We start from the raw sequence: 72089 nt of genomic DNA on the forward strand, positions 1-72089 counted from the left end.
CGCTGCTATTTCTGATCATTGTCCAGTGGTTTTTGACTCTGTGCTGGCTTGTATTCTCTCCAAATGTTTTAATTCCTCTTCTGCCAGGCCATTCAATGATGTCTATTTATCTACCCAAACCCCTAATGTTGTTAAAGCCCTCTCCTCTTGTGTCTATCCTGATGAATTGGTTGACCTTTTTAACAGTACCTGCACTGCTACCCTGGACTCAATTGCTCCCTTGAAGTTACAAAAATCCAAGTTGATGGAAAAAAAAGTTCAGCCCTTTGGAATAGTCTTCCTCTTCACATTAGATCTTCCCTTCTTCCCGTTTCTGTGTTTAAATCCTCTTTGAAGACCTATTTGTATTCTTTGTTTTAATTGAGGGTGTAAATTTTTCATTGGTCTTTTCTTTGGTTTTTGCTTACTCTTTTTTTTTTTTTAAATTAGTTTTAATTTAAAAAAAACTTTTTTTTAAATTAGTTTAGATTTCTTGTACAGCACTTTGGTTTCAATGTCTGTTGTTTTAAATGTGCATGATGACGTCAAAGGTCACATGACAATGCTAACATGGATGTAGTATATCCTGGATTCTAGTCATAATACAAACACATACTGATTAGTTTGTACTGTTTCAACGGCCATGCAGTAGGTACTGCATCGAATTCAGTATGTACTGGTACAGTACGCAATTTCAGACGTAGCTTCTATCTTCATGGAGGAACTTTCTCAGCGTTGCTCTCATGTTCATATCCTGATTTGAGGAACTTGATGTTTTTACACTCAAATGTAAGTACTATTATTGGTACTCATCTTTATATACGGATGGTTGGTAAATATGGTTTGTTAGCAGGTTAGCACCAAGAACTTGTTGATCTTTATGGTTGTTTGCAGAGGGTTTTTCAGGTGTGTGGGTGAGGAACCAGCACACCTATAAACAGGAACAAGAGGATTAATTGTCTTCATTCATTGGCCATTCACCATTGAATAATAGATTCACCATTCATCTATTATCCGTCTCCTAATCTATGATCGTCATCATTAACAACAGCCAACTAATTACAGCTGCAGCATCAAGTACTTTGACTGAACATAGAAATATTTCCTGCCTATATTATAGTTCATTTAATGAATAAAATGTAAATGTGTCATTTATTTGCAGATGTACAGAAGCAGGCAGTGTAAAGAACACATTGATGCCAAGAGAGAGATGGATGATAACTGGATGGGGTGAGGTTTTCTTAGTTCATTTGTTGGAAAAACTTTCTCTTTTTCTTGTCACTGATATCTCCCCCCATATTTTTTTTATTTTTACCTTATTTGCTGCTTTGTCTTATTCTTTTAGGTTTGTGAATTGTGCTCATAATGCAGAAGAGCAAAATCTTGTTGCATTTCCATATCAAGGGGGGATTCTGTACCGTTGCTGTCGACCTATTAACCCAGGACAGGAGCTCTTGGTGTGGTACAAAGAAGAGAACACTAAAGATCTCAATCCTACTTTTGACTACCTCTGGAACCAAAAATCCTCAAATGGTAAATTTACAACCATAAAATAGTGATTTTTATGATTTATTGGATTTTAAAACTAATTTTATGAATTAAAACCTCAGTATCTGGTTGCTGCCCTTGTGAACTGAGATAAAGGAAGCTGTGTACTTCAAGGTTTTTCTTAACTGGAACACAGAACCATTTTTCATTCCTACTGACTACAAGAGGCGAAGTAAAGCACACTGGATGCTTCTCCTGCTTCTGTCTAGTCAAATTACTCATTTACACTGATCAGCCATAACATAAAAACCACCTGCCCAAGATTGTGTAAGCCCTCCTGTTCTGCCAAAACAGCTCTGACCCGTCGAGGCATGGACTCCACAAGACCTCCTGAAGGTGTGCTGTGGTATCTGGCATCAACACTTTAGTAGCAGATCCTTTAAGTCCTGTAAGTTGTGAGGTGGGGTCTCCATGGATCAGACTTGTTTGTCCAGGACATCTCACAGATGCTTGATCGGATTGAGATCTGGAACTATGGCTAGTTCTGTCCATAGCTGCTCCTGCTCCAATATCTGAAGTTGCTATGTATTATTTCTCAGTTCAGACTCTGTTTTTTGTATTTTGGAAAATTTGAATTAAATCAGATAGCTTGACTAACATTAGACCTATCAACCATGCCTAGCAACGGTGTTGCAAACAAATTTGCATTTTGCTGCCAACCTTAAAATGACACTTTGTTGTTGTTGTTTTAATTATTTAGTTTTCAGTCACTTAAAATCTAGAAATAGATTACCAGAGAGTGATAAGAGAGTGCTTTGTTACATCACTTGACATGACTTGTTGGCATAAGGTCTTGATCTATATGTAATGCAAAATCGTGTCGCTTCTGCCTGTTTTTTACTAATTATGTTTGTCTTATTGTCCCAAAATATGAGCACAGCACAGCAATGACAGCAAAATAATCTATCTAAACCTATGCTTAGATGGTTTCACTCAGGGACATCAGTAGAATCTTGATCCGACATGACAAATTGAAGGTCCGGAGAGCAGAATGGGTCAGGATCATTGGTATCTCAGGAGTATCATGCGTTTGTTCGACAGAAAGAGAGAGGGAGAGATTATTAGGCATGTTATGTTGGGATTTCTGGTAGGCTGTAAACAAGATGGCACGTGTGTTCATTGATTGAGTGGTCCATAATGGAGAGAGAGAGCTCAAATTTCGTATACAGATTAGTGTTGGGTGACCTTCTCCATAGTCCGATCGTCCTACCGTCAGCCTGTGAGATCCCCGATACACGATGTTATCACGCACGAGGGGAGGGCAATAATTGTCATTTGCTCATTTATTTTCTTATTTATTTAATCATTTATTATATATTATTTTAATTATATATACAGTTTTTATAATATATTTTATTGTAATAAAATTCTTACTTGTTGAGAGTAATGTCTCTTCCCTCCAGAAACGTTGCCTCTGCTTCAGAATCAATATGATTTCTCACTATTTACTACGGAAACGTCATCCTCAGACTCATCACTTTCTTCCAGCACATATTGGAGCAAGTGTTTTTGTTTTTTACATAATTCACCTTCCAAAAGTTAGTCACAGTCACAAAACTACACTTTTCACCTTTTAAGTACTGAAGCACAAAGCACTTAGCATTGCTTAGCCAGCTTTACGCACAGACGTTTAAGTTGAAATGTTGAAACTTCCCAGTAAAACACTACTGAAATTCTTTAAGAATTTCATTGGTTATATGATGTGCCAATCATCCACACGATTGGTCGCTATAGTCTCAAGTTTTTCACGAAGGAAAGGCACTTCATTTCATCACGGATTCTCATTGGCTATTGAAGGCTATGGACAGGACATGGAAGCTCCTATATGCTCAAATGAGGCGACCAGCAAAATCTCCCCAGCAGCCATTTTGAAATAAAGACATTGGTAATGCTTTCATGTGAACTAAAGTTATTACGGAGAACATGTGAAAGATTTGGCACATCTGTCGGTAATTTGAAATGACGCAGCAACAGTCCGTGGGTATTTATTTATGTTACAAGGTGTTTTGAACTAAATATTTTTTTGATTGAATCATTTGGACCTTTGCCAATGTAAAAAGACTGGTTTTTGTCAGGATGTTATCGCTCAGTGGACTACTATGAGGCTTCATAGGTGAGATGCCTCAATTTTGTAATTGTCTGTTTGTATGTTGGTGGTCTGACCGAGACATTGATTGTACCCGCTGTTGTGATTGTATCTTGAAATGTTTTGTTTCATTTGAATCACAAGAATATATCGCATGAGTATCTACATACACACAGATGTTGTGTACATAGCATAGTTTTAAACTTAAGAGTGCGAGGGCACACCTGTGGACCGTTGGATTGTTAACATTGGGGAAAATTAGCCAAATATCATCTCAACATACCATTAAAGGCATCAGTTATCGGAGATATCTCTGACTATCTGCACAACCTTAATACAGATAGACAATTTATTATTTTAAAAGATGACATGCAGATTTTTTTAATACAGTCATTTTTTTCTTCATACAAAATCTGTATTTGGACAATAGTCAGACTGTAGTCATTAGTGTCTAAACTACTTGGGGCACTGAACAATCTGGGTAATCACACTATGTGTGTCATTAAAAATGTCCGGGAAAAGTCCTGGAAAATGTCTTTAAAAGAGTTGGAACCCTGTTAATGCTTCAGTATTCGAAGCCATTCTAGACAAATATATGCTTCAAAAATGCTTCAAACTTCGTGGCAACATTTTAGGGAAGAACCACATATACAGTGCATCCAGAAAGTATTCACAGCGCTTCACTTTTTCCACATTTTGTTATGTTACAGCCTTATTCCACAATGGATTCAATTAATTATTTTTCTCAAAATTCTACAAACAATACCCCATAATGACAATGTGAAAGAAGTTTGTTTGAAATCTTTGCAAATTTATGAAAAATAAAAAAACAAAAAAAGCACATGAACATAACAGCCTTTGCTCAGTACTTTGTTGAAGTACCTTTGGCACCAATTACAGCTTCAAGTCTTTTTGAGTATGATGCTACAAGCTTGGCACACCTATTTTTGGGCAGTTATTCTCATTCTTCTTTGCAGGACCTCTCAAGCTCCATCAGGTTGGATGGGGGGCGTCGGTGCACAGCCATTTTCAGATCTCTCCAGAGATGTTCAATCGGGTTCAAGTCTGGGCTCTGGCTGGGCCACTCAGAGACATTCACAGAGTTGTCCTGTAGCCACGCCTTTGTTATCTTGGCTGTGTGCTTAGGGTCGTTGTCCTGTTGGAAGATGAAACTTCAGCCCAGTCTGAGGTCCAGAGCACTTTGGAGCAGGTTTTCATCAAGGATGTCTCTGTACATTGCTGCATTCATTGTTCCCTCGATCCTGACTAGTCTCCCAGTTCCTGCCGCTGAAAAACATCCCCACAGCGTGATGCTGTCACCACCATGCTTCACTGTAGGGATGGTATTGGCCAGGTGATGACTGGTGCCTGGTTTCCTCCAGACATGATGCTTGCCATTCAGGCCAAAGAGTTCAATCTTTTTTTTATCAGACCAGAGAATTTTGTTTCTCATGGTCTGAGAGTCCTTCAGGTGCCTTTTGGCAAACTCCAGGCAGGCTGTCATGTGCCTTTTACTGGGGAGTGGCTTCCGTCTGGCCACTGTACCATACAGGCCTGATTGGTGGAGTGCTGCAGAGATGGTTGTTCTTCTGGGAGGTGAAAAAGTGAAGCGCTGTGAATACTTTCCGGATGCACTGTATATGTGATTGTCAGGTGACGACATTCTTTTGGCCATATAGTGTTATTCCTAGCAATAGTTTCATCATTTTGTTTCATTTCACACTGACTTTCTGATATTTTTTCTGATATATTTCTCCAGAAGTAAACAACACTCTGTTGGAAGTCTTTTCCTGCTCCGCATGTCCTCTTACCTATGCATCACAAATTGACCTCCACAAACACATCCAGAGATGCCACTACGAAGATTATACGAGACCGCAAGAATCAGGAGAGATTAAAAATGACATTGAGATTCCCTCCAAAGGCTCCAGTAGTCAGTCAGCATCATCTACTTCTCTCGGTTCTGATACTTCTCACAATGATGTACAGCAGGAAATTCACCAATGCTCAGATTGTGGAAAGAGTTTTGGTCATCAGAACGCCCTCAAAACCCACCAGCGGATTCATACAGGAGAGAAGCTGCATCTCTGCTCACAGTGTGGAAAAGGTTTTACTCAACAGAGTACTCTCCGAAAACATCAGCGTATTCACACAGGAGAGAGGCCTTTTCACTGCTCACAGTGTGGAAAAAGTTTTAGTCGAAAGGGTACTCTTCAACTCCACCAGCGCATTCACACAGGTGAGAAGCCATATCACTGCTCACTATGCGGAAAGAGTTTTACTCATCAGAGCACTCTACAACAACATCAGCGCATTCACACAGGAGAGAAGCCATATCACTGCTCACAGTGTGGAAAGAGTTTTTCTCAGCAGTGTACTCTCCGAAAACACCAGCGCGCTCACACAGGAGAGAAGCCATATCACTGCTCACAATGTGGAAAAAGTTTTACTCGAAAGGATGATCTTCAGCTCCACCAGCGCGTTCACACAGGAGAGAAGCCGTATTACTGCTCACAGTGTGGAAAGAATTTTACTCAACTGGGTAACTTTCAAACACACCAGCGCATTCACACTGGAGAGAAGCCGTATCTTTGCTCACAGTGCGGAAAGACATTTGCTTATTCAGTTACTTTTAAGACCCACAAGTGCACTTACTCTGAGACATTTCATGATTTAAAGTTGTCAAATTAAATCGAATCTTTTTATTCGCCAAATATAGTTACATGTATTAGGAAGTGTTCCTGGTGTTTGGTCACAACACGTACATTCAACACACATCTCAGATATTACACCATAAGCAGCAACTGCAGGCTCAGTTGTAATTTACATTACAGTGGAGGTAGAAATAGCAGCTGGATGCAGTTCATGGTGCATTAAAAGTTGTTGGAACAAGTGTGAGATATATAAAAATAATTATAAATAAATAAATAATAGCAATCATAAATAATCGTGACAAAGAATTTATTAATTTAATAAGTAATCAGGTAGCAGAATCGCTTTCCTGATGGTTGTTTTTTAAATTGGTAATTAGCAGGGTCTGAGGTGTCACTGATGAGTTTTCCTGCTTGCCTCTTTATCCTGCTGATGTATTGAAGTCTTCAAGTAGTGACAGACTGCAGCCCATGATTTTCTCAGCAGGCTTGAAGTGCGTTGCAGCTTCCTTTTTTCTTTGGAGGAGGCTGTACCAAACCAGACTGTGAAGGCAGACATAATGCTTTCTATAGTACTAGTATAGAATTGTACCAGTATAGCCTGGGGTAGATGGATCTTTGCCAACTGCCATGAGAAATGCATCCTTTGCTGAGGTTACTTGTTGATGGATGAGGTTGTTCTGACTACACCAGGAGGCTAGTTGTTGAACCTCCTGGTGCTACTTTGATTAATCATCGTTGGTGAAGAAACCAATCACAGTAATGTCATCTGCAAATTTGATCAACTTCACAGATGCATCTCTGTAATGCATCTGTGTATGACCAGGGTTCAGAAATTTTCTGACTGATTCTCATAAACTGCTTCCTGTTGGAATGGAAGTTTATAATCCATGTACAGATGAAACCAGGTACTTGCAAAGTGATTATTTTCTTGTGTAGGAGCTCAGGGATGCTGGTATTGAAGGCCAAGCAGAAATCTACAAAGAGGATCATAGCATATGTGTTTGGAGAGTCTTGGCGCTTTAATATGAAATGTTAAAAATATTTTCTTATTTTTCCCCTTATTTTCCAAGATTATGTGTGATCAAATGTGGTTTAATCATGATTGATCCATCCTATATGATTTCTGATCACATAAAAGCATATGTATCTGTACATAAATGCATACGTGTCTCTTTTATGTATCTGTCCTTGCTCTTCGTTTATGATTGCTCAAGTTATATCTGTTCTGTATCTTGTTCTGGTCTCTTCTCACACACACTCCAGTACCTAAGCTAGTTGAGAATGTCTGATATTTAGGCTGTGGAGGGCCCAGGATGTCTGCGCACATAATAAACCATCTCTTTGACTTTATCTTGTGTCTTAGTCTTCTGATTCTTCAAACATTTTATTTCTGATGAAACTGCAGCATTTTGATCATCCAGAAAAGATTTACTTCAGTTCCTGTTATTGTCTGCAATATAGGATGTGCTCCTTCTGCATGCTGTAAGGACCCAGATGACCGACATCATCATCAGTCGTATCTGACCTCATCCAGTGATCCTGATCCTGTGAACAATATATGAGGAGTTAGAAAAAGTTAACTTTCAATCATGAAAAAGAAAAAAAACATTTATTTTAAAAAAATTACAAATAGCTACTTCTTAAAATTTTTGTCCAGTATATGGTGCTGTCAGGTAGCATCTGGGCATGATGGTTATCATAATGAGTCTTTATTGATCACATAAACATATGTACAATGAAATTCTTTTCTTCGCATACCCCAGCATGTCAGGAAGGTGGGGTTAGAGCACAGGGTTAGCCATGATACAGTGCTCCTGGAGCAGAGAAGGTTAAGGGCCTTGCACAAGGACCCAACATCGGCAACTTTGCAGTGCTGGGGCTTGAACCGCCTTCCAATCAGTAACCCAGAGCCTTAACCGCCAATCCACCACTGCAGGCAAGTGTTCGAGTTATAAGCCAAAAAAGCCCTAATAAACGGAGTGGTTGATTTCCAGTTGCCCAGTAAAATAAATGATAAGGAAAGGATTTTGTCTAAAGATGAAATAGTGACAATATCTGAAGCAAAACTACTACAATAACATCCATATATATATATATATATATATATATATATATATATATGGTTAAACAAATCCAGATACTGTGTGTACAGTAGCAGCTGTACATATATTCCTTATTTCAAATACAATATTGTTCAAAGGCTGTCTAATGACATATCAGTATTCACTACAGCGGTGATGGCAATTCTAGTGTCTTTACAGTGGGTGGAAGAAACTCATCCTATAAATGTAGTGGTATGTTCAGACTTGTACTCAGCATTATGCAATTTAAATAGTGGGAAATCAATATCAAGACAGGATCTATTATGTGAAATATTGCAGAACCTATATAGAATAAATTAAATCGGAGTAAACATGACATTTTTATGGCTACCAGCCCATCTAGGGGTAAAGGGGAATGAGGTGGTGGATAGGCGTGCTAAGACTGCATTGAGACATGAAGAGATTGATATAAAAAAAAATCCCACTAAGTAACACTGAAGCCAAAAGTATTATTAATAAATCCATTAAAGATATATGGTAAGAAAAGTGGAACAAGGAGTCAAAAGGGAGACACATGTTCAATATACAATCAGAAGTGGGGATTGAAAGAACCAAGTACAGAAGGGAAGACACTGGGAAGAGACTATCCAGGCTCTGTATAGGACATACTATCTTAAATTATTCCATATACATGATAAGAAAAAGTGAGTCAAATCGATGTATATATTGTGAAATGGCAGAAACAATTGAGCATGTGTTGTTGCATGGTGAAGCATACAATATAGAAATAATTCAGTTTGTGGTAAAGCTAAGCAATCCTGGAATAGATATAATAAAATTAAAAATATATTTCAAAGTGCACTTTTTTAACATCGCCAACTGAACTTCACAATCCATCCCAGTAGGTGGCGGTAATGCGCCATAAGCTGGTTTCCAACCGCCACAAAACAATAGAAGAAGAAGAAGAAGAAGACAGTCGCTGTTCGTATTTACTGTTAGATGTGATGTAGTTAAAAATAAAAGCACGTTATTATGTCTATTTCTGAGGATTTAAAACCTCATTCTGCTTTAAAACCTTGAGGTAAGTTAAACTGAGGCTGTGTGGCCGAATCCCAAATAGAGCTCCACTTCACTGTTTAGGTGCACTACATTCAGTATGAAATAATGCCGTGTACACCCTATGTAGTGCACTATTTATCTAATAAGGAGAGATTTGTAGTTCGGCCTTAGCGAGGTGTTTTAGTGGGAGATGTTTATTTGTGTTTAAAGTATTATAAATAATCTTAACTTGTTCTAAGTCACTCTTTACAGCCAGTTTACACTAATCAGGATAAAAACAATTCCTATACATTTACCACGTTACCAGGCAGCTAAAACACGGACTGATGTTTTCAAATGTTTATTAAAAACATTAACAGAAAAATAATTATTGTTTAAAGGGTTAAAGTCTATAAAATATTCCTCTCATTTTCTCTTATTGTTACAGAATAAATATATTATTATTATTATTATTATTATTATTATTGTTCTTGTTGTTGTTTTTATTCTTGTTCTCCTTATTATTTTTTTTATGATGATGATGATGATGATGATGAATAATGTTTGTTTAGAGGTGTTATAATGAGATCAGCAGGAAACAGACTGCGCTCCTCCAGGAAGTCTCGGGCTCCTGATCCTGCTCCTTCACAGGTAAAGCTTAATGATGAGTTGTGTTACAGAAAAAACAATAACATGTTCAGATTAGGAAACCTTATAAACAGATGTATAAACAGTGTTGATGTTTTGTTTGCTGAATAAGTGTTATTGCTGTTTGATCTTTAGCTGTGTGAGGACGTGAAAACGGAGACTTCAGATGGAGGAACATCCGAAGCGTCAGAAGTCTGTGTGAAGAAAGAGGAGACGCTGGAGCTGAACATCTACAACCATGGAGACGATTTCAACACCACACCTGAAGTTATCTCCATTAAAGAGGAAGATCCTGACAATATAGACTCCCTCTGTAAGACATCAGGCCTCTCAGGAGCTCAGTAACACACTCACTGATTATTCTTATTTTAAATTATTATCATGTAAAAACAAATATTTAAAATCATATGCTATACATGGCTGCACACATTAAAAATGTAAAAATGCACTTTAAAAGCTTTAATTGTGTTCATTGCAGTTTATTAAGAATTATTTTGAGCAATATTTCTTCACATTATTATATTTTCTTTCCCTCCAGACTGTGAGGTTTGTAAATCCTTCTTCTTCAACAAGTGTGAGGTTCACGGACCGCCCCTCTTCATCCCTGATACTCCTGTTCCCATGGGAGTCCCTGACCGAGCCAGACAAACTCTTCCTCCTGGACTAGAGATTCGGAAGTCCGGTATTCCTGATGCAGGTCTGGGGGTGTTTAATAAGGGGGAGACTGTTCCAGTAGGTGCACACTTCGGACCCTACCAGGGAGAGCTGTCAGACAAAGAGGAAGCCATGAGCAGTGGATACTCCTGGGTGGTGAGGTTTTACACATTTATTATAAATATTAAGGAGCATGTCTTCTGCTTCTGGGTAAACACACAAACTCTCTCTCAATCTAATAACTGTCTGCTCTCTCAAACTACTTTAACCAGTACATTCCGCCGGCGGAATGGAAAATGACTTAACAAAACAGGTGTAAATTAAATTTTTTGGCTACTGGTAAAAAGAGTTAAATGAAATGACTGCTGCTGGAATAAATACAACACAAACATTTAAACTCTTAAATATTCTTTTCATTTACACTTACATTTATTCATTTAGCAGATGCTTTTATCCAAAGTGACTTACAAATGAGGAGCTTTACAGCTGTTGTACTTTTCTGTTGGTTGCTAGGTAACCGTATACCCTCAGAAGCACATGATCACAAGCGTGTGATTGCAGAGCAGTGAAGATATCTTTTTATAAATCATTAGGCCTGTGGATCAGAAATAAAAGTGATCTTTGAGATTGTTTTATTATAATTACATACGTGTTTCTATTTTATTTGTTTGTGTAATCCTGGTACATCAGGAAATGGGTCCGTCCCAGACTTGCAGCTTCTGTTCCATCAGATTCAAGTTCTCTCTCTCTCTCTCTCTCTCTCTCTCTCGCTCTCTCTTCTTTCTGGTTAGGAGTGTCACTGAAAGCACGAAGGAACAGGCGTAATGACCCCTGATTTACAGTAATCTGATGTCCCCTGTACTTGATTATTTGTGGGTCTTTAAAAAAAAAAAAAAAAGTCATCTTTATATTTGAAGCCAGATATCACTTATTAAACAGTGTATAAGACTCAATACACCTCTAGACAGAGGTCGGTTTGCTCTACACAGAGCGCATTTTCTAGTAGATTCAAGATTTTATTTGTCACATATACAATTATATACAGTATATAACTTGCAGTGAAATGAAAATCTGGCCTACTCCTCTTTAGACTATGCATTAAATACCAAATATAAAAATGAGAAATTAATGAGAACAATAGAAATAAGATAAAAGATATGAAATATATGTACAGAAATGTGCAAAAATTGATGTGCAAAATATGCAATATGTACATGTAGCAACAATACAATACACAGTGCAGTGTGTGGAGTACCAGTGTAGTGCAGAGTGAACTTAGAGTCCTTATAGAGTCCTAAGGGATCTTTATGGAGGACATGTCCATGTTGAGGAGTCTGATGGCCTGAGGGAAGAAGCTCCTTCTGAGCCTCTCAGTTTTAGCCATCAGACTACAGAAGCACTTGCCTGATTACAGCAGGCTGAGCAGATATTTATAGGGGTGGGTGGAGTCTCTCATGCAGAGTGGGGAGAGCAGACCCGGAGATGTGCTCAGCTAAGCGCACCACTCTCTGCAGGCCTTTGTGGTCCTGGTTTGAGCAGTTACCATACCACAGTGAGATGCAATGACTCTGTAAACTTTTTATGCCCCAGTATACAAACTTTTCAGGATAGCTGGGGAGACCCTGAATTTCTTCAGCGGTCTCAGATGGTACAACTGTTGTCTGGCTTTGTTCACCTCAGCTTGAATGTGATGAGTCCAGGTCAGGTCCTCAGTGATGTGTACTCCCAGGTACCCGAAGCTGCTCACTCCCTCCACATGGGTCCTGTTGATCTCGAGTGGGGTGTAGCTTCGCTGCTGCCTCATTTGGGCGGTAGGCGAACTGGAGTGGGTTGATGGTGTCACATATGGAATTTCTGATGAGCCTGTAATACACCTTCATGACAAGCGATGTTAAGGCTACAGGATGATAGTCATTCAGGCAAAAGGGCCTATTGTTATTTGACACAGGAATGAAAACAGATTTTTAAAGCAGGTGGGGATCACACACTTAGTTAGGGACTCATTGAAGATGGCAGTGAACAAATCAGTTCACTGAGCAGTACATGATCTCACTACTTGGCCAGAAATGCTATAAGGGCCGGCCACTTTCCTGATGTTCACACACTTTAGAGCCCTCCAAACCGGTGATCGTTCTCTCATCGTTAACAGAGCTGCTTTTTTCTTTCTGCCTATAAAGTATTCAGCTTGTCGGCTAGAGATGAGTCAAGGTAGTCAACAAGGGAGGCCTGTTCCATCTTATCATCAGGGGGTTCCATCCCATCTTCTCTGCTTTACTCTGTGAGGGTTAACACAGGGTCATGATGAGCTAGCCATTGTCAACCATTTGGTTCCGGTGTTTTGTTTAAATTAGCATTAAAAGTCATGTAGTTAATCTAGGTTGTGGTGGAACATACAAAGTCCAGTAATCCTACACTGTGGTCCGAGGTATCTGCTTGTTTCTCACCCCGCTTGTGGCATTCGAGGGGGTGAATTATGGCTTTGGTGTGACTTCTTCGGCCAAATGACCCCCTTCCAAGGCCATTTGTGTTACGCAATTGTGTCACTTCCTTATCTGCAACCCAGTCTAGCTGCGACTATCTTGACAGAATCTCTGATTTATAGCTTGAATAAATATAGCTTGACTGTGTAGATTCGGACTCCTATGTGGAATGTGGCTCATTGTTTTTATCCCTTCTCCCGGTTACATCTTCACTGCCTTCACCTACAGGTGGTTTTGTGTTGTTAGGTCCACCAGTGAAACTCTTCCACCATCTTCTGGGTGACAGGCACCACTGGGCTAGGATCTCACCTTTCACTGTCCTGTAGGCTGCATCCTCTGTCAAGAGAGCATAGTAGGCTGACTGGACCTCCCCAGAGAGCAGCGGGTCCATTCTTCCTTGTGCCATGCTCATGGAGGGCAATGTGTTCGAAAGCCTCTACATAGGCTAGGACGTCGACTTCCCAGGATATTCTGGGTATGAGTCTCTGGGTGTCTCAGTAGGGGTCAGGGAGGGGGGTGGCAATGGCAAGGCTCTTGTGAGCCAGGAGATACTCAGCCGTGATGTGACAGCCAGCTGCTGGGTTACTGCCTAGCACATGCTGCAGCATGGGATCCACTGTGGGTTGGGAGGTCTGTTGCAAGGAAAATAGTATTCTTTTATAAAGGAAAGTTTTGTGAGGTGGTGAAAGGGAGAGGGGAGTGAGGTGTACAGAGGTGCTCTGGCAAGTCTGGGCCTAGGAGGGAACCCTGATACTAGGGCTGAGCAGTGTAGTGGTGGGACCCAGGAAGTATTGCAGTCTGCTGAGGAGCAGTGTGAGGCAGACAGGGAGAATAGGCTTCTTTGGATCTGTTGTCTTCTGAGGGAGAAAAAAATGCATCAGTACAGGTAGGAAAGCGATTTCTCATCTGGCTGTGTGGAGAGCCCTTTTATACTGTCCTGGTGGCTGCAGGATGTTGGAGAGCTGCCACTGTGATCATTAACCACCAGTCGTATCTGTTTAAGCAACCCGCCTTGCAGCCACGAGCTGTCCCAAACAGAAGGGGTGCTGAAGTAGAGCTGTTCTTTCAGCACTATGGTGGCAGTTGCATGAGGAGTGCTTTTCTTTACATTACAGCATTCATTCATTGTGCACAGGCTGCTGACCTGCTGTCACACCTATTATTATTATTATTATTATTATTATTATTATTATTATTATTATATATTAGGGCTGCACAATTAATCGGATATCGATTTTGACTTCCCATGATTAAATGAACATAATCGACTGCGATATTGACGTTTAAAGTTCGTCCTCCGCTCATAGAAAACTCCGCTGTTTTCTCCACTCAAATAAAGCGCTTCCTACACTTACAGTCAATCACACAGAGCGGCACACTGATGACGTCATTTTGTAATGCCAAAACCCGGAAACGGATGTTAGCATTTCAGCCCTCGAGCTGCCAGTTTCTCTGCGAGCTCCAGCGCTTGCGTGAGGGGAAATCATGACACTAGCTAGAACGATGCTAAATGGCACTAGAGAGGTTGTTGGGGACATTAAACATCATCACGCCGAACGGGAAAAAACTTTGCAGATAAACTCAGGGCTCTACAGTTGGACCATTTCACTCGGGTTTGCGAATGAAGTACTTTGTGCGACTGTGATTAAATATTTATTCGCACTGGTGCAAGTGACCTGTTCGGAGTTGTATAATACAATCGGAATAAAAACTACAGGAAGTCCAAAATGCATCTACACCGAGCAACAGTTAACTCTCACACTGCTTTTCATCTCCTCAGTCGACCGAACAAGTGTGTAAATTCTGAAGAGAAGCCATTATTATGACGAGTAACACCGAACATCATCTGCTTCTGTCAACTCTCCGATCTCACAAACTGCCATCTTTTATTGATCCCGCAAAATGACTGGAACTTGCACCTGCTCGTGTAGACTAGCGGCTTTGTGCAGAGTAATTTAATAATAATGCTAAGGCTACAAGGTGGGTTTAATTCAAACTTCTTTTATTAAAAAATTCCTCACCAATCATAATCAAGAGTAGCAGCTGTTCAGAAGGAGTACGCCGCTGCTCTCCTCCACGCTCGTCACTACCTCAAATACATAGCGTATTCACTTCATTTAAACTTAAGGTTGCCAGATATCACTAGAAGACATCACTAGTTTCCATGTTTTGATTTAATACCCCCCAAAGCACAATATTATCAGCAGACATGACAACACTGAACTGGGGAACCGATCTAAAAGGAAAAACTGATAAACAAACAAACAGAAAACTAATAAAATGTAAAGACAGAAAATGTGCTTATTTATAAATAAATAATTGAATATAAAAAATAGGTATTATAATAAATTCATAAAATATAAATAAAATGAGAAATGAAATAATGTGTAATTACTATGGATTGCATTTAATATCAATCTGACATTACGCTTAGTTCACTATCTCCTTATGAAGGCTATTAGCCTTTTTCCTAATATGGATCATGCTGGGGTTAATCTACTTTTAATTAGGACTCTTTATTGTTTAAGATATTTAAAAATAAATATTTTATGCTTGTTTATGCTTGTATCAATTAACCAACAGTATTTCTCATTGCTTTTATTTTAACTTAATTAACAGTGACCATGAGCAGAGCGCTTACATTTAACTGTTTATGATAAACCTCCTGATTATATTATATTAGATTATATTGACAATAAAAGATTGGTATCTGGATCGGTTTCAGTCGAAAAAATCCTGATCGGAGCATCAGTAATGAACACCGTTAAACTAAAGCGCTTTGCATCTGGCAGGTAAATGAACTCGCCCGATCACATCCTATATGAGATTATTCAGATATATACACAATATACACAGAGCGGTTTGAGAACTGACTCCAGCCCAGAACCATGACAGTGAAAAATGTCTAATAGTGTAGCTTTAAATATATTTAAGAGGAGCAGACTTCATACACTGAACATTGATGTTTATTGTATTTGTTTACAAGGTGGAACAGGTTGTTTTTTGCATACAGTCTGTAAAATTAACTGAAAATATTACATTTAGTTTATCAGAAGGTAAATTAATGTGTCATGGCTCACACTATGTTCCTAAATTCTGTCATAATTGACCAGCTCAAGTTCTCTCATGCTACTTGTGTGTTATATTGTGGGACATTAACGCTACCATCTCTAAAAAACCCACTAAACTTCAACTGTGCTCCTAAATTTTTGTAATCTCCTAAAAGAAATTGTCTTGCGTCTCTCCTCCTGTAAACACTGTTATAGTCTTTTCTGCATACGCCTGAATTGTTTTCATTTAGTTGCATATTGTTATATTTGATGCATATTTTCATTTGGTTGATGGCATTTTTACTTCTCCTATATTTTGGGTACAATTTTATTTGTATTTTGCTTCTACGAGATGATGCACTTTAAGGACCAGTCTAATTTGATGTAAAGATTTGTACATTAGCAGGAAGGTAACACAACATGGAGGTGAAAGCAGCGGTCTGTTTATTTAAATGTGAAAGTGCAGTAAAAATGTGTTGTCCCTAAAATCAATGAATAATCGTGATAAATAATCGAGATCTCAATATTGATCAAAATAATCGGGATTAGCATCTTGGCCATAATCGTGCAGCATTATTATATATAGCATTTTTGGTAATTCATAAATACAATCTCGCCTATCTTTTTTTTTTGGCCATGATACAGTTATATTTGTCAAAGAGGCCTGATTCAGCAGTACAGCTATTCAAAGTGGAAAACTGTGTTAAAGACATAAAATCTTGAATGAGTAAAAACTTCCTTCCTGAATTGTGATAAAATAGAAATACAACCATTGGACAAACTCTAGATTGGACTATTCTGCATTGAATGAGATCCTGCCCATTGTTAATGCACACATGAAACCGACTGACTGATGACAGCTGCATCCTCAAGGGTATATACTTCAGACTATCATGAGACTGGAGTGCTTTGACTGAACACAGAAAAATTGCCTGCCTAAATGACACATTTAAATTATATCCATTAAATTAAACTATAAATAATAAAGTTGTCATGTTTTGCAGATGTACAGAAGCAGGCAGTGTAAAGAATACATGGATGCCAAAAGAGAGATGCATGCTAACTGGATGGGGTGAAGTATACTTTGATTGTTGGGTGTTTTCATAGTTCATCATTTGTTGAACTTTGTCTTTGTATATCTCCTTTCACTGTCACTATCTCCAACCATAATTTTTTCTCTTTTTCTGCTGCTTTGCCTTATTCTTTTAGGTTTGTGAATTGTGCTCATAACGAAGAAGAGCAAAATCTTGTGGCATTTCCATATCAAGGAGGGATTCTGTACCGTTGCTGTCGACCCATTAACCCAGGACAGGAGCTCTTGGTGTGGTTTAAAGAGTACACCAAATATTTCAGTCCCATGTTTGACTACCTCTGGAATCAAAATTGCTCCTCAAATGGTAAATTTCCAACCATAAAATAGTGATTTTATTCAGTTCAATTCAATTCAGTTACAGTTGATGCTAACAGCTGTCATTGTCCCAGAGCAGCTTTACAAAAATATATAAATTCAGGATATAGATTTTAAATGTATGAATTTATACCTAATGAGCAACCAGAGGTGATGGTGGTGAGGAAAAACTCCCTGAGACGATATGAGGAAGAAACCTTGAGAGGAACCGGACTCAGAAGGGAACCCGTGCTCATCTGGGTGACACCGGATAGTGCGATTATAAATAAATACACCCCTTCTATAAATGTGCTAATACTACATGCTCAAATAGTGCAGTTGTGTAACCAGGAAATTCATTACAGTTTCTACATGAAGTCTGTTGTGTTGAACTTCTCCATTGTTCACTGATGGAGACTTGAGTGCAGAACTGTTTGTGGTAATTGCAGTGCTAAGGCTATAATAACAATTGTAGTCCTAGCCATCATAGCATAACTGATCACATGAATTGAGGTTAAAAGCCATCTTTATGGTTTTTAAGTGGTACCATCCTCTGTAATCTCAATGATCTTTAGGCTGCACCATGTGACTTCCAACTGATGAGAACTCCAACCAGAAGTAGGCATTAGGATGGATCAGGCAGGTCCGGAGAGCAGAAGGGGTCAGGATCACTAGTATCCCAGGAGTACGGGGGAGGCTGAATTTTTTGTCTAACATTTTCCATTTTGCAAGTGAAAGATTTCATGAAATTGCCACTGCTATATAATGATTGTGACTGTGTGCATGTTTCTGTGGTGGTTTTATTCCTAGTTAATTTCACAAGTTTCACTGTTCCTCAGTGGTGGAATGAACTTCCAACCTCAATCCGGACCGCAGAATCTCTCCCCATCTTCAAAAAACAGCTAAAGACTCACCTCTTCCGTGAACACCTAACCAACCCATAAAAATAATCATTTAAAAAAAAATTTACTCTCGTATTTACACATCTACTCTGCACACTTCAGTGCAACTCAATTAATTCTTCTGCAACTCAATTAATGGATCTTGTATGGTAATACTACTTGTATTGTTCTTTGCTTGATATCGCTTTGCTTGTATTTTCTCATTTGTAAGTCGCTTTGGATAAAAGCATCTTCTGAATGAATAAATGTAAATGTAATTTTGCTACAGTACTGAATTAGAATCTATGATTATTTTTGTTTTCTTCTATTAAGGTGGAGAGAGAGACTGATCTAACATCACTAAGAGATTTTCTATAGTTGAGGAGGTTCTCCTTCCATGCAGTTTGAAATATAACCCATTTGGTTCGACGTCATTTACGTTCTAATTGTCGAGTGGTCTGTTTTAAAGTGTGTGTGTGATGGTTATACCAGGGTGCTAGCTTTTTCTCTCAAATTATTTTTCTTTTGAGTAGAGCTTCTTTATGTAGCGTGTGGCAGAGCATTGACTGTGAGCATTCAGTCGTCTGATCAAGTTCTTTGGGATCAGACGGTGATCCAATCGTAGTTGATATCTCTGGGAGGTTATTGATGAAGCTCGGTGCAGTAGCTGAGGTGAATGTTTGATGTGCTAGCATGGTGAGGTGCAAATATGTAGATCAATGCACAATTTAAAGGAGATAAGATAATGATCTGAGATAAATTCAGATTGCGGAAATTTTACTATATTTTCTATGTTTAATCCATATGTTAGTATCAGGTCAAGAGTGTGACCACCATTGTAATCGGAGTGGGTCCGATTACATTCTGATTGAACCCTACCGAATCTATAATAGACACAACCGCTGTTCTCAGAGGGCCTTCTGGGTTCTCAAAATGAATATTAAAATCACCAACTATTAAGCTTTCTCTAGAGAAACAACCAGGTTTGAGATAAGATCTGCAAACTCGCCAAGGAATTCCGTATCTGGCCCTGTGGGGCTGTAAATAATAATTAGAGCAATCAACTTGGTAGACTTATGTTACACTATGTATGTTATACTGGTATAAAGAACTTCAAAAGAGTTGAGTTTATGACTAGGTTTGTGTGTGAGGTCTAGATTATCTTTATAAATAAGTGCGAATCCTCCTCCTCTGCCAGTTAGACGAGGCTGATGTATATAACTGTATCCAGGAGGACTGGCTTCATTTAGTGCTGTGTACTCATCAGGTTGATTCCATATTTCTGTTAAACACATTATGTTATGTTATTAATATGTTAATATTACATCACTTTTGTGAGATACTGTATATCAGAATATATGTTTTTGTATATTATTTCTTAGTTCAGGTTGGTTTTGTATTCTGGAATGTATTAATTAAGTCAGACCGCTTAACTAACATTAGACCCATCAACCATGCCTATCAACAGTGTTTCAAGCAAATTTGCATATCTGCTGCCAACCTTAAAACGACACTTTCTGTTGTTGGCTTATGATCATACTACTTGCGTCATTGAAAATGTCCTGGAAAAATGCTGTAAAATGATGCCTTTAAAAGAGTGGGAACCTTGTTAATGCTACAGCATACAAAGCCATTCTAGACAATTGTGTGCTTCCAACTTTGTGGCTACATTTTGGGGAAGAACCACATATAAGTGTGATTGTCAGTTGTCCACATTCTTTTGGCCATATAGTGTTATTCCTAGAAATGGTTTTATTTTATTTCATTTCGTACTGACTTTCTGATATTCTGTCTCTCCAGAAGTAAACACTCTGTTGGAAGTCTTTTCCTGCTCCACATGTCCTCTTACCTATGCATCACAAATTGATCTCCATAAACACATCCAGAGATGCCACTACGAAGATTATGTGATACTGCAGGAATCGGGAGAGATTAAACATGAGATTCAGATTCCCTCCAGCGGCTCCAGTAGTCAGTCAACATCATCTGATTCTCTCAGTTCTGATACTTCTCACAATAATCTACAGAAGGAAATTCACCGCTGCTCAGAATGTGGAAAGAGTTTTGGTCATCAGAACGCCCTCAAAACCCACCAGTGCAGTCACACGGGAGAGAAGCCGTATCACTGCTTACAGTGTGGAAAGAGTTTTTCTCAACAGAGTACTCTCCGTAAACACCAGCGCACTCATACAGGAGAGAGGCCGTATCACTGCTCACAGTGTGGAAAGAGTTTTAATCAACAGGGTACTCTCCTAGTCCACCAGCGCATTCACACAGGAGAGAAGCCGTATCACTGCTCACAGTGTGGAAAGCGTTTTCCTGACCAGAGTAATCTCCGAAAACACCAGCGTGTACACACAGGAGAAAAACCGTGTCACTGCTCACTGTGTGGAAAGAGGTTTACTCAACAGAGTGATCTCCATCGACATGAACGCGTTCACACAGGAGAAAAGCCGTATTTCTGCTCCCAGTGTGGCAAGAGTTTCACTCAGCAGAGTAATCTCCATTTACACCAGCGCATTCACATAGGAGAGAAGCCCTATAACTGTTCACAGTGTGGGAAGAGTTTTACTCAACAGAACCATCTCCAGCTACACCAGCGCATTCACACAGGAGAGAAGCCATATCACTGCTCCCAGTGTGGAAAGAGTTTTACTCAAAACAATAATCTCCAACGGCACCAGCGCATTCACACAGGAGAGAAACCGTATTACTGTTCACAGTGTGAGAAGAGTTTTACTTATTCTATTTCATTTAAAGCCCACAGGTGCACTAAATTGGAGCCACTGAATTTATCAAATTAAACATTATTTTAATTTATATATATATATATATATATATATATAATTTTATGTGAAATTATTTTTGCATTTAATTTATTTAGAGTTTCTGTGGAAGGCAAAGCACTTAATGTTAGTGTAACGATTATTTCGACTAGTCTTTGAAATGTATAGCCATTACCGATATACCCATTTGAAATGTGAACCATTTAAGATTAAAAGCAAACATTAAAATGAGAATATTAATCACTAATGCCAATTATGAAAAATTATTAACATTGATTTTTTTATTCAATGCACTGTTTACTTATACAACATCAGGAATGTAATAGCACAAAGGCTTCTGTCCCTGAGTAAAATGTTATACCATTTTGAAGCTTCAGCACCACAGTGAAGGGGACATCACCCCGTTGCTACTACTCTCATGGAGTTATATGATTTTTGTGCCCCCATTTTGTGCCCCTGACCTTGTTCTAATGGTTAAACAGGTATATTGACAATTGATAATCAAGTTAAAGTCCTGCAAGTGTACTTGGCCAATCAAGCAGTCTATTCCCATGTGCATGTCTAAATCTTTTTAATTTTCTCCTAATATTCTCATGATCATGATGATAGATGATATTATTATTATTATTATTATTATTATTATTATTATTATTATTATCAAATCAGTGGTGAGTCACAAAAACGAGATTATAGCAGTGGCATGATTACAAAATAAGGTATAGCATTTGCTTCCAGTCCAAATATTGCATTACACTGCAATACAGAATAATGGCATATCATAAAGACTTATATGACAAAGCACATAAACAATATCATAAATAAAAACAAAAGTGTGTTTGTGCATAAATGGTATGAACAGAGTGTAACATATATATGCTTGAAGATAATGTGAGGACGTCTGTTTGATAGTTGAAGTTCAAACGAAAGTGGACCTTTCAACACGATAATGATCCTAAGCACACTAGCAAATCCACTAAGGAAAGGCTCAAAAGAAATGGGTCAAGAAAAGAAATTGAAGGGCCAAGTCAAAGCCTGGTCAAAAATTCCAGCAAACCTGGTGGACAATTCCTTGTGGTTTTATTCAAGTATATCAACTTTATTAATGGGCACTGTTTCAATGAGGATCAAATGTTTTTCATTGTACTTGTTTGTGGTGGTGAAGTAGGAGATTATTAAATGGAGGACACATTGGATTTTTTGACATATTTTGAAAAGCAAACAGTGCTGCTGCTGCTGACACAATCCATGAATCTCCTTCTCTCTTTTTCCATCACTTGTGAATAAATTCCCAGGATACTTCTTTGTGAGGAGCAAGGTCAACTGAAGTGAACAGGCCACACTTTTCAGAGAGAAAACCATGACCTTGGAATTGGATGAGCTGATATTCATCCCAGCGCCTTCACACTCCACTGCAAAACATTCAATTTTGTGTCTAATGTCCATTTTAGATGGTTCCAAGTGAACATCATCTATTAATAATAATCATCTATTAATAAAACAAATCTATTTTTTGACCCCCCCAACCTGGCTATTACATGAAAATCCTGTTGTGTGAGTGTGGAGGAAGACTCGGGAGGCAGGTGGAACTTTAGCCAAACTCCGGGCTTGCATTTATAAAGTCCTATACAGCACACGTTCAAAAAACTTAACAAAACATCACAAGAATAGGAAACAGGTCCGTCCCTGACTTGCAGCTTTCATTCCGTCAAGTTCAAGGTCCCACTCCATAGTGTGTGTGTGTGTGTGTGCTCATGTCTCACAGTCTTTGCCAAGCTGTATCACACACTCTCTCTTACACCAGTTATGGGAATCACTTAAAAAAAACATTAGATTGACCCACATCCCCTTTGTTCACTGCTTATGCTTGATCACTAGAATAAAAGGGAGAGAAAAGTCAGGAGAATGCAACAGTGGGCCCTCACACAAAACTGATTTTACCTGGCAGAAAGCCTGCTTGCATAGCTCAGTCCTCTGGAGGCTCCAAACAACACAAATGGAAGGGTGACAAATCACTGTAACCCAAACGGATTGTAAACGCCTATTTGGGTAATAGGCTAAATTTGAGCCAGCAACCCCTGTCATACAGCCAGGATTCATGTTCTTGTGCCTGTAGCAAATTCTCCTGTGGTGGTGACCTAAGGTGTGGAGTTTTGCTCTCAGGTCCAGAACATACTAAATTTGGATTTTACTGTTAGAAGGTCCCTCCTTCCAGTTTTCCCTAATGACCTCTAAGACAACAATGTTTTGTACTGTATTGTTATACAATAATTAGTGTGAGAAAAACCCCTTGGGGGACCACTCATACTGCAAATAACAGGGGCTTAAGCTACTTGTCCTAATTTTGTTTTTAGCATCTCATTAAACTGCTCAACCAGGCCATCTTTTTGTGGATGGTAAACGCTGGTGTGCAACTCAATCACTAATAATTTGTAAAGCTTCCTAAGCTTCCTGGACAAAACTAGTGCCCTGTTCATCCAGGATATCTTTTGGGAGATAATGGAAGAATGCCACTGCAACACTGCATGCTGAGATGTAGCACAGAGGCACTGCTTCCGGCTATCGTGTTGCACAATCCACCAGGACTAACACAAAGCGATATCCTAGCATGCACATTTCTAATGGCCAGATGAGGTCCATACCAATTCTTTCGAAGGGGAATTCGGTTAAGGATAATGGGTGCAATTGCACTTTTGGGGTGGACTTCCCAGCTGACAATCGCGATATACTGCACACCATCTGCAAACATCGCTGCCAATGCCTGGCCAAAAAAAATGAGCCATTATGCAGTTGAGAGGTTTATCTTGCCCCAAACACCTAGCCATGGGATTATGGTGAGCCGTGTGGAACAGGATCTCCCTATGACTTTTTGGTACCCACAATGGGGTCATCTCTTCTTTAGTTTGAGTGTCCTGCATAACTTAATATAACCCGTCCTTAATAATCTAAAAGTATGGGTGGGTTAGCGCAACATTAGGCTGAATTTGTTGATCATCAGTTATTCGATAAATCAGTTGGTCGAAGACATGCCTGAGGGCCTTGTTGTGTGACTGCTCCAAGGGGAAATCCCCAAAAGGGAATCCTCACCACAGGTGGATGAGCTCTCCCCACCCTCCATGTCCCCCTGACTTGTAGTGTACTTTTTTGGCCCCAGCACGACCTTGACTTTGTGCTTTTGACCCCAGAATTTAATAATGACTGGTACTAGCAGATTAAGTGAGCCTAGGCTGCGGCAGGCTGAGCACAGACACACAGGAGGCGTCTTAGGTGCAAACTTGGTGCTTTTTATTTAAAAATTGTCTTGAAAGTGGGGGAAAGGGGAGTGGAGTGAGGTGTCCTGGCGCTTGTGTTTTCTTCTCCAGGATAGGTGGCAAGGTGGTGTGACCCAGGAGGGTTGAAGCCTTTTATGGAGGTCAGGCAGCTCTGGTGAGGCAGCAAGGAAGTGTGGTCTTCCTTGGAGGCGGTTTCTTCTGTGTGAAACAGAAAGAAATGCGTTGAAAGTGTCATGGAGATGCTCATTCAACTTGCTGTAGGCTGCTGGATGGTGGAGAGCTGCCGCGCTGATCATTAGCCACCAGCCATGTGTGTTTCTGTGGCCCTGCCTTGCAGCCACATGCTTTCGGGCTGTCCAAAACATTAGTGGTGCTGAAGCGGAGCTGTTCTTTTAGTACCACAGTGGCAGTTGCAGGAGGAGCGCTTTTTCCCTTTTGTGCATGGGCCACCGGCCCGCTAACACACACATACACTTGTAAATATTACTATGCACACACTTCACCTTTACCAAACTAGCAGTTCCCAAAGCCTCACATTGAATCAGGCTTTAGTGGACAGAGGTCTGATTACATCCCGAGTTCACCAAGGCCTTATTCTTGAGCGATCACTGTAGGCCTGAGGTGCATTAGAGATCCTGCCTCCATGCAGCACCAACACATCTACTACCCCAGTTCTGGTGGGTATATGATGTTCCCCCTCTGGAGAGAAAGACAGCGCATGGGGAGACATTAGAGAGGCAGGGGAGGTAAAGTGAGGTGGGAATTGGGTCTGGTTTTGGGGCTGGAACTGGGGGATAAGAGGAGAGAAGAAATAGAGAGCATGAAACACCAGTGATCCTCCACAACTGCATTGGCTTCATCCCAGGATGCAGGCCGGTGGCCCTGGACCCACTCCTTGGTGCCTGTCGGCAGTCAAATGATGAATTGCTCAAGTACCACAGACTCAATGATCTGTTCTGCATCTTGCTCCTCCACTCTAAACCAGTCTCTCAGCTGCTGTGCGTAGATGAAGGGGCAGCTGACAATGGAGGCTGCAGCAATCCGATAAACTCACAAAATCCTCACAAAAAGGTTTTGTTATTGAAAATCTGTGGCTTGCATGGAACATTTCACCACTAGGTTTCAGAAAAAAACAGTTTTCATTGCAAGGGTTTATTCCATCTAAGGCTATCCACCATATGCCTGGAATTTCACCTGATCCCCAACCTTTATTTTGCAAGTGATGAGCCCACCAGATGGCTCCATGCAACCAGGCACTTGCCTGTGGACACCACCTTCAGGCCTGGGGTTTGGGAAGCTGTGTAAAATGTAAATAAAAACAGAATGCAATCATTTGTAAATCCCATAAACCCATATGTTATTCACAATAGAACATAGAAAGCATATCAAATGTTTAAACTGAATAAATGTATCATTTTAAGAAAAAAAATAAGGTAAATATGAATTTGATGGCAGCAACATGTCTCAAAAAAGTTGTGACAGAGGCAACAAAAGGCTGGAAAAGTAATTGCTACTTATCAAATCTATTGGACCAATGGCTCCACATTTACTGCCAATTTCAGGTTTTGTTCTGCTATAGTGGTGGTCACACTGGTCCAACTGGTCACACTCAGTAATGTTTTTTTTCCATACATACATACCCCAAGTTTGGTGAAAAATCTCATTCTGTTCAAGAGTTATAGCCATTTAAGTAAAAGTGGCCATGCCCAATTTTTCTTAACCCTATTAAGCCTGAGGTGTAAATCAAAACTTAACATAAAGGGTAAATCAAAAAAAATTTTTTTTTTTTAATAATTATTGATCTAAGGCATCCAAAACTCGTCCTCTAATAGTTTTATTTCAGTTGAGCAAAATACCTACTTTGCACAATGAGGTTTTTTTTTAAATAATCTCAAATATTTAATGGACGATTTGATTGACAGCAGTGATCTTGTAGGCAAATTTGTTAAGAATCAGGAGATCTTATATAGTTTACAAAGAATATGTGTATCTCTGAAACATCGGATTATATAAAATCATATGCACATAATTTTTAAGTCATTTTACGTTTTTTGTTGTTTTGTTTTTTTATTTTTTACAATTATAGCGCCACCAAGTGGCCAAACTCTGCATTTTTTTTGTTAAGTGCGCTCAGACTGAGGCCTTACAGAGGCATACCTTTGGTGAAAATAACTCATTCTCTTTAAGAGTTATTACTACGTAACTAATGTGGTAAGTTCAGTACCTTGACTTTTGTTATGCCATTGACATGGAAAATTGAAAGTTCAACTTGTTTTTGATAATTATTTATAAATAAACTCCAGAGAATCTTGTAGCACTTGTTTAATTGACATTGAACGAAAAACCTATGACTAGTTTGCAAAAGTAGGTTTTTAACATTATCTGAAATATTTACCAAACAGTTTGACGGGCATCAATGGTTCTTGAGGCAAAGTTGTTTCAAATGTGTGTGTGTGTGTGTGTGTGTGTGTGTGTGTGTGTGTGTATATATATATATATATATATATAAGGGTTGCAACTAATGATTATTTTCATAATCGATTAGTTGGCCAATTATTTTTTAGATTAATCGGTTAATCAGATGGGGGCAGACTTTCAGTACCATTTTTTTGTTTATTTAAAATAAAATCCACAAACTGAGTGTTGCAAATATAAGCTTCAGACTAAAACTTTACACAACTGCTTGTTCAATTATATACGACTGAAAAGAACCCAATACACACACCAGAATAATATATTATTAATTTAGGACTGTAGTTTAATTCTGTGCTTTTTTGCATTCATAAAAAGTAATGCATAAATACTTATATATAATATAAACTTATGTATGTGTGTGTGTATAATAGCATTTATGCATTGCTTTTTAATGATGCACAAAAATCACTGAATTAAACTACAGTGATAAATTAATAATAAAAACTCCCCTTCAATGCTTTTAGGCATATTGTTTTACTTTTTTTTTTAAAGGGACTTCACAGATGTTACTTGCACTCCCACTGTGAGTGAGGAGCAATGTGGCCTCATTACTAATAGATAACTTCTGTTATAATAAAGGACAGAAAGCATGCAAATACACCATATAATGACAATAAATTTAAATTAAACTAAACCTCTTAAGCAACTTGCACCAGTTTCTCCAACCCCATACATTTTTTGGAGCATTTTGGATACAAACATAAGTTTGTGTTGGTGCATCACTGTCGTGCTTCAGTGCTACGCAAACTTTGCATCACATTACGTGCGTATGATGTCATGCGCCACTGATTAGGAAGCGGCTTATACTTCCGGTTAGTAAAAAACTAACGTGTTCCATTTGAGATGATATTACCTTTCTAAATTTCATTACTAGACCAGTGGTTCTCAACCTTTTGTGAGCTCTGGACCCCTAGCATATTTCAAACAATCCACAAGGACCCCCTGACTCTACAACAGTTATAGGCTATATTTCTGTATATGTTGCTTTATTTTATTAATATTTATCATTAATAATATTAACATTGGACATTTAAAATTGAATCAAAACATTTCAAGATTTTTTTTTTTTTTACATTTTATTGTTGGTGCGACATTTAACTTAACTCTCTGAATTATCTTTTGTTTATTTTATCCATCAGTGCAACACTTGAACTTCTCTACCACTCATAGGTTTTTGCAAATTATCATAAATAAATCAATTTTAAATAAAATCCATCAATGAACAGTTGTGATATTTGTGAATGCATGCAAATAACCAAAGTGGTTCATTTTAAAACATCTAATTTGAATATGTTTTGATACATTTAACATATATATATATAGCATTTTTAAAACTTCCCCACGGACCCCCTGCAATTACACCACTGACCACTAGGGGTATATGGACCCTGGGTTGCACTAGACGGTAGCGTAGTGCATAGTGTAAGTCTACAGTACTTATTTGGGACACAACTTTAGTATTTACTCTCCGATGCGTGTTTTCGGAACAGAAGTAATGTAATAAGTAAATGTACTGAGCGCAGACCAACTAATCGATAATAAGATCTGTTGACAACGATTTCCATAATCGATTATTATTAGTTGTTGCAGCTCTAATATATATATATATATATATATATATATATATATATATATATATATATATATATATATATATATGTATGTATGTATGTATATGTGTGTGTGTGTGTGTGTGTTTTCACAACACTTCATTATAAACAGCCAGTAACACCTACAAAAATCATGATAGGTTTTTTAAAAACCTATTTTTTAAAAAACCTATTGCACAAACCTCTTAGACCAAGAGTCATATAGGTCCATCATGCTTCATTCCGATCGGTCATTGTTAACTTTGTATAATAGCTGCTGAAATTTGATTGGCCAGTGGTGGCCATGTGTTTCAACATATGTATATATACAGACAGCTGAAACAAAGACAATGCATGCAAATTCTGAAGTCAATAGGATTAACGGTTTAATAATTACAGCCAATTTCATGTTTTTTTGGTATTATTGTGCCACCATGTAGCAACCCAGGCCAACTTTTCTAGGCCACCAAAGACTGACCTCTTACACAAGCATGCCAAGTTTGGTGAAGATATCTCATTTTCTTCAAGAGTTATAGCAATTTATGTAAATGTGGCCACACTTACTTCCAATGTTTTCGCATACCGTAGCTACCTCCAGTCGAAAGTTCAACTTTTTTTTAATAAGCTTTGATATTGAGACTCCATAGAATCGTTTGTCACTGGTTTGGTCCCAATCGGAAGAAAAACCTAGGTCTGCCTAGGTTTACTATATTTAAAAAAATGATTGTTTTTGGAGAACCCTGCAGAACTATACAGCTCTGAGTCTAATTCAGCTAATAAATGAAAGAATATTGACTGAATAGTTCGTCTCCCATTCGTATCATGGTAATGACTTTATACATCAGTTGGTGGCGGTAAAGCGACCAGTCGCAACTTCTCCAGGCGCCAGGAAACACCGAAGTAGAAAAAGACTCGACAGCATTCTCAGCTTTAGCTTACAGAGCTACTATTCAGATTAAATAATTTCTGACAGAGTTTTGCAGTTCGATAGAATTAAAATAAAAGCGCGTTATTGTGTCTAGTTCTGAGGATTTAAAACCTCGTTCTGCTTTAAAACCCTGAGGTAAGTTAAATTGAAGCTGTGTGGCCGAATCCCAAATAGATCTCCACTTCACTGTTTAAGTGCACTACATTCAGTATGAAATAATGCCGTGTACACCCTATGTAGTGCACTATTTACCTAATAAGGAGATATTTGTAGTTCGGCCTTAGCGAGGCGTTTTAGTGGCTGAGCTCTTGTTTATTTGTGTGTTTAAAGTATTATAAATAGCGATGCACCGATGTTTCGGCCGATAATCGATTATATCCTGTCGATAAAAAGAGAGCGGGAAAACACAGCGATTTCGTGCTGTGTGTAAAGATGTCTCTTGTGTGGAATGACGACAAAACTGCAGCTTGTTAGCTCTGTAACTCTGCACTGCTAAAAATTTTATACCGGAAGTGAGGAGCAGTGAAGCGGAAGTTTCGGCGTCGAGTCTAATTTTATTTTAATTTTATTTTTTGCCGCGCTGCTCGTGCTGAATTAAAGCATCAGTACACTGTTGAAATATAAATACATATAAAAGGTGTGTGTTATAGACACCTACATGAACACTTTACAGTTGGGTTTGTGACTGTAAGTCATTCCCTTCAAATGCTATTGAAGTTAGAAACATGTATATCAATGCCGTCTTTAGAGACGGTCCCTTAATTTGCGGAAATCTGCGAATATCGAACATCAAGCCAACTTTATACCAGGTCTGTTTAAAGGGTTAAAGTCCATAAAATATTCCTCTCCTGTCCTCTAATTGTTACAGGATAAAATATATTATTATTGTGATGATGATGATGAAGAATAATGTTTGTTTAGAGGTGTTCTAATGAGATCAGCAGGAAACAGACTGCGCTCCTCCAGGAAGTCTCGGGCTCCTGATCCTGCTCCTTCACAGGTAAAGCTTAATGATGAGTTGTGTTACAGAAAAAACAATAACATGTTCAGATTAGGAAACCTTATAAACAGATGTATAAACAGTGTTGATGTTTTGTTTGCTGAATAAGTGTTATTGCTGTTTGATCTTTAACTGTGTAAGGACGTGAAAACGGAGACTTCAGATGGAGGAACATCCGAAGTGTCAGAAGTCTGTGTGAAGAAAGAGGAGACGCTGGAGCTGAGCATCTACAACCATGGAGACGATTTCAACACCACACCTGAAGTTATTTCCATTAAAGAGGAAGATCCTGACAATAAAGACTCCCTCTGTAAGACTTCAGGCCTCTCAGGAGCTCAGTAACACACTCACTGATTATTCTTATTTTAAATTATTATCATGTAAAAACAAATATTTAAAATCATATGCTATACATGGCTGCACACTTAAAAATGTAAAAATGCATTTTAAAAGCTTTAATTATGTTCATTGCAGTTTATTAAGAATTATTTTGAGCATTATTTCTTCACATTATTATATTTTCTTTCCCTCCAGACTGTGAGGTTTGTAAATCCTTCTTCTTCAACAAGTGTGAGGTTCACGGACTGCCCCTCTTCATCCCTGATACTCCTGTTCCCATGGGAGTCCCTGACCGAGCCAGACAAACTCTTCCTCCTGGACTAGAGATTCGGAAGTCCGGTATTCCTGATGCAGGTCTGGGGGTGTTTAATAAGGGGGAGACTGTTCCAATAGGTGCACACTTCGGACCCTACCAGGGAGAGCTGGTAGACAGAGAGGAAGCCATGAGCAGTGGATATTCCTGGGTGGTGAGGTTTTACACATTTATTATAAATATTATAATCTAAATTACATTACTGAAGACTTAACGGTTAGTGTCACTTCCTATTATTTTCCAGATCAGTTTTATTGCATCCTGCTCCCTATTTTATTGTTCTGTGGTATAATCTGTTTAAATGTTTCAAAAACATAATTAACACTGACAAACAAGAAACTGATATCAGTTTTAATTAAAAGATTTTATTTAAAGCTTTTAAAGATGGTTTACTGTGAAAAACATTTCATATTCAAAAGTAATGGCACAGGTCCAATTAGTAGAAGACTTCAGTTCATATCATTTCACTCTAACTGAAGTTAGTCATGTTTGCATACAAACAGACTCTCATTTGGTTTGTAGAGGAAACACATAATAATAATAAGAAGAAGAAGAAGAAGAAGAGAAGGTGGCCCAGAGTCACAGGACATGAGCTCATACTCTGTTCAGCTTGGTGACTATGAGGACCCGCACAGACTGATCAAAGGAAGCACACACACAGGCCCTGCTTGTCGGGACTCCAATCCAGGCTGGTGATGGTTTGTGTGGACAGAGTGATATTCTGCAGGAGATTGTGTCCCAGCCACTCCTCTGTCTACTCCATCTCCATCCTTCTCACTCCTCTTTCCTGGATACTCGTATTTCCATAAGTGCAGGTTCCCAGCTCCGCCTGCTGTCATGAAGATGTCCCGTTTTTGGGGCAAATGCCTCACTTGCCATACAGTAGATTTGTGGGCTTTTTCAGAAACAGATGCAAAGCCTTTGGTCAGATGCTGAGTCCTCATGTCAAAGACATGAAATTTGCCCTCTAAAGATGTCGCCACTAGTTTATTCATATTGATATCTTTTCTGTGAAATTCAACACTGCACATGCCATTTTTAATATTTTTCTCCCATCGCAGAGACATATTTCGGAGATCAAACAGCTTAATATCGCCGTTATCATAACCAGCATATACACAGCGGTCCTGGTCGTTAAAGGCGTGACCAAATGCAACAGTCCAACAGTCTCTCTTGGTCTCGCCTTCTGTCGGCTCCATGTTTGCCACAGATTTGTCTTTTTGCCTCGGATCCCACACTTTAACTGTACCATCTCGGCTCCCTGTAACGATCTCTGGTGCGTCGTCTCCGATGCCTAAGCCTCCAACTCCGTCGATGCTGTTGATTATTTCCTTGTAGCCTTTCACAGAGTACACTGGAACCTCTGATGCCTCAAGATTCCACATGTGAAGGTTGCCGTCAAAATCGCCTGTGCCCAAATGCCTCTGCTGGAGAGATGTCACCCCAAATGTTCCACATTTGAACGCCTTGGGCTTTTCGATCTCTTTGACAAGCTGCACGTCTCCGTGCTGAACCTCGTACACCTGCAGGACCCCAGTTCCTCTGGCGAAGTTTCCCATACAAACAAACTTCGCGCTGCACGGAATCCACTTACAGTCGAACAACGTGTAGTTCAGGCTCTTCTGGATGTGCGCAATGATCTGCGGCTTTTCCAGAGGCGTTGACATTTCGGACATAAATAACACCAGGCAGGAAACACAGAGAACACCGAACCAGCTCGAGGTTTTTAGACGAATTTCAAAGCGTATTCTATTTCAACCCTGAGACTATCCGTTTTAATCAGCTTGTGCAGTTTGCTGTGTGTAGGATGTCACCAGTCCAGTTGCTAAAGTAATATCAGAATGACATACCACTTCATGATGTTTACTTCACCAAGAAATAAGTTATAATTTACCTAGTATCTAAATGGTATTAGTCAGATTAGGTTAACCCATTGACAGATAACTCTAACCCTAACTAAGAGAGAAACACAAAGTTTAATAATAAAAAGAAGAAAGGTGTGTGTTATAATACGGTATAATACAAATTATATAACAATGGAAAATATTTACACCTGATGGATAAGAAAGTTGAATAATGAGCATAAATGGGGAAAAGATAAATAATTATACACTATCTGGCCAAATGTTTCTGGAAACCTGAACATCAAACCCATATGTGGTTCTTCTCGAAATTGTTGCCACAAAGTTGGAGGAATACAGTTGTCAAGAATGTCTTAACTTAACTGATGCTCTTATGGCTGAGCCTCAATCATCAAGCTACAGTGTTGTTTCATGTGTGATTTTACCAGGCATATAACACCAAACGTGACCTGGTTGTTGAGGTCTATATGCCGTTCAGAAAAAACACAGGGATCACACATTCATGGAGCATGGAATTATCTCTCTCACACACACGCGCACACACACACACACACACACACAACACAGTATATAAACAAAAAAAAGGAGGTTTAGAAAATAATAGGCAACTTTCTGATGTGATTGGCTTGAAGGGAATGTGTGTGGTGATCTTTCTTTCCAAAGTATTAAACCTTAATGATGTTTATTACAACAATATTTGCATGAAGCATCATTCTTATTTTTGTATAGCTTAATTTACTGGAAGGCACAGGCTGATTTAATGGATAAAATTAGTAATTTGTAAAATTGATAAATGTGTGATTTGCAGGTCTGCAGGAGCGGGCAGCGTGAAGAATACATAGATGCCAAGAGAGAGATGCATGCGAACTGGATGAGGTGAAATATACACCTAGACATTTATTTTTAATGGGTTCTTTTTTGGACCCATTTCATTGAAATAACTTCATTTTTTGCCAGTCACTGATTACTCTCAGACTGATTATAGTCCATGCTTACTCTCACGCTGCATATCTGATTTGGGCAGATATGGGGCAGTGGTGGCTTGAAGGTTAAGGCTCTGGGTTACTGATCGGAAGGTTGGGGGTTCAAGCCCCAGCGCTGCCACTGTTGGGCCCTTAAGCAAGGCCCTTAACCCAGGGGCGCTGTATCATGGCTGACCCTGCACTCTGACCCCAGCTTCCTGACATGCTGGGGTATTCGAAGAAAAGAATTTCACATTGCTGTAATGTAGATGTGATCAATAAAGACTCCTTATCATTATTTCTGATTTTCTTTCCCCTTTGTACTCCTTTTGCCCCTTTGCCTTAAACTCTTAGGTATGTGAATTGTGCTCGTAATGATGAAGAGCAGAATCTTGTGGCTTTTCAGTATCGAGGAGGGATTCTGTACCGTTGCTGTCGACCCATTAACCCAGGACAGGAGCTCTTGGTGTGGTATGAAGAAGAGTATGCTAAAGATCTCTGCCCTGCATTTGATTGCCTCTGGAATAAAAAGTGCTCTTCAGATGGTAAGGTTTGGGTCCAAACGTAATAATTTTATGATAAATATTTGGTCTTGAAAGTAATATTATTGATTTAAAACCCAAAAGTATTACGTCAGGTCAATTTCTTCTTGGACTGAGTTGTGAATGAGATCAAGGAACACAGAAGCACGGGACTAGAATTCAAGTCCTTTTTCATTCCTCCAGTCTACAAGAGGCGATGTGTAGCACACTGCATGCTCTGTCTGTGCACCTGTTAACAGGTCAAAAGCTTACATTGATGTAGTGAAAGGATAGAATATAAGTGCAATATTAACACAGAGGACAACTTCTGTACTCTTTTAGTGTCCAGTTGGCAGATTTTATACTCATGCGTGGTGACATCAGAGCTTTTGGGCACCTGTACCATCCCACATAGAGTTCAGCAATGAGTTTCTGGAAGTAAACATTCATGCCTTTCATTTTCATCACAGAGAATTAAAATTTTAGCAATACTTTTTAAACATAAGACTGCCTTTAACACAAGTGACTATATTGTGACCATATTATGAAAAGCCATGTTTAATGTTTACTTTTCTTTTAAGTACTATGTCACTTGCAATACCAAAGCAAAATCCACAAACCAGGTACATTTCTAAAACCATGGAAGTAATGGCAAATAAATTGGCATCCAGCTGTGTGAACATTGTGCATAGTAACTCTGACATCAGCTAGGAATACTGTGAGATACTAGTAGTATTCTAACCCAGGTGAAAATACATGACCGCAATTCAATGTCATTGTTCTCAATGAATTATTGGAACAGTAGTTCTTGTTTCCTAAAAAAGACAATAAGTATACAGTCTTTTACACTGATCATTCTGGCATGCAGCAATAACCCTCAGGTTAATGACCCTGCCTCTGGGCCCAAATAAACTAATGACCCTGCCTCTGGGCTCCAGCTCCTAAGTGTTTACTGCTTGTGAGTGAAGCTCCATCCATCCGTCTATCCATCTTCTATACCGCTTATCCTTTTCAGGGTTGCGGGGAAACCTGGAGCCTATCCCAGGGAGCATGGCACCCTGGTGCCAATCCACTGCAGGAAACAATCACATACACATTCACACACTACGGACGCTTTGGAATTGCCAATCAGCCTACCATGCATGTCTTTGGACTGGGGGAGGAAACCCCCGCAGCACGGGGAGAACATGCAGAGTCCGCACACACAGGGCCCCCGTGGGAATCGAACCCCCGAAAGCATTTATATGGTTAAAATAGTATAGTTTTTAGATAGTATTTATAAATTCTCTAATGGCTATTGTTAATCTGGTCTTGTCTCAAGTTTTAGTATTCCTCCCTTTGAGTCTAACTTGGTTTCAGCATCTTAATTTTTGCTCACAGTTTTATTACCGGTGTTATGTTAATTAGCATTAGAAGCTGAGCTTAGAGCTTTATTGCTAGCTCAGGGATTTATTACTAATTTCAGACTAGTAATGGGCAGGTTGCATTTTCAAATTCCAGAATTCCCATGATTCAATTCACTGTCCTTGAGCAAGACCTTTAACCCTCAAATTTGCCAAAGATTAGTCTGGAGACAGGGTACTGGATTGACCTTCAGAGTTCCAATGTTTATTTGCACACTTGGAGTATACTGTATGGCTTGGTCTTGCATGGCTGCTTCTGGAACAGGCTCACTAATCTTTATTGGTAATGTAACTCATGATGGTAGCCGCAGAATGAATTCAGAAGTCTACAGAAACATTCTGTCTGCCAATTTACAGAGAAATGCATTCAATTTAATTGGGCAGAACTTTATCACGCAGCAAGACAATGACCCAAAACACACTTCCATCTCAACAAAGGACCTCATCAGGGTAAAAAAGTGGAAGGTTTTAGATTGGCCAAGTCAATCACCAGACCTTAACCCAGTTAAGCAACATTTCACCAGTACAGTTCAGATCTGTCATCTCATATTAATCTCAAATCCAAATGTCTACAGTATATAGCAAAAAACAAAAAATGGTCTTGCCATTAAAAAAACAAAACAGCTCTGACTCATTAAGGCAAGGACTCCACAAGACCACTGAAGGTGTGCTGTGGTATCTGGCACAAAGATGGTAGCAGCAGATCCTTTAACCCAGTAAGTTGCGAGGTGGGGCCTCTTTGGATCAGACTTGTTTGTCTAGCACATCCCACAGATGCTTGATCGGACTGAGATCTGGCCGAGTCAACATCTTGAACTCTTTGTCTTGTTCCTGAAACCTTTTCCGAACAATTTTTGCAGTGTGGCAGGGCACATTATCATGCTGAAATAAGCCACTGCCATTAAGTAACACTGTTGCCATGAAGGGGTGTACTTGGTACGCAACAATGTTTAGGTAGGCGGTAGATGTCAGAGTAAAATCCACATGAACTCCAGGACAGAAGATTTCCCAGCAGAACCTTGCCCAGAGCATCACACTGCCTCCGCTGGCTTACCTTCTTCCCATACTTCATCCTGGTGCCATCTCTTCCTCATGGTCCAGTTCTGATGCTCACATGCCCATTGTAGGTGCTTTCGGTGGTGTACAGGGGGTCAGTATGGGCACTCTGACAGGTCTGCAGCTACGCAGCAAGCTGTGATGCACTGTGTGTTCTGACTCATTTCTATCAGAGCCAGCATGAACATTTTCAGTAAGTTATGCAACAATAGCTTTTCTGTGGGATTGGACTAGATGGGCTAGCCTTCGCTAACCACACGCATTAGTGAGCCTTGGGTGCCCATGACCCTGTCGCTGGTTCACCACTTGTCCTTCCTTGGATTAAAGTGATTGTAATACAAATACAATACTAACACAGAGGACAGCTTCGTTACTGTTCTTTTAGTGTCACAGGTTGGAAGATTTTATGCTCATGTTTGGTGACATCAGAGCGTGGGGGTCTCTTAACATTCAGGGAAGTTGCAAGCATAGAGATGAATACAAGATGAGCCATTCTCTTGAGACCCTCACTTACAGTATCTGGTGGTGTGGTAGGAATCTGCCAGGTGTCACCATACAAACATGCCATGGTCCAGACTGGGGTGGGCATTTTCTCTTGGTGACAGCAGTGCCTGAATCTACCAGTGAAAGTAAAAGGCATTCCCCTATCCACCTCCATCTTACTGTTGCATAAGTTGCTTCTAGCCTGAGTGAACTCTCCTGCAACCAAGTATGCATGTAGGAGATTAACTGGGTTAACATACTCTGTATTTGAGGTGTCCTCTTGGTGACATTGTTCCCAGCCTGGTTTTCTCTCAGGGTGTCTGGTTAACTCCGGGGCAAGTGAGCAAACACCTGACCATGGCTAGTCTTGGAATTAGTGGGCCAGTATGGTGGTGGTTTGCTTTTTACCTGGAGAGACACTCGTATCGGGGTGACATGGGGGGAATCCACATCTTCTCCATTCAGACTTTCCACTGGTGTCCCACAAGACTAAGTTCTGGGTCCTCTTCTGTTTTCACTCTATACCCGCTCCTATAACCGCTCCCAGTGAGGGTTTAAAAAAAAAAAAAAAATTTAACACTTCTGCTGTGCTGATGATGTTTGAGGAGTTCTTCACAGTCAACTCCTGGTAGGTCTATCTCCTTGTACCATCTGACCCTTGCAACTGATCCAGAATGCAGCTGCAAGGCTTGTTTTCAATCTACCAAGTCCTCCCATGTCACCAGATTGCTGTGTTCCCTGTTCTTGCATCCTGTTGTTGCCCGTATCAGATTAAAAATATTTATATTTGTATTTGAAGTCAGTCAATGCTTTGCTGAAACTAGATGCTAGGCAGCTGACCATGTGTCAAAGTCGTGTTACTTTTGTTGTAGAATATGAAGACTGCATACTAGTGTTTGCTTACGAACCTGCACATTATCACAAGTAAATATGGGCTTCAGTCAGAAGATTACTATATGGTGTCTTCCATGTGAGAAGAGTATTACTGACCATGCTGTACTACATGACTATGTTGGTGTGTGGAATTGATCTGAGCACTGGTTACTGGAGAGTATGCATTATGCTCAACACCGCCTCTAGACATCAAGAATTTACAGAATTTACAGTTATATTCATTAATTATGTGTTGTGGTCTTGAAATTTTGCCAATAATAATAATTGTTTTTACTTGACCTCAAATAAATTTAGTGTTCCTTTACACGAGGATATTTACATATAATAAATAACTGCGTTTCATATCCAGTTACTGATTATTTTGTTCATTTACTGCTCCAGAAGTAGATAATGCCCTGATGCAAGTCTTCACCTGCTCCTTGTGTCCACTGTCCTATACATCTCAAATTTACCTCCACAAGCACATCTGGAGATGCCACTATGAAGACTATGTGAGACTACAGGAATCAGGGGAGATTCCCACAAAAGGCTCCAGACGTCAGCAAACATCATCTGATTCTCTCAGATCTGACACTTCTCACAATGATATACAGAAGGAAATTCACCACTTCTCAGACTGTGGAAAGAGTTTTAGTCATCAGGGTGCTCTCCAAGAATATCAGCACGTTCAGACGCAAGTGAAGCCATATCACTGTCCACGGTGTGAGAAATGTTTTTCTGACCAAAGTAATCTAAGAAAACATCAGCACATTCACACAGGAGAGAAGCTGTATCACTGCTCAGAGTGTGGAAAGAGGTTTAATACGAAGCGTAGTCTTCAGATACACAAGCGCATTCACACAGGAGAGAAGCCGTATCACTGCTCAGAGTGTGGAAAGAGTTTTACTCAACTGGGTAATTTTCAGATACACCAGCGCATTCACACAGGAGAGAAGCCGTATCACTGCTCCCAGTGTGGGAAGAGATTTAATCAACAGAGTGATCTCCAACGACACAAGCGTATTCACACAGGAGAGAGATCATATCATTGCTCACAGTGTGGGAAGAGGTTTAATCAGCAGAGTCATCTCCTAGTCCATGAGCTCATTCACACTGGAGAGAAGCCGTATAACTGTACACATTGCGGTAGGAGTTTCAATCAACACAGTGATCTTCAACGACACAAGCGCACTCACACTGGAGAGAAGCCGTATCACTGCTCCCAGTGTGGAAAGAGTTTCATTCAACGGAGTAATCTCCAGCGACATGAGCGCATTCACACAGGAGAAAGATCATATCGCTGCTCACAGTGTGGGAAGAGGTTTACTAAGAAGAGTAGTCTTCAGATACACCAGCGCATTCACACAAGAGAGAAGCAGTATCACTGCTCCCAGTGCTGGAAGAGATTTAATGAACAGAGTGATCTCCAACGACATGAGCGCATTCACACAAGAGAGAGATCATATCATTGCTCACAGTGTGGGAAGAGGTTTAATCAGCAGACTCATCTCAAAGTCCATGAGCGCATTCACACTGGAGAGAAGCCGTATAACTGCACACATTGCGGCAAGAGTTTCAACCAACAAAGTACTCTACGAAGACACGTGCGCATTCACACAGGAGAGAAGCCGTATCACTGCTCCCAGTGTGGAAAGAGTTTCACTCAACAGAGTAATCTCCAAAAACATCAGAGTGTTCATGCAGGAGAGAAGCCGTATCACTGCTCACAATGTGGAAAGAGTTTCACTCAACAGAATCAACTCCAACGACACAAGCGCATTCACACAGGAGAGAAGCCGTATTACTGCTCACAGTGTGGAAAGAGTTTCAGTCAACTGAGTACTCTACGAAGACACCAACGCATTCACACGGGAGAGAAGCCATATCACTGTTCACGGTGCGGGAAGAGTTTTACTCAGAAGGGTAGTCTTAAGATACACCAGCGCATTCACACTTGAGAGAAGCCATATCACTGCTCCCAGTGTGGGAAGAGTTTTAATTATTCTATTTCGTTTAACCCACTGACCCCGTAAGGCCGATATACCGGCTTGGTCGTCTGTGCCAGATACCCGTAAGGCCGATATAGCGGCTTTACAGTGTAAACCTTATCCCCTTAAGGCTGGTATACCGGCATTACTCTGCTTTGATTCCTTACTTATTTAATTATTATTTTTTTGACCCGGAAGGTTGATGACGTCATTACGATGAAGCTGATCCAAGCGTGAATGTTGTTGAAACTAAAAATGCCAAAGCGAAAAGCTAATCGTGTTCCAGCTAAAGTTACACCTACAGTGAACACAGGTACATCTAAAACAGTGAAAAAAAAGAAAACATACATAGTTACACAGGCAAGAGCACGGATTCTAGATAGTGACAGCGGTGAAAGTTCAGGCAATGTTGAAACCGAAACTGACAGTGAGAAGGCTAGACACTTCGCCAAGAAAAATCCTTCCGTTGAAAAGAAGAACAACCACCACAAGAAATCAAAAACTGTTTTTCGCTGTCGGGAATGCGACCAATTTCTGTTATTCGTGAAAACAGTACCTGCTGGTCTGATTATCACCAGAAAGTTGACTTTTGGCACTAAAATGCATTTATTCAAAGGCATTGATCACGCTGATGCGCGTATGGTACTTCTATATGAGTATAAGGATTTTAGCGAGCATTTTTCGTAATTTCTCTAGTTAAGAATTGTGCTCTAAGTGGAGTAAAAACACTGAACTGCTTCATTTTCAAAGTACTATTACACAAATACATTATTATAAGTTGTTTCAAGGCATAAAAATGTTATAATTAAAATGTTGATTTTGGGGCCAATTTTGGCCCGGGAACTCAGGGTTGGCATGCTGTTTCTATGGGGAATATAGGGTTGTGGGACATATTACTGTGGGAACTAAGGGGTAAGAGGGTTAAGACCCACAAGTGCACTAACACAGTGCCGTAACATGATTTGAATTTGTCAAATTAAATATGATTTTATCATTATGGTTTGGGCTTAAATTATGTTTAAGCAGTATTTATGTATTTGATTTATCCTGACTTTCTGTGTAAGGCAAATCTCTTAATGTTAATGTAATGATTGACATGCTTAGTTTAATGTTTCTTTTTGACTTGAAATATTTATAGCAAAAAATTCATAATGTCTACATAGATGAATTAAGTGCAAGTGTAGTAACTACTGCAGCATAAGACTAAAGCAGGGCTGGTGGGAACCACATCCTGAGAGGGAGAGTAGAAAACATACATCTCACCATCTTCAGCAAAACTCTTTATGCCAATGATCCCATTCTTCTACCCATTTGCGTTAGAGGAAATCACCTCTATGCTGCCTGGTAAAGAATGGTTTATACTACTGCATTATCGTGTATTTACATCATAAGGCAGTGAAGGTAGTTTAAAGAGTGAGACTGGCGGAATTTTTCCTGGAACTCTGACCGGTCTGCGGCTACGTAGCCCCATACGCAGCAAGCTGCGATACACTGTGTGTCCACCCCACAAGACCTACCATTTTGGAGATGCTCTGACCCAGTCCTTTACCCATCACAGTTTGACCCTTGCCAGAGTCGCTCAGATCCATACACGTGCCCGTTGTTCCTGCTTCCAACACATCAACTTTGAGATCTGACTGTTCACTTGCTGCCTAATAAATCCCACACTGTGACAGGTGCCATTGTATTGAGATGATCAGTGTTATTCACTTCACCTGCCAGTGGTTTTTAATGTTATGGCAGTGTATATAGAGCTATAGTAGAAGTATATAGTAAAGTATTAGTCAGGTGGCAGAGTCTGGACTTGTACCAGATGTGTTAGGTTGGATGCAGGATGGTGGGTGTGGGTCTCTTAACATTCAGGGAAATTGCAGTCAGACAAAGAAACACAAGACGAGCCATTCTCTTAAGACCCTTACATACAGTATCTGGTGGTGCGGTAGGCTTATGGCAGGTGTCACCATTCACACATGCCATGGTCCAGACTGGGGTGGGCATTTTATCTTGGTGACAGCAGTGCCTGAATCCACCAGTGAAAGTAACAGAAATGCCCCGATCCACCTCCATCTTACTTTTGTGTACATTGCTTGTAGCCTGAGTGAACTCTCCTGCACCCAAGTATGCATGTAGGAGATTAATTGGGTTACCATTCTCTGTATTTGAGTTGTCCTCTTGGTGACATTGTTCCCAGCCTGACTTTCCCTCTGGGGTAAGGGAGCTAGCACCCAACCATGGCTTGTCTTGGAATTAGTGGGCCAGTATGGTGGTGGTTTGCTTTTTACCTGGAGAGACACTCTTATCAGGTGTGACATGGGGGGGAATCCACATCTTCTCCATGCAGACTCTTCACTGGTGTCACACAAGACTCAGTACTAGGTCCTACTCTGTTTTCACTCTGTAACTACTCTGTGACTTTAAATTTTTATATATAAGTATTGCTGTGCTGATGATGTTTGAGTAGTTCATGACAGTTAACTCCTGGTAGTTCTATCTCATTGTACGGTCTAACCCTTACAACTGATCCAGAATGCAGCTGCAAGGCATGTTTTCAATCTCCCCAAGTCCTCCCATGTCACCAGATTGTTGTGTTCCCTCTTCTTGCTTCCTGTTGTTGCCTGTATCAGATTAATATATTGATATTTTCATATGAAGTAACAAAAAAAAAGGTTGTTCTCTGTCCTAGTACCCGGGTAGTGGGTTAAACTTCCCCTGGGTGTCTGAAGCTTACTTGACTCTGCTGCTCAGCCTGATGGCAACTTTGTTCTCAAAGTGGAAGCGTTCATCAGAGTAGTTTCTTCAGTAGTTCTGTTCACCAGCACTACTGAAAACTACAGCCCAGCACTACTACAAACTACAGCCCCCACTGCTGTAGTTTTCCTTGTTAAATCCATGCTGGCCTCTCTGACACTTGTGCACAAAAGAAGATAGACTACGATTCTTGCCACTCTCTATTTCACATCATCTAAGAAGTGCCGCACAACATTCATAACTGTAGCAGAGTCTCCTTTTGGTGGCTCTCCAGAGGAGGTCATTACCATACCTGATGTCCCTTCTGAGGGACTTATTGTGACAGATCCCACTCATCTAGAGACAGTGTGTCCTTGCTAAGTGTGTTGCCCACATCTAGTTAAGATAGTATGTCTTTAAGGTTCTATCTGCACTGAAAAAGCTCCTGCTTGCCAATGTGTCTTCAGTGTGTCAGTGCTTTGCTGAAACTAGATTCTAGACAACTGACCATGTGTCAGAGTCTTGTTACTTTTGTTATAGAATATGAAGAATGCTTACTAGTGTTTGCTTACGAACCTGCACATTATCACAAGTAAACATGGCCTCACAGTTAGTTTGGTGCGAATGAATGAACAAGATAAATTGCTGTTGGTATCTTAAATTACAGCCTTCAGTCAGAAGATTACTATATGGTGTCTTCCATGTGAGAAGAGTATTACTGACCATGCTGTACTACATAACTATATTGGTGTGTGGACTTGATCTGAGCACTGGTTACTGGAGAGTATGCATTATGCTCAACACCGCCTCTAGACATCAAGAATTTACAGACTTTCACAGAATTTACAGTTATATTCATTAATTGTGTGTTGTGCTCTTGTAATTTTGCCAATAATAATAATTGTTTTTACATGACCTCAAAAATTTAGTGTTCCTTTACACGAGGATATTTACATACAATAAATAACTGCATTTCGTATCAGTTACTGATTTTTTTTGTTCATTTACTGCTCCAGACATAGATAATGCTCTGATGCAAGTCTTCACCTGCTCCTTGTGTCCACTGTCCTATACATCTCAAATTTACCTCCACAAGCACATCTGGAGATGCCACTATGAAGACTATGTGAGACTACAGGAATCAGGGGAGATTAAATATGAGATTCTAATTCCCACAAAAGGCTCCAGACGTCAGCCAACATCATCTGATTCTCTCAGTTCTGTCACTTGTCACAATGATCTACAGAAGGAAATTCACCACTTCTCAGACTGTGGAAAGAGTTTTAGTCATCAGGGTGCTCTCCAAGAACATCCGCACGTTAAGATGCAAGAGAAGCCATATCACTGCCCACAGTGTGAGAAATGTTTTTCTGACCAAAGTAATATAAGAAAACATCAGCACATTCACACAGGAGAGAAGCTGTATCACTGCTCAGAGTGTGGAAAGAGGTTTACTAAGAAGGGTAGTCTTCAGATACACAAGCGCATTCACACAGGAGAGAAGCCGTATCACTGCTCCCAGTGCGGGAAGAGATTTAATCAACAGAGTGATCTCCAACGACATGAGCGCATTCACACAGGAGAGAGATCATATCATTGCTCCCAGTGTGGGAAGAGTTTTAATCAGCAGAGTCATCTCCAAGTCCATGAGCGCATTCACACTGGAGAGAAGCCGTATAACTGTACACATTGCGGCAGGAGTTTCAATCAACACAGTGATCTTCAACGACACGTGCGCATTCACACAGGAGAGAAGCCGTATCACTGCTCCCAGTGTGGAAAGAGTTTCACTCAACAGAGTAATCTCCAAAAACATCAGAGTGTTCATGCAGTAGAGAAGCCATATCACTGCTCCCAGTGTGGAAAGAGTTTCACTCAACAGAATCAACTCCAACTACACCAGCGCATTCACACAGGAGAGAAGCCGTATCAGTGCTCACAGTGTGGAAAGAGTTTCAGTCAACTGAGTACTCTACGAAGACACCAACGCATTCACACAGGAGAGAAGCCGTATCACTGTTCATGGTGCGGGAAGAGTTTTACTCAGAAGGGTAGTCTTAAGATACACCAGCGCATTCACACTTGAGAGAAGCCATATCACTGCTCCCAGTGTGGGAAGAGTTTTAATTATTCTATTTCGTTTAAGACCCATAAGTGCACTAACACAGTGCCATAGCATGATTTGAATTTGTCAAATTAAATATGATTTTATCTTGATCTTGGAATTAGTGGTCCAGTATGGTGGTGGTTTGGTTTTTTTGTTTTGTTTTGTTTTGTTTTTTTTATACCTGGAGAGACACTCATATCAGGTGTGACATTGGGGGAATCTGCATCTTCTCCATGCAGACTTTTCACTGGTGTCTCACAAGACTCAGTACTGGGTCCTATTCTGTTTTCACTCTATAGCTACTCTCTGTGACCTTTTAATTTCTCTCTCTCACTCTCTCGCTCTCTCTCATATTATTTATATATATATATATATATATATATATATATATATATATATATATATATATAATTATATAATTATTGCTGGGCTGATGATGTTTGAGTAGTTCATGACAGTCAACTCCTGGTAGGTCTGTCTCCATGTACCGTCTGACCCTTACAACTGATCCAGAATGCAGCTGCACGGCTTGTTTTCAATCTCCCCAAATCCTCCCATGTCACCAGATTGTTGTGTTCCCTCTTCTTGCTTCCTGTTGTTGCCTGTATCAGAATAATATATTGATATTTGCATATGAAGTAACAAAAAAAAAGGTTGTTCTCTGTCCTGGTACCCGGGTGGTGGGTTAAACTTCCCCTGGGTGTCTGAAGCGTACTTGACTGCGCTGCTCAGCCTGATGGCAAATTTGTTCTCAAAGTGGCAGCGTTCATCAGAGTAGTTTCTTCAGTAGTTCTGTTCACCAGCACAGACAGCCACCACTGCTGCAGTTTTCCTTATTAAATCCATGCTGGCCTCTCTGACACTTGTGCATAAAAGCAGATAGAGTATCATTCTTGCCACTCTCTATTTCACATCATCTACAAAATGCTGCACAACCTTCATAACTGTACCAGAGACTCCTTTTGGTGGCTCTCCAGATGCGGTCATTACCATACCTGATGTCTCTTCTGAGGGACTTGTGACAGATCCCACTCAGGAAGGACACACTGTCTCTAGTTAAGTGTGTTGCCCACATCTAGTTAAGCTAGAACCTTAATGACATACTGTCTGCACTGAAAAAGCTCCTGCCTGCCAATTTGTCTTCAGTGTGTCAATGCTTTGCTGAAACTAGATTCTAGACAACTGACCATGTGTCAGAGTCTTGTTACTTTTGTTATAGAATATGAAGAATGCTTACTAGTGTTTGCTTACGAACCTGCACATTATCACAAGTAAAAATGGCCTCACAGTTAGTTTGGTGCGAATGAATGAACAAGATAAATTGCTGTTGGTATCTTAAATTACAGCCTTCAGTCAGAAGATTACTTTAGGGTGTCTTCCATGTGAGAAGAGTATTACTGACTATGCTGTACTACATGACTCTGTTGGTGTGTGGACTTGATCTAAGCACTGGTTACTTTAGAGTATGCATTATGCTCAACACCGCCTCTAGACATCAAGAATTTACAGACTTTCACAGAATTTACAGTTATATATTCATTAATTATGTGCTGTGTTCTTGTAATTTTGCCAATAATAATAATTGTTTTTACTTGACCATTTAGTGTTCCTTTACACAAGGATATTTGCATACAATAAATAACTTCATTTCGTATCCAGTTACTGATTTTTTGTTCATTTACTGCTCCAGAAGTAGATAATGCCCTGATGCAAGTCTTCACCTGCTCCTTGTGTCCACTGTCCTATACATCTCAAATTTACCTCCACAAGCACATCTGGAGATGCCACTATGAAGACTATGTGAGACTGCAGGAATCAGGGGAGATTAAATATGAGATTCTAATTCCCACAAAAGGCTCCAGACGTCAGCCAACATCATCTGATTCTCTCAGTTCTGACACTTCTCACAATGATATACAGAAGGAAATTCACCACTTCTCAGACTGTGGAAAGAGTTTTAGTCATCAGGGTGCTCTCCAAGAACACCCGCACGTTAAGATGCAAGAGAAGCCGTATCACTGCCCACAGTGTGAGAAATGTTTTTCTGACCAAAGTAATATAAGAAAACATCAGCACATTCACACAGGAGAGAAGCTGTATCACTGCTCAGAGTGTGGAAAGAGGTTTACTAAGAAGGGTAGTCTTCAGATACACAAGCGCATTCACACAGGAGAGAAGCCGTATCACTGCTCCCAGTGCGGGAAGAGATTTAATCAACAGAGTGATCTCCAAAGACATGAGCGCATTCACACAGGAGAGAGATCTTATCATTGCTCACAGTGTGCGAAGAGTTTTAATCAGCAGAGTCATCTCCAAGTCCATGAGCGCATTCACACTGGAGAGAAGCCGTATAACTGTACACATTGCGGCAGGAGTTTCAATCAGCACAGTGATCTTCAACGACACGTGCGCATTCACACAGGAGAGAAGCCGTATCACTGCTCCCAGTGTGGAAAGAGTTTCACTCAACAGAGTAATCTCCAAAAACATCAGAGTGTTCATGCAGTAGAGAAGCCATATCACTGCTCCCAGTGTGGAAAGAATTTCACTCAACAGAATCAACTCCAACGACACAAGCGCATTCACACAGGAGAGAAGCCGTATCACTGCACACAGTGTGGAAAGAGTTTCCCTCAACAGAATCAACTCCAACTACACCAGCGCATTCACACAGGAGAGAAGCCGTATCACTGCTCACAGTGTGGAAAGAGTTTCAGTCAACTGAGTACTCTACGAAGACACCAACGCATTCACACGGGAGAGAAGCCGTATCACTGTTCATGGTGCGGGAAGAGTTTTACTCAGAAGGGTAGTCTTAAGATACACCGGCGCATTCACACTTGAGAGAAGCCGTATCACTGCTCCCAGTGTGGGAAGAGTTTTAATTATTTTATTTTGTTTAAGACCCATAAGTGCACTAACACAGTGCCATAACATGATTTGAATTTCTCAAATTAAATATGAGTTTATCATTATGGTTTGGGCTTAAATTATATGTTTAAGCAGTATTTATGTATTTGATTTATCCTGACTTTCTGTGTAAGGCAAATCACTTAATGTTAATGTAATAATTAATATGATTAGTCTAATGTTTCTTTCTGATTTTAAATGTTTATAGCAAAAAATTCATAATGTCTGTGTAGAGTAAGAGTAGAAACCGTACATCTCACCATCTTCAGTAAAACTCTTTATGCCAATGATCCCATTCTTCTACCCATTTGCGTTAGAGGAAATCACCTCTATGCTGCCTGGTAAAGAATGGTTTATACACCTGAATTAGCGTGTATTTACATCACAAGGGCAGCGAAGGGGGTTTATAGAGTGAGTGTATGTAGAGCTATAGTAGAAGTATTAGTTAGGTGGCAGAGGCTGGACTTGTACCAGATGTGTTAGGTTGGATGCAGGATGGTGCGTGTGGGTCTCTTAACATTCAGGGAAATTGCAGTCAGAGAGAGAAACACCAGAGGAGCCATTCTCTTGAGACCCTTACATACAGTATCTGGTGGTGTGGTAGGCTTCTGGCAGGTGTCAACATTCACACATGCCATGGTCCAGACTGGGAGGTGGGCATTTTACCTTGGTGACAGCAGTGCCTGAATCCACCAGGGAAAGTAACAGAAATGCCCCGATCCACCTCCATCTTAATGTTGCGTACATTGCTTGTAGCCTGAGTGAACTCTCCTGCATCAAAGTATGCATGTAGGAGATTAACTGGGTTACCATAGTCTGTATTCGAGGTGTCCTCTTGGTGACATTGTTCCCAGCCTGGCATTCCCTCTGGGGTAAGGGAGCTAGCATCTGACTGTGGCTAGTCTTGGAATTAGTGGGCCAGTATGGTAGTGGTTTGCTTTTTACCTGGAGAAACACTCATATCAGGTGTGACATGGGGGGAATCCACATCTTCTCCATGCAGACCTTCCACTGGTGTCGCACAAGACTCAGTACTGGGTCCTATTCTGTATTCACTCTGTAACTACTCTGTGACTTTAATTTTTTATTATTATTCATATAATGAGCCTTTATTGGTCACATATACATATGCACAGTGAAATTCTTTTTCTTCGCATATCCCAGCATGGCAGGATATATGGGGTCAGAGCGCGGGGTCAGCCATGATGCAGCGCCCCTGGAGCAGAGAGGGTTAAGAGCCTTGCTCAAGGGCCCAACAGTGGCAGGTTGGCAGTGCTGGGGCTTGAACCCCAGACCTTCCGGTCAGTAGCCCAGGGCCTTAACCGCTAAGTCACCACTGCCCATATGTATATATATAAATAAATAAATATAAAAACTTCTTTGCCGTTGATGTTTGAGTAGTTCTGGACAGTCAACTCCTGCTAGGTCTGTCTCCTTGTACAGTCTGACCCTTACAACTGATCCAGAATGCAGCTGCTAGGCTTGTTTTCAATCTCCCCAAGTCCTTCCATGTCACCAGATTGTTGTGTTCCCTCTTCTTGCTTCCTGTTGTTGCCTGTATCACGTTAATATATTGATATTTGCATATGAAGTAAAAAAAAAAAAAAAAAAAAATTGATCTTTGTCCTGGCACCCGAGTGGTGGATTAAACTTCCCCTGGGTGTCTGAAGCTTACTTGACTGCGCTGCTCAGCCTGATGGTAAATTTGTTCTCAAAGTGGCGGCTTCCATCAGAGTAGTTTCTTCAGTAGTTCTGTTCACCAGCAGACAGTCCCCACTGCTGAAGTTTTCCTTGTCAAATCCATGCTCTGTGCACAAAAGCAGATAGAGTATGATTCATGCCACTCTCTATTTCACATCATCTACGAAATGAGGCGGTCATTACCATACCTGATGTCTCTTCTGAGGGACATGTTGTGACAGATCCCACTCAGCAAGGACACACTGTCTCTAGCCCACAGTGTGAGAAATGTTTTTCTGACCAAAGTAATATAAGGAAACATCAGCACATTCACACAGGAGAGAAGCTGCATCACCGCTCAGAGTGTGGAAACAGTTTTACTCAACGGGGTAATCTCCAGATACACCAGCGCATTCACACAGGACAGAAGCCATATCACTGCTCCCAGTGCGGGAAGAGATTTAATCAACACAGTGATCTTCAACGCCACAAGCGCATTGACACAGGAGAGAGGCCGAATCACTGCTCACGGTGAGGGAAGAGGTTTAGATTGGGGCAGTAGTGGCTTGGCGGTTAAGGCTCTGGGTTACTGATCGGAAAGTCGGGGGTTCAAGTCCCAGCCCTGCCAAGCTGCCACTGTTGAGCAAGGCCCTTAACCCTCTCTGCTCCAGGGGTGCTGTATCATGGCTGACCCAGTGCTCTGACCCCAGCTTCCTGACATGCAGGGGTATGCAAAGAAAAGAATTTCACTGTACATATGTATATGTGACCAATAAAACTGTATCATTATCATTAATTGTTCTATTTCATTTAAGACCTATAAGTGCATTAACACAGTGCTATAACATGATTTGAATTTGTCCAGTTAAATGTGTTGTTATCATTATAGTTTGGGTTTAAATTATATGTTGAATGAAAATAAACATATTTCATTTTTCAGCTTTATTGCCAAGTATGTTTACACACAAGGAATTTGTCTTGGGTGACAGGGGCTTCCAGTGAAGAGGGGAAAATAATGGAATATCACACAATATATGTAACAGTAGGGCTGGGTGATAAAATGGTATCGTATTTATCAACGTTAAATCTTTAGCGTTAACAGTAGAAAAAATGTTTGGTATAACGCTCGATAAAATGTAAACAGACATGAAGTTTTGTTGCATTAACAACCCTCAAGCATGCACGATCCCTGGATCATAAACTGCCTATCATATGCCTTGATAAAGGATTGTGCTATGAGTGACAAACAAACAGCCAATAACAAGTTGCGTACCTGTGGGGTTCGGTTACACCATCGCCATGTGACATCAGAACACAAACACGTGAAATGGAGTTCAGAGCCTGCCGAAGAGATTGTGAATAAAAAAGGACATGTCAGCTCATGCAGGATATTTTGCTTCTCCAACCTACATTGGCCCTGCTAGGTCACAAATTCAGACTATAAAATTGATTAAAAGATCTATCTTACACTTAAGATAAATAAAATAGCCAAACTCACGAAGACTGGATTCAGATGAAGGTTTATTAGCAGTCAGCAAGACAGAAAGTAACCCGTTCTGGTACCAGAAATACACGTTACATGGAGATGTAGCTTGCACCAAAGCAACAGTGGTTCACATGCTCTTTATATACTCTTCAGACATGGCACCATCTACATCCAATCACAATCTTCCACACATATCTGTTACATAATTTCTCATTATCTTCTCTAGGCCCCAAGTTTTCCCTTTCAGTGCAGTCATAAATCTCCCATTATCTTTATCCTGGTTTACACTTTCTCATGCAGAGGGTGAATATTTGCATCATTACACTAAGGGGCCTATGTATGTTTTTCCCACCGCTTGCTTTTTCATTATTTATGTGTGAGGCCTTTTTCCCATCATGGACGAGTGAATTGAACTGCCTTTACATTTTCCCACTGGGAGCCTGTACCATGGGTAAGTGAACCTTTGTCATCTGTTTTCTGTCTTACATACTGGGCTCTCATGTTCATATTATGAACCTTGTTTATGCTCAGGCTTGCACTCTTATCAGTCCCCACATCTCATGTGTTTGTTCGTGGCTAGATGGAAGGTCAAACTCCATTAACCCTGGTCATTCCAAAATGAACTCTGGGCCTCAATTTAGTTCATTTTTATTTGTGTAGCGCGTTTAACAATGGACATTGTCTCAGCAGCTTTACAGAAATATATAAACACAGGACACAGATTTTAAGTGTGTGAATTTATCCCTATTGAGCAAGCCGGTGACAAGGAAAAACTCCCTAAGATGAAATGAGGAAGAACCTTTGAGAGGAACCAAACTCAGAAGGGAACCCATCCATCCATCATCTGGGTAACAATAGATAGTGTGAAAGTAAAAGAAAGTTCATTATGGTTTTAACATGAAGTCTGCTGTTGGTTGTACCATATGTAATTAATCCATTCTGCGTTTCTTTTCGTCTGCGTCCATGGGGGGAATGTGATCAGCTTGTCTATGGACGCTTCTCCCATAGCCCTGTACTCTTTGGGGAGGCCTACTGGTATGGCTGCCCAATTTATATATATGTCTTTCCTTTTGAGGCTAAAGCACCTTTTCCTTCTCAGCACTATGGGTCCCTTGTTTATGCCCAATGGGAGTATCCTGAGGGACCCTATCAAGATTACTGGGGGACAAACCCCTCCCCAATATGGTGGTAGAGTCTGTCTTAAGACCGTTCCCTGGCCACACTACCAGAATATATCAGCTTTGAAATTCTCCAACTGACCTTCATTCATTTTCCATCTCCGTCTATCCCTGTTACATGCACGTACTCCTCAACCCTCCATATTTCCTCACAGTCCATTACTTTTCCTAACATTTGGTGTCCATGTCCCTCATAGCGGTATGGAAAACATAAGTTGGGTGCTCTCTCAGCTGTCAGTCGTGTCCGAGGGCAGCCAACACTTCAGGTGCCTTGTTGGAGTTGGGAGAAGAGCACTTCAGCACTTGATTTGGAGCCATCATTTTGCATTCTCGCCCCATGACCTGTCCAGCGAAGATTTTTCTGGCAGAGAATTGTCGCCATATCATTCTTCTCAAGAATTGTCTGGTTGGGAATATGGTCCATCAGACTCAGACCCATTATAGAGCGCAGGTGTGGCATCAATACAGCATTCAGTTTGCGAACCTGGTGGGCATAAATTGTCCAGATCTCAGATCCATACAAAAAGGTCGAGAGAACAACTGCTCGATAGAGCCAGAGCAGCCGAATGAGGCAGTGGCTTTAGAGATATGGGTTTTCCGCTCCATGTCCATTTTGTTGTCCACTGAGAGGGTGCTTCCGAGGTGTGGGAAATGACTAACTCTGTCCAGTTCTGTTCCACAGATAGAGATAGACTTGGCTTGTTCGAGGCTGGGTGTTGGTTGGTAAAGGTAGACTGTCTTTTTTTGATTGACTTGAAGGCCAAAATTTGAGGCAGCTCGTTGGAATCTGTCAATCAGCTCTTGCATGGTGTCTGGGTCATGGGTAATCAAGGAACTGTCATCTGCCTACAACAGTTCCCTTGCCACTCTAACACTAGTTTTAGATTTGGCAGCAAACTGTTTGACATTGAACAGGTTGGCACCAATTCTTATTTGAAGGTGAACACCTGCATCTTGGACACCGGAGAAAGCCTCATCTAACATCGCACCCAGATATATCGAGAATAGGGTTGGTGCAAGCACACATCCCTATTTCACACCATTCTCGATAGCAAATGTGCCTAACAATGTTCCTCCACAACGCACCTGTCCTCTCATTCATTGAGGTAGTCCCTGCATGAGTTGCACAAAGTGTTCTGGACAACCGTACTTGTGGAGGAGCTTCCAATGGCCCCTGCATCATACCATTTTGAAGGCCTTTGTAAAGTTGATGAAAAGAGAGTACAGTGGTCTATTTTGTTCTTTGCATTTCTCCTGGATCTGTCTGAGGCAGAAGATGGCATTGACAATGCTTCTACCAGACCTGAATCCGTATTGAGTCTCAGTTATGAAACTATCCAGGTGTAAGGAGAGTCTTTCCAAGAGAATTCTAGCCATGACCTTGCCCGAGATGGAGAGTAGGGAGATTCCGCGATAGTTACCACACACCAGTTTGTCATCCTTATTGAAGATGGTAACAATCTGTGTGTCTTTCCACTCTTGGGGTATATATCTAGTTTACCAAGCACATATGATGATTTTGTGCAGTGCCACTGAAATTCTTGCTTGAGTATCTCCGCAGGGATGCCGTCACCACCTGGTGCTTTGTGGTCTTTCATAGCTGTAATAGCTCTCAGAGTCTCTTCAAGGGGGGGGCTTCGGCCATCCAATCTGCTGGTGGTTGCTGGTCGATGCGGTCAAGGGACCTTTCAGCAATAATTCCTGGCATGTTTAGTAAGGTAGTGAAATGGTCCACCCAATGGTGTAGAACAGGGGTCTCAGACTCGCGGCCCGGGGGCCAATTGTGGCCCGCGGAACGATATTTTGTGGCCCCCTACTTGAAATCAAAGCTTGTTGTTAGTGCGGCCCGCCCCCACTAACTTTTTCTCACATGCACCTGCGTGAGTCATTGCCCTGGGCATTTTATATTTTTTAACACTTGTGGGCTACCATAGCTCAGGCTCGTGACAACAACACGAATTATCAACGTTGGTCACTTGAAACGTGTTTTGGGAGTGTTACCCAGTGCAAATATGTTTTTTTTGTCACCCAGTCATGTCTTTTTCAAAACCTGCCGTGAAGAGAAAGGTTGGCGATGAGCACAGACAATTTCAGGAGAAGTGGGAAACGGAATATTTTTTTGTAGAGCACAGGGGCATTCCGACGTGTCTAATATGCACAGATAAAGTTGCGGTGCACAAGGAGTATAACATCAGACGTCATTACTCAACTAGACATGCTGAGGAGTATGCAAAATACCAGGGAGATGAGCGAGAGGACCGGGTCACCAAACTTAAAACATGTCTACTGAGGCAACAAGATTTTTTCAAGAAAGCAAGCAAAGAGAGTGATGCAGCAGTCGAAGCTAGCTACGTGGTGAGTGAGATGATTGCTAAGGCAGGAAAGCCATTCAAAGACGGCGAGTTCATCAAACAGTGCATTTTACAGGCTGCAATTATAGTCTGTCCGGAAAAGAAAGGTCAGTTTAGCAACATCAGCCTTTCAGCCAACACAGTGGCAGAGCGCATTTCTGACCGGTCGGATAACATTTACGATCAACTGCGTGAGAAAGCTAGACATTTCCATTCATACTCGGTCGCTCTTGATGAGAGCACAGACGTCACTGACACTGCGCAGCTCGCAATATATGTCCGTGGTGTTGATGACAATTTTGAAGTGATGGAGGATTTGCTCACAATAATTCCAATGCATGGCCAGACCACCGGTCAGGAGATATTCCGCCAGCTGTGTGATGCCATTGTGGATGCCGGCTTACTATGGAAGAGTTTTGCTGGAATAACAACCGACGGAGCGCCATCAATGACGGGGAGGAGAAATGGACTGGTGGCACTTGTTCAAAGAAACCTGGAAGAGGAGGGTGTGAAAGAGGCCATTGCTTTGCACTGCATTATCCATCAGCAGGCCCTTTGCAGCAAATGCCTTAAGTTTGACAATGTGATGTCTGACGTTGTGAAATGCATCAACCATATCAGATCCAGGGGCTCAAAGCACCGGCAGTTCTGCACCTTTTTGGAGGAAATAGAGTCAGCATATGAGGATGTGCTCTACTTCACCGAGGTACGTTGGCTTAGCAGGGGGGACGTCTTGAAGAGGTTTTTTGAGTTGAGAGCAGAAGTGAAAGCCTTCATGGATAAGGATGGGATGGCTGTTCCTGTACTAAGTGATCCCAAATGGCTAATGGACTTAGCTTTTCTTGTTGACATCACACAGGAGCTGAATGTACTGAACAAGAAGTTACAAGGCCAGTACCAGCTTGTCAGTGTTGCATATGACAGTGTCAGAGCATTCTCCACAAAACTTGTGTTATGGAAAGCCCAGCTTTCTCAGACAAACCTCTGCCATTTCCCAGCATGCAAGGCACTCATGGATTCAGGCACACCATTCAGTGGTGAGAAGTATGCTGATACCATTCTAAAGCTACAGGAAGAATTTGATCACAGGTTTGCAGACTTCAAGACACACAGAGCCACGTTTCAAATTTTTGCTGACCCCTTCTCCTTCGATGCGGAAGATGCCCCCCCTGTGGTTCAGTTGGAGCTAATTGACCTGCAGTGCAGTTCTGAACTCAAAGCCAAGTTCAGGGAGGTGAGTGGAAAAACAGACAAGCTTGGACAATTTATGAGAGAATTGCCCCCCACGTTCCCTGAGCTTTCCAAGATGTTCAAGCGAATCATGTGCCTTTTTGGGAGCACCTATCTGTGCGAAAAGCTCTTCTCCACTATGAACTTTAATAAATCAAAGTTCAGGTCCAGACTTACAGATGAGCATCTTCGAGCCATACTGAGGGTCTCAGTTGCTTCCTCCCTCAAGCCAAATGTGGCTCAGCTGTGTAAGAGGAAGCGCTGCCAAGTCTCTGGCAGCAAGGAGTAGGAGGAAGTAAGAGAAACCTATGTTCTGAAGAACCGTTCATGTTCTGCATGTTCTGAATAGTTATTACTAAAGATTAAGAAGATTGGATCGGTTGTACTGTTTTTGGAATACTTGAAATCCTTTTTTTGTGGAATACTTGATGCGGCCCAGCCTCACCCATACTCTACCTCCAGCGGCCCCCAGGTAAATTGAGTTTGAGATCCCTGGTGTAGAACAAGTTCATGGTCCTGTAGAAGTATACCATCTTTGGATTTGATGTTGATGTTTGGTTTGCTTGGTAGACCCCAGACTTCTCTGAGACCATTATAGAACGCTCTCATGTCATTCCTATCTGCTGCGGTCTGAAGTTCTTGCGCTTTTTCTCATCACCATAGGTTTTCCGGTTTTCATGTGTCCTCTTGCACTTTTCTACAGGCTTCCTTGTATGCTGCTGTTGTTTTCCTGGAGGCTCTTTCATTGAGCATTTTTGTGTGTGTGTGTGTGTAGCTGGTTCTTTTTTAAAATGAGCTCTGTGATGGTGTGGTCATTGGCACTGAACCAGTCAAGATTTTTCTTGGTCGGTATCATCAGATGCTCCTTGCAGACATTGTACACCTTTGAACTGAAAAAGTGCCATCATTCTTCTTATCATTTGATACCCCTTGGCCGAAGGCAGCATTGAGATCCTCCTGTATCTTATTCCAGACCTGGGAAACATGTAAGTGTGCTACATTCAGCTGATGCTTTGGCTTGCTTGTTCCAGATTTTCTTCGGATGGTAGTGTCAGGATTGATTCCAATATGAAATCGTACAAGACGGTGATCTGTCCAATAGTTTGCTCCTCTCATGACTTTGCAGGCAAGTATTTCTGACTTGTTACTTGCATGGGTGTTCACATAGTCAATCATGTGCCCATAGTGCGATCTAGGGTGGTACCAGGTACATATGTGTACATCTTTTTGTCTGAACATGGTGTTCATGATGGTCAGGTTTTGCTCCATACACAGGCCAAGTAACATCTCCCCATTTGTGTTGAACGATCCAATGCCATATTTCCCAAGAGCAGGGGCCCACATTCTGTGGTTCTTAACCACTCTGGCGTTGAAATTGCCGAGAATAAGGAGCCTATCTCTGGGATCTGTTTCATTCAGCACCCGGGAGAGTTGGTCATAAAACTGTTCTTTCAATTCAATTCAGTTCAATTTATTTGTATAGCACTTTTTACAATAGACATTGTATACCGTGTTTATATGTTTCTGTAAAGCTGCTTTGAGACAGATTTTAAAAGTGCGAATTTATCCCAATTGAGCAAGCCGGTGGCGACGGTGGCAAGGAAAAACTCCCTAAGATGTTAAGAGGAAGAAACCTTGAGAGGAACCAGACTCAGAAGGGAACCCATCCTCATCTAGGTAACAACAGATAGTGTGAAAAAGTTCATTATGGTATTATATGAAGTCTGTTTAGCCTTAGAAGCAGCCGTTAGTCCTAGCAATCTGGAATTGGACTAGATGAGAGCTCCATCCCGAGGTAGGACATCTGAACTGGTCAGCCAGGTCCGGAGAGCAGAAAGGATCAGGATCTCTAGTATCTCCATAAAATCGTGTGTGGCTTGACAGAAGGAGAGAGGGAGAGAAAAGATTATTAGGACTGTGCTAAGCATAACAGAAAGTCTAGTCATGGTAGGCTTGAGTAAACAAATACATTTTAAACCTAGACTTAAACACTGAGACTGTGTCTGAGTCCCGAACACTAATTGGAAGACTGTTCCATAACTGTGGGGCTCTATAAGAGAAAGCTCTTCCCCCTGCTGTAGCCTTCGCTATTTGAGGTACCATCAAATAGCCTGCATCTTTTGATCTAAGTAGGTGTGGCGGATCATAGAAAACCAAAAGGTCACTCAGATACTGTGGCACGAGACCGTTTAGTGCTTTATAGGTTAATAATAGTATTTTACAATCAATGCAAGATTTCACTGGGAGCCAGTGCAGTGTTGATAAGATCAGGGTGATGTGGTCGTATCTTCTGGTTCTAGTTAGGACTCTAGCAGCTGCATTCTGGACTAACTCGAGTTTGTTTATGCACCCACTGGAACATCCAGACAGTAAGGCAGTAAGGCATTACAGTAATAGTTCATTAAAAGTTCTTTGACTTCTTCTGGGTTTGGCATTGTCAAGGGGTAAGCAGATATGACCGGAAGGAACTGCTTCTGTTGAAGGGGGATCCTCACCGGTGTGAGTCATTCAGATATTGGCAGTGGGTTGAGATTCAGCTTTGTATCTAGATGTGATTGAATGGCAAAGCCTACGCCAGCGTGTCTTCTGGATACTGATGGTCGGCCGGACCAGAAGAAGCTGTATCCTGTTCCCACTTCCTCCAGAGTCTGATAGTTGGGTTTCACTCATTGCAACAAGGTCCATGTCATACCTTTGAAGTTATTTCGCTACCAGTGCAGTGTGGAGCTGTGGCCTGTCACATCCATCGTGGTCAAGAAGCGTACGGATGTTCCAGACACCGAAACTCGGGGTTCCTCCTAGCCTACTTTTTGACCTCACCGGAGGATTATGGTGAGGGACATGGAAATTGGTAATCTGGGCGGCAACCGATCCGGCATGGGTAGGGTCTTGGTTGTGAATCATATGGAAGAGCTTGCAAATGTATGGTGAGACCAGGCCTTTGCAAGTTACCTGATCCACTCTCTCGGCATACTCAAGTTGAGTCCACCGGCATGGTATAGGCAAGACAGGTGGAAACTGGGAGTGCTGCAGAGAATGGCCATATGGGGAGTGGAGTTCACTTTTTCATACGCCCTTGAGTGGGTTCACATCACACTGGTTTCTGTTGGGGTGTTCCCTCCTAGCCTTTGTCAAGGACTGCCCACAAGGCAGCGGAATCATCACCCTGATCTGGGAGGCTAATGGGTGCTACATCTTAACCCAAGAATGACCCGGAACTATTCAGATGGCAGGGGCATTCAGCTCCCTGAGGCTCGATAGCCCGCATACCGGAGGTTGGGTGCTACTTGCACGTTATCGGGTGGCTTGGGGACTACTGGTCGTGTTAATATCTTAAGCACATTTTGGCAGCTAGCTCTGTAGATATGCTCTTCCTGTGAATCATCGGGAGTCCCAGGCTGCTGGTTGTGGATCTCTCCCAGGGTTGGGTCAAAATAGCGGTTCAGGCATAGTGGGACACATGCTTGGTATACGCATGGTGTGAGTGGCTCACACATGTGTATCTCACAGGTGGTTAGATTCCCCGGGATCTAGTGACATTAACTGTCTGCCTTTTCTTGCCACATGTTATGCAATCTGTTTTTTCCTGTTTCTCTGGCTGTGAACATCAACCATTGCTGACCAAATTACCTGTACCCTGGTTGATCTCTTCAATCTGTCATGTTATTGTTTTCCACAATGCACACAGTGTTCTGTTCATTCCCTTTCCCAGTTTAGTAACATTTGCAAATCCTTCCTTATGCCTTCTTACTGTTTTTCTTATCACTTGGGTACCGTTTGTTTGCGCTTTGTTTTTCCTAACAATTTTACTGCCTCATTGACTATTAATCCAATTGTTACTACAGTTGTAGCTACTGTTGCTAGGGTTGCTAAGGTTATAAATACTGTTTTCATTGCTGAGCTTTATCTTTTGGTTCTGTGTCCACTTGCTTTTTATATTCTCTCTCTGAACTGCTTCTATTCCTAGCCTCTCTTAGCCTTATTCTTGCTCTGGTTCACCTCTTATATCTTCCTGTTCATAGATTGAGAAGTGGAAACTGCTGATGTCCCAACCTGCGAGTAGTCGTTGAAATTCCTCCGTGTTAATAGTAGAGTGTTCCCCTTACATTTGTGGCACAGTTTCAACTGTTACATGTTGAACTTCTGGTACCGGGGGAAGCTGCGCAATCTCGTGTCTTATTTCAGTCAATGTTGGCTCTATTCCTGGTCCCCACTGTTCCTCCAAGTTTTGGGGGCTCAGGTCTTGTTGTGTTTCTTCTTGACTCTGCCTCAGTCTGTCTTGCTCTGCGTCCTCATTCGAGGGCGCCTTGGGTATTTCACTTGGTGGTTCTGGCTCTGGTTCAGGAGTTTGTTCTACTATCGCAATTGGTCCTTCTGCTGGTTCTTCTACTACTGCTGGGTCCTCTGGTGGTTCTTCAAATAATTTACTGATCAAAATGAAGCCACGAACAAGATAGATGAGAGAAGCAAAAATCCAGTTTATTGTTCCAGAAACAACATGAGATCTACTCAGTGAGATGTCCCAAAAGTGATCTGAATCTAAGCACAGACTCAATGCCCTATTTATACCGTCACGTATCGAGGTTGAGGCAGAAGCAATCGCAGATATATTAACGTTTATTAAACAATTAAACAACAAAACAAAGACACGAAGACAACTTGGCATAACACCGTAGCATGAAACAAAACACCGTGACATAGAAGACAGTAGTCTAAGACAACGAAAGACAGAGAAACAGTGCAGACAATGACTATATATATACATACACACACACACACACACACAAGAGTGTTCATTAACAGAACGTGAATCAGGTGCAGGTGGTCATGTGACATGTAGTGCAGTGCAGTGGCTGATGGGAACTGGAGTCCAGGGTTTCCTGATACATGACAGACCCCCCCCCAGGGCGCTACTCCTGGAGCGCCCAAAATTACATGCCCTCCATCTGGTGGTCCTGGCCCCCTGGGCAAAATGTCCCCAGCAAAACCAGGAGGGTGAGCGGCTTCCACAACGGAGCAGGTAGGCAGAGGGATGTCCTTGGTGGAGCATGAAAGCGGAGCGACGTCCTCGGTGGAGCATGAAAGCGGAGCGACGTCCTCGGCGCAGCATGAAAGCGGAGCGACGTCTGCGTGGCAGAACAGCGGGACAACTTTCTCCACAGGACAAGAGAAGGAAGCAATGTTCTCCACGAGGCCCAAGGGGGGAGTGAGGTTCTCCGCGAGGCCCAAGGGAGGAACAATGCTCTCCGCGGAGCAGGAAGGGGGAACGACGTCCTCCGCGGAGCAGGAAGGGGGAACGACGTCCTCCGCGGAGCAGGAAGGGGGAACGACGTCCTCCGCGGAGCAGGAAGGGGGAACGACGTCCTCCGCGGAGCAGGGAGGGGGAACGACGTACTGCGTGCAGCAAGGAGGGGGAACGACGTACTGCGTGCAGCAAGGAAGAGGAACGACGTACTGCGTGCAGCAAGGAAGAGGAACGACATCTTCAGCGGGACATGGAGGCAGAGCGACGTCCTCGGCGGTGCAGGGAGGCAGAGCGACGTCCTCGGCGGTGCAGGGAGGCAGAGCGACGTCCTCGGCGGTGCAGGGAGGCAGAGCGACGTCCTCGGCGGTGCAGGGAGGCAGAGCGACGTCCTCGGCGGTGCAGGGAGGCAGAGCGACGTCCTCGGCGGTGCAGGAAGGCAGAGCGACGTCCTCGGCGGTGCAGGAAGGCAGAGCAGCATTGAGCGCGAGGTTGTTGAACAGAGGGGAATTCTTGAGTCCAGCAGGAGACGGAGCAACATCCTCAGACGAGTGGGCAGGGTGAACGAAATCCATAATAGGGGAGGGAGGGTGGGAGATGGTATTAGCCTCGACCACAGACTCCCCCTCCTGTTGGCGTGGCATCCTGATGCCCCAGTTGTCCATCCGGGCGATCTGCTGATTCTGATTGTAGGTCTTTCGTTCCGTCACGTACCGAGGTTGAGGCAGAAGCAATCGCACATATATTAACGTTTATTAAACAATTAAACAAAACAAAGACACGAAGACAACTTGGCATAACACCGTAGCATGAAACAAAACACTGTGACATAGAAGACAGAAGTCTAAGACAACGAAAGGCAGAGAAACAGTGCAGACAATGACTATATATACACACACACACACACACACACACACACACACACACACACAAGAGTGCTCATTAACAGAACGTGAATCAGGTGCAGGTGGTCATGTGACATGTAGTGCAGTGCAGTGGCTGATGGGAACTAACGTCCAGGGTTTCCTGATACATGACATATACAGTCTTATCTTTAGGTTATGCCCCATTATCTCATTCTTTTGAAATCCCAATATGCTTTATTAATGTCTTTTTCTGATTTCCCTTAAAACCTACTTCTCTGATTTTAAAATACCATTAGAACGACCTTTTCTTGCTCTGAAATCCCCTTAATACCCATTTTCAGCCATTGGATATCCCCTTATCTTCATGTTTTTCTTTTGGGTATTTTACACATTTTCCAAGGCCCCTACTGCCATTCCCACTTCCGGTAATCGAGCTGTGCGCATCTCATCACCCATTGTCCTGAACAATTTGGATATTTTCATTATTTCTTCATTATGGGTGAGATATATTTTTATTATTGCTTAATGTTAGAATTACAGAAGAAATATGTGTAAGTTTGTTAATATGTTTTTGGTGCTTCTTAGATATTTTGTGAGTATAATGTGTGTGTGTGTGTGTTTCTCTAACATTTTGTGAGTGTGTGTGTGTTTTTCTCAAAACATCGTATGAGTGTGTGTTTTTCAACTTTATGCTTTTTCCTGGTCATGTATTGATACCTGTTTCCTACATCCTTTGCATGTGCTTGTACATGTATTTATGTGGATATATTTTAAGTGTTACCACTACTGTTTTATCTAATTTTTGTCCTTTCTCTCTGATCTCTGTCCAGCTGATCAACGCCCACATTTACATTTAGCAGACGCTTTTTTCCAAAGCGACTTACAAATGAGAAAATACAAACAAAGCGATACATCAAGCAGAGAACAATACAAGTAGTGCTACCATACAAGATCCATTAATTGAGTTCCAGAAGAAGCAAAGTGCACAGAGTAGAGGTGTAAGTGCAATTTTTTGTTTGTTTGTTTGGTTTTTTTTTTGTTTTTTTAAATGAGTTGGTTAGGTGTTCATGGAAAAGGTGGGTCTTTAGCTGTTTTTTGAAGATGGTGAGAGATTCTGCAGTCCAGATTGAGGTTGGAAGTTCATTCCACCACTGAGGAACAGTTAGCATGAAGGTTCTGGAAAGGGACCTTGAGCCACACTGAGTAGGAACTACTAAGCGTCGGTCGCTAATCGATCCCAGATTGCGTGAGGGAACGTAAGCCTTCAGGAGAGAGTTGAGGTAGGAGGGTGCTGTTCCAGACAGGGTCTTGTAGGTGAGCATCAAGGCCTTGAATTTGATGCAGGTGGCTACAGGAAGCCAGGGGAGGGAGATGAAGAGGGGTGTGACATGGGTTCTCTTGGGCTGATTGAAGACGAGGTATGCTGCAGCATTCTGAATCATCTGAAGGGGTTTGATGGAGCTGGCTGGGAGGCCCGAAAGTAGTGAGTTGTAGTAGTCCAGTTTTGAGATAACGAGCCTGGACTAGTATCTGTGTAGCCTGTTCGGTGGGGTAGGGTCTGATTTTCTTGATGTTGTAGAGGATGAACCTACAGGACCGTGCAGTTGTTGAGATGTAGTCTGTAAAGGTCAAGCTGTGATCAAGAATCACCCCCAAGGTTCCTGGCTGTCCTGGTTGGCTTGAGTGTGGTTGAGCTGAGCTGTACAGTGAAGTTGTGGTTGATTGAGGAACAGGCTGGGATGATGAGAAGCTCAGATTTTGCTAGGTTGAGCTTAAGATGGTGTTCCCTCATCCAGACCGAGATGTCCGACAGGCAATCAGAGATGCGCGGAGAGACCGATGGATCGTCAGGCTGGAAGGATAAATAGAGCTGGGTGTTGTCAGCATAGCAATGATATGAGAAGCCATGAGACTCAATCACCTGCCCTAGAGATGTAGTGTAGATAGAAAAGAGGAGTGGACCCAGAACTGACCCCTGTGGAACGCCAGTTGTGAGTTGCTGAGTTTCAGAAATACCTTCCCTCCAGGATACCTTGAAGGATCTGTCAGACAGATAGGATTCCACCCAGCACAGAACTGTTCCGGGGATGCTCAGGCTGGAGAGAGTTGACAGGAGGATCTGATGGTTCACAGGGTCGAAAGCAGCAGAGAGGTCAAGTAGGATGAGGACAGATTATCTAGAGGTTGCTCTTGCTAGTCGTAGAGCTTCAGTGATGGAAAGCAGAGTAGTCTCCGTGGAGTGATTGCTCTTGAAGCCAGACTGCTTGGTGTCCAGGAGGTTATTCTATGTGAGAAAATTGGAGAGTTGATTAAAAACGGCTCTTTCAAGAGTTTTGGAAAGAAAAGGGAGGAGGGAAACAGGTCTGTAGTTGTCAATTATAGCAGGGTTAAGTGATGGTTTTTTAAGCAGTGGGGTAACCCGGGCCTGCTTAAATGAGGTAGGGTATGTGCCAGTAGAGAGCGATGTGTTAAAGATGTGTGTGAGTGCAGATAATAGTGTGGGAGAGATGGACTGAAGAAGGTGAGAAGGAATAGGGTCAAGAGGACAGGTTGTGGGACGACTAGAGAGGAGGAGTTTAGAGACATCAGTCTCTGAGAGGGGAGAGAAGGAAGTCAGTTGGGAGTTACATGGAGGAGGAGCCGGTCTATGCATGTCTGGGGTTGCGAACTGGTTCCTGATTGATGTAACCTTTTTGGAAAAGAAAGTGGCAAAGTCATCTGCAGTGAGAGAGGTAGGGGAAGTGGGAGGCGGGGGACAGAGAAGAGAGGAAAAGGTTTTGAAGAGTGTGTGGGTGTTGGGAGAACTACCAATCTTCTCTTGGTAGTATGTGGCTTTAGCAATGGAGATGCTATTGGAAAAAGAGGAGAGAAGTGATTGAGAAGTGATCTGGTAATTGGTTAGGTCAGTTGGGTTGTTAGATTTACACCATTTCCTTTCAGATGCTGTTAGTTTGGCCCGGTTGTTACGCAGAGCTTCTGAGAGCCAAGAGCTAGAGGGTGATGTGCGAGCAGGTCTGGACGTTAGGGGGCAGATGCTGTCAAGAGATGATGTTAGGGTGGAACATAGCATGTCAGTTGCGGTCTTTAAGTCAACTGAGGAGAGGTGGCTACCAGAGGGAAGTAAGGTTGTGACAACAGAGGAGAACTGTGAGGGGGAAAGGGAGCGAAGATTGCGAGATAGAGGGCAGAGACCTTGAAGGGGGTGAGGGGAGAGAAATAGAGAACTGGATAAAGAAATGGTCAGAGGTGTGGAGAGGAGTAATGAGAAGATTGTGTGTGGTGCAATTACGTGTGAGGATGAGGTCGAGCTGTTTGCTGGCTTTGTTGGTTGCTGGTGTGGTGAACTGCTTGAGGTCAAATGTGGGAAGGAGAGCAAGAAAGTCAGCTGCACGTGGCTTGTCTAGATGAATGTTGAAATTACCAAGGACCAGAAGAGGAGTTCCATCATCTGGGCTGGTGGACAGTAGCGTGTCAAATTCATCGATGAACTTGCCCAGTTGACCTGGAGGACGGTAAACAACAAGAAAGTGCATTTTGGCAGGGTCAGTGACTAACAGCATGAAATTCAAAGGAAGTGTATGAGCAAGAGGGAGAAAGACATGTAAATTTCCATGTTTTGGAGAGAAGCAAACCTGTACCACCCCCTCGTCTGTTGGGACGTGAGGTATGGGAGAAATTGAAGTTGGAGGCTAGGGCAGTGGGTGTGGCAGTGTTCTCAGCATGGATCCAGGTCTCAGTCAGAGCCAGCACACTGAGGTTGGAGTGGGTTGCAAAGGCAGGAATGAAATCTGCCTTGTTGACAGCAGATTGGCAGTTCCAAAGTCTGATAGAGAATGAGAGGGAATCTGCAGAGGCCACATTCAGAGACCGTAGGTTGTCCAAGTTGCGTACTTTTCTGGGAGTATGCTGCGGTCTGCGCCTGTGGCAAATAACAGGGATAAACTGATGACACATGTTAGTGTTAGTACCTGTGTAAACAGGTAAACAGCAACAGCAATAAAGGGAGAAAAAAGTATACTTAGCAGCACTTGTCTTGTCGGTGTCCTTGCTCGGTGGACTCGCAGGTCCTTACACGAGCTCGGTCTTCACATGACAAGGGCTGACGCTTCCGCCTCAGCGTTTCTTAAATTATTAAATACTGCTGTGTTTCACAGCTGAGCACGCCTCTTTAATTAGCAAAACAAAGAGTAGTCGTGTGAACGAGCGACTCCCGACCGAAACCGAATATGAATACTGGAATTAGTTTTAATCTAGCAACATATAGATAGCCCACCTGCAGCTGGACTTTCTCTCGCTCGGCTGCTCAATCTCACAGGCCTGGGTGAATATATACGTCATCAGCTGGCTTATTTGGCCATCGATGTTACAGCTCTGCTGGAACGTCTCTGCTTTTCACCTGTACCCACAGGATTTTCGCATCTTCCCGCTTATCGGATCATTCCATCGGTGACCTATGTTCATGCTTCCACTCAAACTGAAGCTCAATTTCTTCCCATAACTTCTGTGGTGGGCCCATTTACTCTTTCCTCTGATGATGCTAGCTTTGCTACAAAAACATCATATGACCTTCCACCTACAAATTATTCTCCTACAAGCCCTATTCCCTCACCAGAATGTGTGTGTATGATAGTGATTCTCAGTAAACTACATACTCTGTTACCCTCGTGTTTTCCTGTGTCTTAAATTTATCCCCACAGGTGCTTCATCTTGGTTAGGGTCTTCGTCGGCCTGGGGTTCCTCTGCCGACTCTTGCAGTCTTTCCGGAACTCCGTTTGGTGTGTTTGGGTCTCGTGCCCGTGTGCAGTGATTGAGGTGGTAACGTCCATTTTTACCTATTACCTTTCTTGCTGTTGGTTTGGCCAGTATCACCTGGTGTGGCCCTGTTCTTCTCTCATTGTTCCACCTCCTTTTGAATGCTCTGATGTACACCCGATCTCCTGGTCCCACCTTCTGCAGATAGTTGTTAGGTTTGATAGTCCTTGTTTCTGTGGCCCCTTTTACCTGTTGGAACAAAGGTCTGTGTATTTGGGTTAGATGTTTTGCATAGCTTGCAAGTACTCCCTCCAGCTGTTCAAGTGAGGGCCCTGTGTAGGGTCCTCTCAAGTATGGCACCAAAATTAGGCGACCTGTAAGCATTTCATGTGGGGTTAGATGTGTTATGTCATTGGTTTGCATGCACATGCTCATTAAGGCTAACGGCAGTGCTTGCATCCAATTCAATTTGGTTTTAATTTTAATACACGTCCAAACCTATGCTTTATTCATAGGGCCTGTGCTACTTTCTGGGCTACTCTGTTCATAAAGTGTGCACCCTTCTCTGAACTAATTTTGTCTGGAATTTCAAACCGAGGTATAACTTCTCTGCACAGGAACTTCCCTACTGTATCAGCATGCACTGCTGGGTGCGCTTCCACCCATCTACTGAATCTGTCCACTACCACCAAGATGTATGTTTGTCTCTCTTTCCTCTCTGCCATGTCCACAAAGTCAATTATCAGGTGTCAGAATGGTCTGTCTGGTTGTGGGATGTGTCCTATTGGAGCTGTGAAATTCTCCCTAATGTGTTGTGCACATATTTCACAACTTTTGCGAACATGGGGCCTAGATATGGGGTTCACCAGGCTCTTCTGAGTCTTTTTACCACTTCCCCCCCTTATGCAATGGTCCGAACCATGCGCAGTCCTAATCAAGGTGGGGTAACAAGGACAGGGGAGCCACAAAATGTACCCCTGGCCCTCGCCAGAGTCTGCTTCTACTATGCTTCCTTGCTCCCATTTCTTTCCAGCATGTGATTTCATGGATTGAGGCTGCATTTTGCATTTCTGCCAAGGATGCTAAATTTGACTCTAGTGAAGGTGTGTCTTCTGGTACCAAGACTGGCATAATGTCAGTAGGCTGCAGTGCTGCCTGTTTAGAAGCTTCATCTGCTGCTGCATTCCCTTTAGTGAGCCATCTGATTTATGCGCAGCACATTTAACAATAGCCAATTTGGATGGTAACATAGCATGCAACAGCTCAGAAATGGCTTGACCATGAATTATAGGTGAGCCTTCTGCTCTATGAAAGCCCAAATTGGACCCTATAAATGGCACACTCCATACGCATATGCTTAATTAGTATAAATTGTACAAGATTTTCCATTTCCTAATTCACAGGCTGCTGTTAAAGCCTTAAGTTCTGCCAATTGTGCTGAGCAGGGCTGACTGACAGGTAGGACTTGGACAGTACCGAATGATGAAAGGTCCGGGCGAGGAGCCACGATCGCATAACCAGCTACATACCCATTTGCTCCCCTAAAGCATGACCCATCTATGAAAAATGTCAGAGAGGAATGTGGCAATGGCTGATTTTCGAGAGCTTGATGTGCATGTTAGAGACACCATGACAGTTGTGTGGCTCACCCTCTAATGCAGTTACCATTCTATCTGCTAGATTTACTGTCTGGCACCTTTGGATTGTCCATTCCGGTGCAGAAAATATTACATCATATCTTGTCTTACGTGCATGAGTAATTACAAACGCTGGGCTTGTTAGAAGTGCATGTAGGGCATGGGTGGTGTATAAAGTAGTGGGGTGGCCCATAGTAATTGCAGGAGCTTTTTGCTAAGTGAAGGCATGAATCCACGGTAACATGGCAGCATACCCTGTTCTACATTGTCAAGGGCAGTATTAAAGTAGGCAATAGACTGTTTACCTGGACGTTGCTTCTTGGTTAACATGGCATTGGCAAATCCCTGTTTTTCAGAGAAATACAACTGAAAGGGCTTGCTATAATGAGGCCCTGCCAAAACTGGTGCCGAACAGAGATAGATTTTTAAGATTTCAAACTCTGCTAACACCTCTGGTGTCCAAACAAGGGACGTTTTTTTCTTTCCTCTGGTCTGCCTCTCATATCAAAGCCCGTATCAAAGCCCGTTTTTAGTGCAAAGTCACAGATTCACTGTCTACTATAGTCTACCATCCCCCAAAAAGAAAGCATCTATCTTACCATTTGAGGTTTTGGTGCGGTTCTTATGGCCTCCACATGGGCTGGGGCAGGAGATCTATTCCTTTCATGCAACACTTCTTTACAAAACTGCAATTTGATCCCTGCTAACTTTATTACCATTTTCTCCAAGCATTGTGAGAATATTTAACTAATCCTCTCTACATTGGTTCAGTACGTGGATGATTTGTTGATTTGTAGTCCAACCAAAGGGCAATGTACTTGCGATGTTGATTGAAGCCAAGTCTTCTGCTTAAAAATAGATGGACTTTCACAGTACCCTTGAGGGAGGTGCGCATATGTGTATCGTTGTCCCTCATAGGTAAATGCAAACAAATGCCTCAAATCTGGGTGTAACAGTATAGTAAAGAAAGCCGAACACAAGTCTATTACTGTGTACCACTTAGTATCTTCAGGGATGTTCGGAAAGAGACTGTGAGGGTCAGGTACTATAGGTGTCTCTGCCTGTACAATTTGGTTAATTGCATGTAAATCATGTACAAGTCTCCATTTTTCAGAGTTGGGCTTTCTGACAGGAAATATGGGAGTATTACATGGGCCTTTGGTTGGGGTCACGAGCCCTGCGTCCAGGAGCCCCTGTATTGTAGATCTGAATCCTTTCCTACCTTGTGTAGTCAGTGGGTCTTGTTTCTGATAGGGTAACCTGACATTAGGGCTGCTTCCAGGTCATCTTTCAAGAGTACCATGGCAGACACTCCTTGTGGTCCTATTACAACATCTGTTGTTATCACCTCAAATTGTCTTCGTTCCGTTATTTCATATCACATCTGCCCATACTCTTCATTTTTACTGTCTTGATCAAATTACATTGTACAGTGCAGGGGGCTTCTTGTATCTCTGCAGTCTGGTCACACTGCTTGTATCTACATCTTCCATTTTCGATAGGTTCAGTTCAGATGAGTCTGGATCAGTATACTGAAGCCAGTACACTGTATCACATCTCGTTTGTCTGTTTGCTTCTGTCAGTAGGTACAATCCTACTGAGGTTTCATCCGGAAAGGTTACCCACAGCAATATATTTTTGCTGCTAGTTTGCACAGTAGATCTCTGCCGAGTAGGTTCACTGGTGATGTTAGTGAGTATCGAAGTGGTGCCACTATTGTGGTGTCTTCAACTGTTAATGTTTGGGGCTCCGTGTTATGCGCATGCGTTGACCACCTTTGTACGCATACATGTCAAATTGATTATACTTTGAAAGGCTATTCGTATGACTGTGCACATATGCTAGCGTACAAGTAAAAAAATTAAGTATACCAGAGGTTTTACAGTTTGTGAAGAGCATCTGTAAATTAGGAGATTAGGACATAGTTGGTAGGTCTGTCCAGCACTTTTCATTTATGCAAAAGCATAATCCACCATCTTTTGTTTTCACCGTTACCTCTGTGACGTAGTCCGCTCTGAACAGCTGGAAGCCCGGCAGATGTAGTGCGTTGTCTGAAACAGCTTCACTTAGCCAGGTTTCAGTGAAGCACAATGCAGAAGGAGTTTAAAAAGTCCTTGTTTGTGCGGGTGAGAAGTAATTGCTCTGTTTTGTTAGGAAGGGATCGGAGAGTCGCTACACGGATGCTTGGGAGCATGGTTTTGAAGTAGTGTTCACGGAGCTTAACCAGTGCACCAGCGTGTTTCTGTCTTTTGCATTTGAGTGCACGTTTGAACAACACCGCTGCTCCTCTGACTAGAATGTCCAACAAAACCTCTGAGTAGTCATAAAACTGAAAAATGTATGGTGTGTTCAGAAGTTCATCTCTAGTAAAACTGATGGGAAAATAATTACTAAATAAAGAACAAACAAACAAAAACTGTAAAGGAATTGGAGAGCTCCACACTGAGGCAGCCATCTGCATATGCAATCTTAATATGTAAATATGCGATGTAGTATGCAGTATGCTCGGAAAACCTAAGCGCATGCGTGAGCCAGATGCGCGAGCGCGTAGCAAACACATGCTTTTCGGTTTGCAATGACAGTGTTTTTGTTTACTTTGGACATGCTACAGTGTAGTGAGTCTAGACAACGGCAGGCTGAGCACAGACACACAAGAGGCCATTTCTGGGGAAGAAGTGCAGAGTTTATTTAAGTTCTGTGAGGGTATGGGGTGAAAAGGAGGTGCAGTGGGGTGAAGTGCTCCTACGTCCATGGGGCTGCCTTGGCCGTGTGGTGGGCTTCCTGAGTGGTTGAGATCCCGTTCTGCAGTCAGACAGTGCTGTGGGTACAGCCAGGGAGCGAAATCCTCCGTTCCCTCTGAATCCAGAGCGGATGAATGTGACCTTAGGGGAGCAAAAGAGTCTAGGTTAGTAGCAAGAGCAGAATTTAACTGCAGAACTTTCTCCTCCAGCGATGAGGGATGCAGATCGCTTAAGGTGGAACCAACCGAATTGGAGAAAATTGTCTGATCAATAGATTTCCACTTCCAGAAGGTTACTGTTTGGATGGTAGGCTCACTTGGATGATACAGTTCCAGATTGAAAAAGACTGATGAATGATCTGACAGTCCAGTGTCAACAAATGAAAACTGCGATAAAAACGAGCCGTTTGCAATCACAATATCCAGGGTGTGGCCCTTGTTATGAGTCGGGTCAGTTACAAACTGTATGAAGCTAAAACAATCAAGTAACGACAGAAATTCCTTAGCCGCCACAGAGTCACTCCGGTCCACATGAATGTTAAAGTCTCCCACAATTAGAATTCTGTCAAACTTTATTACATATTACATTTATGACATAAAAGCTGCATGTGTCTTAGCCTTAGGTGGTTTACAGACTGTAGCAATGGTGGTAGATATAGGAGCAAAAATACTCAAGACCAGGCATTCAAATGATGGGGGAATGGACACAGAGCTGTAAACAACAATAATGCCTCCATCTCTAGATCTAATACTTCAAAGCCTGCTGGAGTGATCTGGTTAAACAAGAGCCTAACATTTTCTTTATGCCAGCTTTCAGTTAAAAACAACAAGTCCAGCTTTTTATCTGATAAAAGTTGCCCCTTGTTATTTACGGACCGTGCATTGAATA

General features: G+C 41.7%; 2 protein-coding genes and 2 pseudogenes across 3 annotated transcripts in view; 3 read left to right on the forward strand and 1 right to left on the reverse strand.

Annotated features, from left to right (window-relative positions):
- LOC128609303 (histone-lysine N-methyltransferase PRDM9-like) overlaps positions 1-7617 on the forward strand; it is a 10725-nt gene extending 3108 nt beyond the window's left edge. For both annotated transcript variants that reach the window (XM_053627833.1, XM_053627834.1), the window contains exons 5-7: positions 1142-1209; positions 1325-1512; positions 5373-7617. In XM_053627833.1, coding sequence (XP_053483808.1) covers positions 1142-1209; positions 1325-1512; positions 5373-6304 — 1188 coding nt within the window. In that variant the 3' untranslated portion in view covers positions 6305-7617. The remainder of the gene's footprint in view (positions 1-1141; positions 1210-1324; positions 1513-5372) is intronic.
- Positions 7618-9134: 1517 nt separating this feature from the next.
- LOC128608411 (zinc finger protein 850-like) lies at positions 9135-41240 on the forward strand (annotated as a pseudogene).
- On the reverse strand, positions 31726-33507 carry LOC128609310 (dynein axonemal assembly factor 10-like; annotated as a pseudogene).
- A 4328-nt stretch (positions 41241-45568) lies between the features above and the next one.
- LOC128609309 (zinc finger protein 239-like) lies at positions 45569-48121 on the forward strand. The gene has a single exon (XM_053627844.1). The coding sequence runs from the start codon at positions 46836-46838 to the stop codon at positions 47970-47972; it is 1137 nt and encodes a 378-aa protein (XP_053483819.1). The 5' UTR covers positions 45569-46835; the 3' UTR covers positions 47973-48121.
- The last annotated feature ends 23968 nt before the right edge of the window (positions 48122-72089 follow it).

This window comes from Ictalurus furcatus, chromosome 6 (assembly GCF_023375685.1).
Source record: "Ictalurus furcatus strain D&B chromosome 6, Billie_1.0, whole genome shotgun sequence".
Lineage (NCBI taxonomy): Eukaryota > Metazoa > Chordata > Actinopteri > Siluriformes > Ictaluridae > Ictalurus > Ictalurus furcatus.

Coding starts and splice junctions, on each gene's coding strand:
- LOC128609309 (XM_053627844.1), top strand. CDS start 46,836: ATGCAAGTCTTCACCTGCTCCTTGTGTCCACTGTCCTATACATCTCAA.